Below are 72089 nucleotides of genomic sequence, written 5' to 3' on the forward strand. Positions count from 1 at the left end.
CCACTCCAGGTATCACCTCGATAGCCTCTTTTAAATTGGTACGTCCCAAAATTAACACTATCCTTTCTCTAGGGAGTGGCCTGAAAATCCCAGTAGGGATTTGTTGTGGCCCTAATTCAGTATTTAATTCAATTATCATTGAGGGTCATAAAAAAAAAACTGTCTGTGAGATCTGCTCTGGTAGAAATGGTAGCTCCCCATGGTCAGCACTGATGATGTTAAATTGTGCAGCCTTTCTTCTTGTTCCCCTGTTTTTCTGGCCCAGGGATGGGCCAATCAGAAGTTTTTTGACTCCCTACTAGGTAGAAGTGAAGGCCAGAATGCGGGTTGATGAGCACCATCTTGGCCTACCATGTGGTCTTCAACCCTGTAAATCTATTACCAGCAGCAGAGGGAGCCCTGGGCTTAAATTTGTGGGCATTACAATTTCACACATAATGGCCATTCCTCTCACAATGAAAGCACTTCCCGTGGGGTCTACGTACTAATTCTTGGGGCTGGAGAGTTTGGTTTAATGCCACTGCAAGTGTAATTGTTTGTAAATGGGGTGGGTCGATATCATAACACAAACGAATAAACTCTGAAACCATACCCTTCTTTCTATGGTGTCTGAGAATATCTTGACAATATTTATTTGCATTTTCAAATGCCAACTGTTTAACAGTGAACTCACAAGCACCTAGATCTTCAATGGAGCTGTTTGTGGTCTGGTAGAGCCACCTACAAAATCAGAATAAAGTTCATTGACACCTTGCTTAACTTTAGTCAGAACTAAGCTAGATTGGACCCTGGAGACAATTTGTCTCCAGGCACATTTAGCACATGCTGTAATCTTATGATACACCACAAAGTCATAATTTAGTTGCCTTTCCAAATCAATAAATTCACCCATTCCTAAAAACATGTCCATGGGTGTTTGAAGAGCCAGCATCCAATTATTTCTGCCTGCTTGGAACAAAAGTCTGTCCAATATGACCACCAGGGTAAAAAATCCCCCCACTCAAGCAAGCTCTAGTGATAAAAATCCAATCGCTAGGTGGGAGTGGCTGAGAGCAAATAGTCTCAAGCAAGCTTTGCATGAATGATGAATTTGGACCTCAAGTGTTGTTTAACTCTTTAATAGTTTTAAAAGGAATTACTGCATGAACTCGAACAAGCTGGTCCTGATCATTAACCTGCTCAAAAACTGGAAAGAGTTGAAAGTCGCTAGTGTCCTCCCCAGCTTCCTGGGCCTTTCTAATTCCCCGCTGGAATGGAGTAAGGAAAGTCATCGCCAGCTCAGAATATCTGTTAAAATTTGTCCTTCTAACAGAGAGTGGCCAAATTCGAATGACTGGGGCAGGTGCAATTAAACACAATCTGTTAAAACCCTGGCAAATCCTGGACTTCATTGTATGACTCCTCTCCCTCAGACTGTGATTCCTCTATGGACTCTTCCCTGTCACCATGTTGAATCTGAGCTTGTAAGTCTTGTGGAGGAGAAGGACTTTATGTTTCTCTATGAATCTCCTCTGGATTCTCCTCTCTGGGAGAAAGACCTTCTATCCCCCTGGATGCCTCCTTCTATGATTCTCCTCTCTATGGTCTTCCTCCAGACTATTCTGGTTTGATTCAGGCAAGACTAAGTTTTTTACTTTCAGTCTTGCCCCAAGATTTTTTTTTTTTAATATGATTTGTTTTTATTTTTAGGCAGCTTAGAGGAAAAGAGATTTCCTTAGCCTCAGGAAATTTTTCCATTTGAATAGACTTAATGGCTCTCTGAATACCTTTCAATAGATCCTTAGGGGGCCACAGACTATGGCCCATGTAATCAAAAAGACAGATCTCTGATGCAGTTCAAACCTTTTGAATATTCACAAAAGTTCCAGGTAATTCATTAAAAAGGCAAATTTTATGTAATTTCCTTCCTAATTTGTCCAATGTATGTAAATTTGGTGAATCTTAGTCAGAAAACCAAGGGCAAAATTCACCTACAATCTTCAATAATTGCAGCAAATAGGTCTTTTTGACCTGCTTTCACTTCTGAGTAATTATTGTCTCTAAAATAGTCAAATACATGTCTTTATTGGTAGAAGTTGAATTCCCCATCATTAAAGATTTTGTAACGTCAGTTTGCTCCAAAAGTGCCTGGTCCTTTCGTGACCCTAAAAATTGTCAGAAATTCTGCATTTCTATAGTGTGCTTTCTAACTCAACCTAGTCCATTTAACTCACGAACCTCAATTCAGGGTGCCACTTCTGCCAAGCGACCAGCACTGACTTCATTAAAGATGGTTCAATTTGTGAGTAAAATGCTGGGGAGTTTTAAATTGAAGAAACAAGACTAATTACCTTTAAAACCAGCTCCAGGATGGCTTCTCCTAGCTCCTGCCTCCAGCCACCATGCGGTAGCGAGGTTTACTGAAGAGGCTAGTGAGAGAAAGGGAACACGCCAGGGAGTGGGCTTTTATTGGGTTACAAAAAATTCCAGGGAAAATCCTATCCAATGAAGGTTAAGGGGGGCAGCATCCCAAGGTCAGGGGCAGCAACTGGGACTTCTGGGCAGTGGCTAGACATGCCTCTGCACAGACAAGCCCTCCAACCTGGAAAAGGGTGGGGAAAGCTCTCACACAGCTGTGTCTAAGAACCTCTCACCCAGCCAGGGTGCAAGGATGGCCTGCCACAGTGAATTAATCCCCTGATGGGATTAACTAAATGGAAACTGAAGGTGGGTGGGTTGTGGCTGGAGGAAGTGGGACACTGGGGTCTTGTCTTGTTGGTATATATTTTTTATCTGGCAAGTGGAATCTCTCTCTGCTTCTTTATTATCATGTGTGGAGCTTCTCTCCACTACACTCTTACACCATGATGTTGTGCCTCACCTTGAGCTCTAAGGAATATAGCTTGCTGTATTTGGATTGAAACCTCTGAAACTGTGAGTCCCAGACAAGCTTTTTCTCTTCCAAAATTGTTCCTATCAGACCTTTTAGTCACAGCAGCAAAAAAAAAAAAAAAAAAAGCTAACTGAGAAGTGGGGCCTTGGCTGTGACCATGTTGTTTGGAAGCTTTGGGGGATTTTTGGAATTTGGGGGAGGAATTTGAGCTGTTTAGTAGTGCAGGCTGGAAATGTTTTTGATTGTTGTAAGTAGAGCTTAATGACTCATTCTGATGTGAGTTCAGAATACGAAAATGCCAATAGAACCATGGATTGTAAAGACAGGGCTCAAGAGGGTTCAGAGAAAAAGAACCATATTGGAATTTGTAGTAGAGACAATTTGTGTTATGTTCTGTCTGAGAAATTGTCTGTATTTTGCCCAAAGTCTGTGAGGCTGATTTAAAAGTTCTGGTGAAAGAAGTATCTAGAAAGCATAGTGAAAGACCCCAGCCCAACAACGTCAGGCCTAGTTGCAAAACCACCCGAGGCATGTCACAAACCTACGCAGGCACCAGAGGTGTTTTTCAGATAATTAGTTAGGTGTAACCAGTTGAAAAAGGACAGAGAACCAGGTCCCGAGCATGCCTGAATAAGCAGGAACAAGAGGACCAGAGTGCAAATATGTAGCTTTTATGTGGTTCTTTTTCAGTAGCAAACAGTGAAAAACAACTTTGCCCTTTAGGTAATCTATATGCTGGGTTTAAAATTAATAAGAAACCTATTGTTTACTGTGCGTGAAAACTGCCCCTTTACCCTATAAAAATTTCTGTATCCCCAAGCCCGGTGTGCCAGCTCACCAAAGCTCCGGCTGAGGTTCTGCTGGGCACCTGTGTCCCAATAAACAAACCTCTTGCGCTTTTGCAGCCAGTGTTTCGTGTGATTCTCTTGGGACAGGGAAACAGGGGTCTTTCAATAGAATTTCAGCAGTGGCATACATGTTGCTGGTGGCTGTTAACCACATTTATTGTGATAATCAAGAGAAGAAAGCAGAGCAGAAAGATTTGAAAAACTTTCACTTGAAAGGTGGGAGTAAAACTGAGTCTATGGAAGTTGCAGTTGAGAAACACATTACCTAACTAAAATGCTAAAACCTTTTTCCAGAGACAATAAAAAAGATGGCTATAGAGCATCTCAGAAAATGGCAAGATCATATCCATCTCAGACTCAAGAAAATCAAAGTAAAAATTTTCTTGAGAAGAGACCAGTGGGGACCCCTTCTTTCAGGAGGGGACCTAGGAGTTTTTCAACAGAGTAATATACCCAGGCACTCAGAGGCTGCCACAGCCAGGGTCCTTGGAGGCTTAGCTAATGTTGAAGTTGGTGGCAGACCTTGCTGTCAACCACCTGGTTCTGCAGTAATGTAACATGGTGGAGTGTGGAGGTCAGGGAAGCCTTCATCGAGATTTCAAATTAAGGTGTGGGAGTCTAGAAAAAGTGCAGCAGCATCATAGTTCCTGCAAGCAAGGAGGGCAATGCATACAGATGTGAGGAAGAAGCAAAAGCTGCCGTGGCAATCCTCCAGAATAAGAAATTCCAGTACCATCGAACATCCATTGAGAAAGACTGCAGCAACCGAGGTGAGTCAAACCAACAGAAAGGCCATGTGGGCTACAATCAAGAAGGCCACAGATTGGAGTTAAACAAGCCATTTGGACAGAACATCATGTTATGTGCCCCAGATGCCAGATGTGGAACTACAGGACTTGTTTTTCTAGCTGGATTTAGACTTCCTGAACTCTCTGTACATTTATATTTTGGATGCATGTTCATTGCTTTTGAATTTTTACAGGAGCTCATGATATGAGCTTACCCTGAGTCTCAGAGGAGATTTTTTTTAATATAAAATTTTGGGTAGCTTGAACTGTTCAGCCTATGGGAACTCTTGGAAATGGACTAAATGTATTTTCCATGAGATGAACATGAGCTTTTGTGGGTCAGGTGTGGAATGTTATTGTTTAAATATTAGTTGTCCCCCAGAAGCTCGTGTGAAAGACAATGCAAGCATGTTTAGAGGAAAAATGATTTAAGGTATGAGAGTCTCAACCCAGTTAGTGGGTTAATCCCCTGAAGTGACTATCTGAGTGAAAATGGAAACAGGTAGGGTGTGGCTTGAGGAGGTGGGTCATTGGGGGTAAGCCTTTGGGGTATATATTTTGCCTGGCAAGTGGAGTCTCTCTCTGCTTACTGATTATCATGTGAACTGCTTCCCTCCATAACACTCTTTCACCATGATGTTCTGCTTCACATGGAGCCCTGAGAACCGACCTTGCTGGCTATGGATTGAGACCACTAAAACTATGAGTCCTAAATAAACTTTTCCTCTTCTCCAATTGATCTTGTCAAGTCTTTTATTCACAGCAGCAAAAAAGTAACTAAAACATCAATAGAACAGAATAGAAGATATAAAGACAAAACCGCATAGATATATAGCAATCTGATACTCAAAAAGGTGCTAAAAACTTAAGTTGGAGAAATGATGATCTTTTTAATAAATGTTGCTAATGAAAACTGTATATTCATATGTACAAGAATGAAAGTAGATGCTTACTTTTCACCCTGACAAAAGTCAACTCAAAGCGGATCTGATACCTAGGAATTAGACCAGAAAATGCAACTGTTGGAGGAAAACATAAAGTCACCACTCCAATGTATTGGAGCAGGCACCAACTTCCTTAGCAAAACCCTAAAGCTCAAAAAATCCAAGAATGAATAATTGGGATGGCATCAAATTAAAAATCTTATGCACAATAAAGGGAACAATTAAGTGAATAAAAAGAAAGCCTACAGAAATCTTTGCCAGCTACTCCTCATAGAGGGATTAATGTCCAGAATATATAAAAAACTCAAAATACTTAACAAAAAGGGAAAAAACACAGTCAACAAGTGGGCAGAAGAACTAAACAGATATTTCTCAAAAGAAAAAATATAAAAATCAACAAACACATGAAAAAATACTCAATATTTCTAGCAATCACGGAAATGGACATCTAAATAATACTGAGACTTTATCTCACTCGATTTAGAATGTCAATCATGGAGAATGCAAAGAAAAATAAATGCTGGCAAGAATGGTACACTCAAACATTTTTGGTGGCACTGAAAACTAGTACAACCATTTTGGAATGTAGTTTGTAGATTTCTTCAAAGCCCAGGAATGGATCAGCCCTATGACCCAGCTATCCTGTTTCTTGTTGGACATGAAAAATAAATAAATAAATAAATAAATAAGGCCATTACAGTGAAACAAGAACATCACATCAATATTTATAGCAGTGCCATTCACTAATAACCAAGTTATGGGACCAGCCCAGATACTCATTAATAAATGAATGAAAAAATAGGATATGCCATATATACACAATAGAGTTTTACTCAACCATGAAGAAGACTGAGATAATGGCATTTGCTGGGAAATGAATTGAACTGGAGAACATAACACTAAATGAAATAAGTTAGACTCATAAAGTCAAAGGTTGAATATTTTTCTTCACATGCAGAAGCTAAAGCAAAATAAGAGAAAAAGATAGGTGGAGGGTAATTACTTGAAAATAAAAGGTAAGAGAGTGGATTAGTATAAAAGGATAGAAGGGAAAGGAAAAGAGAGAAAAAGTAAGAGACTGTGGAATAAAATTGACCACATTATTCTATGTATCTAAATTTGAATACAACATAGTGGCTGATCATGGTGGCACACCCCTGTGATCCCAGAAACTCAGGAAGCTAAAGAAAAAGGATTGAGTGTCCAAAGCCAACTCAGTGAGACTCTGTCTCTAAATAAAATATTTTAAAAAGGGCTGGAATTGTGGCTCAGTGTTTAAATACCTCTGGGTCCAATCCTCAGTATCCCCCCCCCAAAAAAATTTAATACAACACAGTAGAGTTTTCTTTTATGTATATCTATAAAACATCCATTAAGAACAATAAATTAATCAAAGAAAGACCAGTAGAACAAAGAAAGGGGAATACGGGACAGTGGAAAAAAAGAAAAGAGGTGGTAGTAGGAGAAAATTATTTTCTATGCATCTATGGTTGCATAGAAAATGAGAAAATTATTTTCTATGCATCTATGGTTTTGTGAAAATGAATTCCACTATTATATGTAAGTATAATGCACTAATAAAAACATTTTTATTAATTGAAAAGAGAAGCCATATGATCCAGCAATTCTATTACTGAGAAGAACATGAAGTCAGTGTGGAATAAGATACCTGCATGCTCATGTTAATTGCAGCCCTATTCACAATAGCTAAGAAGTGGAAACAAGCTAGGACTTCATAGATGAATGAATATATAAATAAAATATATATTCATATATATACATATATATTCATAAAGAAGAATGAGAAGGAGGAGGAGTTGCAAGGTGGTGGAGGGGAGGCAATGAAATGTGGAGTAATGAGGATTGAAATGGAGCAAATTACATTTCATGCATGTATGAATATGTCACAATAAACTCCACTACAATGTATAAGGCACTTAAAAATTTGAATTTTTTAAATGAAAGAGCCTAGAAGCTAGTGGAATGAAAAAACAGAAACAAAATCCTATCATTTGCAACAACATGGATGGATCTGGAGGTCTATATGTCAAGTGAAATAAAACAGGCTCAAGTATTGCATATCATACCAATGTAGAATCTTAGAAATTCAGAGTATAATTATGTTGCCAAAAGGTTGGGAGAATATAGTTGACAGTTGGCAAAAGTTTGATCAATGAGTATAAAATGACAGTTGGGTGGGAGCATAAAATATCGGTGTGCTATTGTACAGTGGGGAGATATAGCTCACAATAATGTACTGTACATTTTTAAAAGTTATAATAATAATTTTGATAGTTTTCACCATGAAAGAAATGATAAGGGATGGAGCTCTGGCTTAGTGGTAGAGCACATGTCTAGCAAGTGTGAGGCACTGGGGTTGATGCCCAGTACCACATTAAAAAAACCTACATAAACAAAAAGTATTGTGTCCATCACAACTAAAAATATTTTATTTTTTTTAATTTTTATTATTAGTTGTTCAAAACATTACACAGTTCTTGACATATCATATTTCATACATTTGATTCAAGTGGATTATGAACTCCCATTTTTACCCCATATACAGATTGCAGAATCACATCGGTTACACATCCACGTTTTTACATATTGCCATACTAGTGACTGTTGTATTCTGCTACCATGGAAATGGAAGGAGACCCTCATTGTTATACAAAATTACATATAAGAGGATATGAGGGGAAAGAGAAAAAAAGAAAAAAATAAGGGAGAGAAATGAATTACAGTAGATGGGGTAGAGAGAGAAGATGGGAGGGGAGGGGAGGGGGGATAGTGGAGGATAGGAAAGGTAGCAGAAACACTTATTTCTTTATTTAAGAAATCTTGACGAGGTCTCTGTGCTTTGCACTGAACTGTGAACTGGACTCACTTTCTGACTCTAGCAAACTTAAGTATTAGCACTTAATACATACACTGGAAGTTAAAACTTGTTGTGAAAAATTATTTTTTCTGCATTAAGGAGACAGAAAACGGTATGTTAATCATATTAATTTCAGGGAGCAATTTGCAGAGCAAATCCACAAAGTGAGGTGTATGAGTAACAGTTCAACAAAGGGAAAGAAAGGAGAGTTCAGGTAGAAGGCTCTTGCATGTTTAAAAGTATATTCCTGGTCTTGGAAATATTCTGAACCACCTACACCCTGTAAGATAAATGAGCATAGATATTTGTATACTGGCCATCATTTCACACATGCAGTGTAAGCACACATACAGAGGTAATCATCATTATAAAATCTGAATCTGAGGATTGAGTAGCACTGTGTCCCTGATGGGATGGTAAGTCATTGGACCTGTAACCTGGATGCTGGTCCTTGTGAAATGACTTTAATAGGTAACATTTGTAACCATATTTTTGTAATCAGAAATGTTAATTATTAAGAAGTTAGGAGGATGAAACTTGGAGGTGAGAAGTTTGTGGCTTCTAGCACCCTGGCAGAGCTTCAGAAGGCAGTCAACCATGGCTCTCATCCACACATGTCTCCCACAAGAACACTGATGGGAGTGCTGATTCTGAAATCCATCTAGTATTCTCAGTTCAAAATTGTGACTTTGAGCATACAAGAGATAATTGGTGCCTGTATGGCTTTCTAGATCAGAGAGTTCATTTCCTCCTGGTTTTCAGGTCTCTGTACTACCAATTTGTATTGGAGAATGAATTAACAAAACAGTTAAAAGGAATATATGAATAAGTAAGTTTTCTTTGAGCCTAGATTCAGGTTACTACCCATAAGCAGTAGAATAAAAATGTATTATATTAATATGAATTTCTATTGAGCCACAAGAAAGAACAAACTACTGCCACATGCAATAACAGGGGCAATATTACATAACCCAGGACTATATAATACATGATTTCAAGTTCCATGAAGACCAAAGCATACAGAATAATATATGGTGTTAAAGTTCATGATCTTAGATATCTTTGGTGAGAATGATGTCCAGGAGAATGTCCGAGAACAACTTCATGAGACTGATGTTCTATTGATTTAGGACTGGTTAAATAGAATGGTTTTGTGAAAATAATTAAACTTGTAAACGTTTGATGTCTACACTTTTATGTGTAATGTAAACCTCAATGAAATGCTTAATAAGGGATGTAACAATGTAGGGATGTGACTATTGAATTAGAAGTATAATTTGATAGAAGGCAATAGTAGCAGCCAGGAAACAAGTTGTAAAAGGATTAACTTCAGTACTGATGACAGAGATTTGTAAGATGGCCCTTTCAGATCTAAAGTAGTAAATGATGGAAGGCAATAAAGAAATTTACTTTATTAATTATTTTAATTCACAAATATATGGAATACATTAATTTGGTGTATTTATGTACATTAAATACATACAGTGTGTAATTATCACAACAATGTGGTTAATATTTCCATCACCTTAAATATTTTAAAAAATGTTTACAAACACATAATAATTGTACTATGAAGTACTATGTGATATTTCATTTTATGTATGCCTTATATAATAATAAAATACAGGTAATTAACATTTCCATCTCCTTATCATTATTTTGGTTGGAGCTTTCAAGCTCCTCTCTTCTAGTGATTCATAAAATATACTATAGGTCATTGTGAATAATAGTTGCCCAATTTTATTCTTATTTTTTTATTCTTATTTTATTCTTATTTCTTTTTACATTTTTTTATTGGTTGTTCAAAAATTACAAAGCTCTTGACATATCATATTTCATACATTTGATTCAAGTGTGTTATGAACTCCCATTTTTACCCCATATACAGATTGCAAAATCACATCGGTTACACATCCACTTTTTTACATACTGCCATACTAGTGTCTGTTGTGTTCTGTTGCCTATCCTATCCTCTATTATCCCCCCTCCACTCCCCTCCCCTCCCATCTTCTCTCTCTACCCCATCTACTGTAATTCATTTCTCTCCCTTGTTTTTTTCCCTTTCCCCTCACTTTCTCTTATATGTAATTTTGTATAACAATGAGGGTCTCCTTCCATTTCCATGCAATTTCCCTTCTCTCTCCCTTTCCCTTCTACTTCTCATCCCTGTTTAATGTTAATCCTCTTCTCATGCTCTTCCTCCCTGCTCTGTTCTTAGTTGCTCTCCTAATATCAAAGAAGACATTTGGCATTTGTTTTTTAGGGATTGGCTAGCTTCATTTAGCACAATCTGCTCTAATGCCATCCATTTTCCTCCTCCAGTTGGGGTGGTCTAACTACCGTGCAGGTGGGCCACTGGGCCCCTTCTCCAGGTCTCGCAGGCATCTGCTGGGCCCCTCCTCCTGTTGGGGTGGTCTGTCTACCAAGCAGGTGGGCCGCTGGGCCTAAAAATATTTTAAATTAAATAAATGGTAAATGTTTAAGAAAACAGATGTTTGGCCATATTAAAATACTATACAATGTATAATGTGTCAAAACATAAATGGGTACCCAAAATATGTACATTTTAATGCTTTTATGTATGACTTAAAAACATTTCATTTAAATTCTCAAAAAGTCTTTTCCTGAAAAAAATTGTGCATCCTGGACAGAAATCTGCATTTTAAGATGTTGCACAGGTGATGGATTTAAAGTTAAAGAATAAAAACCTCTAGTTTGCATAATTAATTCCAGATATTCTGTTTGGTTGCTTGTTTGGTTTTGTTCAACCAGTCCAACTTCTTTCATTATTACCCTGCATGTTCTTTGGAATATCCTGCAAATATAGGTATGTCAAACCTTTTTATATAATTAGTTACTTATAATTATGTACTTTCTTGTTCAGAAACTGTCCTTTTAATCATTTATTGACTCAGGAATTCTTCTTCACAAGTTCAAAGTTCTACTTCTAGAGGGATGACTCTCCTGTCCCGTTCTACCAAGGAATAATTAAATATTTTCTGAGAAATTGGTTATGTGTCTATCTCTCACTAACTGAAACATAAGACAATATAACAGCAAACTCATAAACTATTTCCAAATTTGTAATTAAGTACACAAATATATTGATATAAAAGGCCAAAATGCTATTTGAATAAATTAATAAATCTGATAAAATAAACTATGGCATAAAAGTTCTGTTTCCTTCCTCCCTGTTCCTAATACTTGTTTCCATATTTCAAAAACTTTAAGATCACTGTCACTATTTAAACTGAAACAGAATTTCAGTTACCAACAGTCAGCATTTACATTCAATATCTCATTTTTCTTTATTTTAACCAAGAATATTTATCAGTAACTTCCAGTGAAAATTCAGTCCTAACTAAGAAAAGCCATGCTCTGTTCTTTACACAGTAATATCAGAAAGCTTTTTACTTTTGAGGTTCCAACATTCCTTTCCTAAAAAGGACAGATCATTGAAAGGTATATTTCAGGTCATGTGGAGATTACACCCACTGAAAGTCCACTGTTGACTTCTCAGAAAGCTCAAAGGTCAGAATCATTCACAGAGTAATCTTTTAAGCAGATTCAGTTGTCAGCAAGTAGAAGTCTTTTTTCCAAATATTTCTGTAACTTTATTGAAATTATGTGCCTGTCTAAACCCATTATTCTGCAGCAGTGAGTCACAGCCCATCAAGGAGAAAGTTGAATGAGGATCAACATATTATAGGTCTTGGAAAAGAAGCATTTTCTCTTTCTGAATTTACCTTCATAAAGTGATTCCTTCAGGTGATCCCCTGTTCAGCCTAAATGCCTTTTGATGAGCTCCTGGATCAAGCTGGAGGCCTGGGGAGATTCCAAATCTTTCAGTTAGTTCTCTTTTGTATCACCAACATCCTAACATACCCACATATTGTACTGGAGAACTTCACTGCTGCAATTCCTGATCATCGCTGCTGGGTCCAGATTCTGGACAATGACACTGTCTCTGGTAATGTCACCAGAACTCTCAGCCAAGATGCCCTCCTGAGGATCTCCATTCCCCTGGACTCAAACCTAAAACCAGACAAATGCCGTCGCTTCATCCATCCCCAGTGGCAGCTCCTTCACCTGAATGAAACTGTCACCAACACAGCTGAGGCAGACACAGAGCCCTGTGTGGATGGCTGGGTGTATGACAGAAGCTACTTCCCCTCCACCATCATAACTGAGGTAAGGTGCCTCATCCAAATATACTGTTTGTATGATCAAAGAGTTTGGAGGTAGTACCAAGAAGGGACTTGCTTTATACATTTAGTCCTTCTGCAGGTAGCAATTGCTTATCTACTTACTCTATGATGCTGTTGAGAATTACAGTATTGGAGTTAATGAACTGAACAAACAAAACATATACCTATAGTTATCATTTAATCTAGTGAGAAAGATCTTTAATTTTAAAAGTGATTAAATGTTATACTAAGTCGGTGGTTCTCAGTGCTGAAAAACTGACCCTGAGAGCAAATAAATCAGAATCTGTGGGCATAGAATCCAAACACTAGTGTTTTGATGTCCTTTAAGTGATTCAATGTGTGGCCAAGGATGAGAGATATTGTAGTAGTTAAAGTATGGACTGCTAAGAAAAGTCAAAGGCAGGGTCCTTATACCACTTACATGATGAGAAAAAAGTTATAGTTTTAAAATTTTTGGTAACTGTGTTTTTATATGTTTTAATTGTAGTAGCTAAAGAATCTGTATAAGCTAATGGAATAAAGAGAGTTGGTGGCCTGAAGGTAAAAATGAATAAAGTCATGCAGAAAAAAAGGTGCATAATATTGGAAGGCTATGAGGCAAGAGAGAGGCAAGTGCACTTGAAGGGCTAAAATAAGTGGAGAAAGGGCGACCAGGGGAGAGTGACTATAGGTGAAGCTGGAGATTGCATATGTGGGAGTTTGCACTCTTGTTTTCACTGACTGAAAAGATTTTAAAGGCTCAAAATCTTCTAAAACTCCACTGTGATTTTTTTTTTTATTTTCCTCCAGTGGGACCTGGTTTGTGAATCCCAGTCATTAAAATCAGTGGTTCAAACTCTGTTTATGACTGGGTCACTGTTGGGAAGTCTGATATATAGCCTTCTTTCAGACAGGTGAGTGTCACCTCACTTTCTTTTAGACTGTTGGTCAGATTAAGTATTCAGCACATACTTATTTCTTTATTTAAGAAATCTTGACAAGGTCTCTGTGCTTTGCACTGAACTGTGAACTGGACTCACTTTCTGACTCTAGGAAACTAAGTATTAGCACTTAATACATACACTGGAAGTTAAGACTTGAGAAAAATTCATTGTTCTGCATTAAGAAGGACAGAAAAGGGTATGTCAATCATACTAGTTTCAGGGAGCAATTTGCAGAGCAAATCCATAATGTGAGGTGTATGAGTAACAGTTAGTTCAACAAAGGGAAAGAAAGGAGAGTTCAGGGAGAAGGCACTTCCATGATTAAAAGTATGTTCCTGGTCTTGGCAATATTCTGAACCACCTAGACCCTGTAAGATAAATGAGCATAGATACTTTTATACTGGCCATCATTTCACACATGCAGTGTAGGCACACATACAGAGGTAATCATCATTATAAAATCTGAATCTGAGGATTGAGTAGCACTGTGTCCCTGATGGGATGGTAAGTCACTGGACCTGTAACCTGGATGCTGGTCCTTGCGAAATGACTTTAATAGGTAACATTTGTAACCAGAAAAGGTAATTATTAAGAAGTTAGGAGGATGAAACTTGGAGGCGAGAAGTTTGTGGCTTCTAGCACCCTGGCAGAGCTTCAGAAGGCAGTCAACCATGGCTGTCATCCACACATGTGTCCCACAAGAACACTGATGGGAGTGCTGATTCTGAAATCCATCTAGTATTCTCAGTTCAAAATTGTGACTTTGAGCGTACAAGAGATAATTGGTGCCTGTATGGCTTTCTAGATCAGAGAGTTCATATCCTCCTGGTTTTCAGGTCTCTGTACTACCAATTTGTATTAGAGAATGAATTAACAAAACAGTTAAAAGGAATATATGAATAAGTAAGTTTTCTTTGAGCCTAGATTCAGGTTACTACCCATAAGCAGTAGAATAAAAATGTATTATATTAATATGAATTTCTATTGAACCACAAGAAAGAACAAACTACTGCCACATGCAATAACAGGGGCAATATTACATAACCCAGGACTATATAATACATGATTTCAAGTTCCATGAAGACCAAAGCATACAGAATAATATATGGTATTAAAATTCATGATCTTAGATATCTTTCGTGAGAATGGTGTCCAGGAGAATGTCTGAGAACAACTTCTTCATGAGACTGATGTTCTATTGATTTAGAACTGGTTAAATAGAGTGGTCTTATGAAAATAATTATACTTATAAATTAAATACTTAATAAGGGATGTAACAACGGTAGGGATGTGACTATTGAATTAGGAGTATAATTTGATAGAAGGCAATAGTAGCAGCTAAGGAGATCAGTTGTAAAAAGATGAACTACAATACTCATGACAGAGATTTGTAAGATGGCCCTTTCAGATCTAAAGTAGTAAATGATGGAAAGCAATAAAGAAACTTACTTTAGTAATTATTTTATTACACATATTTATGGAGTACATTAATTTGGTGTATTTATATACATTAAATACATACTAACAGTGTGTAATTATCACGACAATGTGGTTAATATTTCCATCACCTTAAACATTTAAAAATGTCTATAAATACATAATAATTGTATTATGAAATACTATGTAATATTTCATTTTATGTATACCTTATATACCAATAAAATCTGGGTAATAAGCATTTCTGTCTCCTTATGATTATTTTGGTTTGCAGCTTTGAAGCTCCTCTCTTCTAGTGATTCATAAAATATACTATAGGTTATGTGAACTATAGTTGCCTGCTTTGCTGTAGAACTTAGAATTTATTACTGCCATCCACTTGTGCTTTGGTGCCAATAATTCAACTTTCTTCTATTCCCCCTCACCTCCCCCTGCTTCTAGTACCAGAAGTATCGAGTCCAACCCCCTATCAAATGAAGGGACCTCTGCATTCCTGACAAATAACCACCCAGTTTCTTAGAACACTGTAGAGTATGTGTAGCTCACATTTGCAGCTAGCATTTGACATGCATTAATAATCCATATTTCATCCACACACTATGTTGACCTGTGTCTTCTCAAGCTTGAAAATTTTCTGCCTTTCTTACCCAGGTAATAGCCAGCGATTTTCTGTCATACATAGAATAAAACTCTGAGTTTCTTATCAAGTCTTGCCATTCTGTCATATGGCCCCAGCCTCCCTTCCTCACTTTATCTACCCACTTCTCCATTCTCTGCTAGTCTTCAGAACATCTAGCTGGATTCTACCACATGGCATTTGCATTTTCTATTTATTCTGCCTATAATGTTTTTCCCTGTACACTGTTCAGCCCAACTTCTAGGTTCTCAGATTCAAACCTTACCTTCTGAAAAGTCTCTTTCCTGATTCCCTATTTAGTGGTATCTCTATCCAAGTTATTCTTGTGGCAATTCCCAGCCTTTACATTTAATGGGTGTGTGGGCTCTCTTGTCCAGCAAGGAGGTCCACAAAACAGGGTAGAGGAGTGTGTGGCTGTAGAGTCACTAAACAAAATCTCCAGAGACCAAGCAGGAAGCAGGTCTGATTTTATTGCACAGTTACCACGTATTTATACTAGGGCAATAGCTAAGCAGATTACTGGTAGCCACCAATGCAATTTCTGATAACTGTCCTTACAGCAACCAATTGAGGATTGGGCCGTGGAGCAAGCACAGGCCTCACACCCATGGCCTCACACCCAGAGCTGTGCTTACAGGGTAAGCAGTCTGCCACTCACATGCCTAGCATGAGGGGAGTGGCCTGCCACTCAGATGCCCTTAATTTATGCCATATATGCAGTACTCCATGCACTTGTCCCCACAAATGGAAATTTTATAACTTTGCCTTTTAAATGCCTTATTTCTGCACTGAGTGGTAACAAAGACCATCTGTCAGCCTATTGAAGTAGCCCAGAGTAAAGATGATAGGAGTCTAAAGGAAGTAGATATCATGGAGATAAAAAGATGGAGCTAGATTTGGGAAATGTTTTAGAAGTAGAGACATCAAGACCTTCTGGAGATTAAGATTATTTTCCACTATTGTAGAGGTGCTAGTAAGAGAAATGGAAGTATCAAAAAGGATATAAACTTCTGGCCTGAAAAAATGACTAGACTCTAGACTTAATGCCACTATAGAAGATGGAAGAGAATTAGAGAAGTGGAGAAATGTTGGTGGAGAAAATCAAGAAATCTGTTTTGGACTTGCTGAGTGGGAGCTATTTGGCATTTTTTCAGTCAGCTTTTTTGGTACTGTGACTAAAAGAGCCAACAAAGCAAGTTTAGAGGATAAATGTTTACCTTGGAGCTCACAATTTCAGAAGTCTCAGTGCATAGGTGGCTGACTCTATTCCTTGAAGTATCATGGTCAAAAAATATGGTGGAGGAAAGTATTAGCCAGGAACATGGCACAAAAAGGTTGGAGAGAGAAAGAGAGAGAGAGAGAGAGAGAGAGAGAGAGAGAGAGAGAGAGAGAGAGAGAGAGAGAGAGAGATCTCCTTATCAAGACAAAATATAAAAAGGCATACCACCAGTGACCTACCTCTTCTAGCCACATGCTTCTCAACTATAGTTACGACTCAGTTAATCCATTCAACTGGATTTATGCACCAATTGGTTGATACTCTCATAATCCAATCACTTCACCTCTGAACTTTCTTGAATTGTCTCACACAAATCAACTTTTTGGGAACAGCTCACATCTGTTCACATCTAAACCATAATGGACATATATATGGAGATTCAGGTATCTAGTTGTACACATACATTTGGGCCATAGAAAAGTTCAAGGCTGTGAATATCTTGAAATTTGCTATCATACAAATATTTGTATAGTTAGAGGAGTGAGGATAGGAAAAAAACATCAGTAAGCACAGTGATACAAAGTAGTTTAAACCTGCCTAAAGCAATAACTCACCATGTGCACCATTCTACTTCACTGTAACTTAACAGGTGTTGTTGCCTCACATGTTGCCTCACAGTTTTCCAGTCATGACATCTTTCTTCTTCAGATTTAAAATGCACACAAATTTATTTATTATGTACAATTCAGTATCCATCTATACCTTTCTTCCTTTTACTCGAGGATAATGTCATTCTTTTCATTTACAATGTTCTTATTGGTTTCGGCAAAGATCCTTTTCCTTGTGTATTCCCATTCATGTCCATGAATTCCCGTTAATCTCCATTCCCATCCATCACAACAGAGAAATGTCTCACATGCTTACTATTTCTCTTTCTACATGCTATGAAATATGTGATGTTTTTTAGTATGATAGTTTTCAAATCTATATAAGATGTATCTTTTTGTCTAGTCTCTTTATTATATTTATCATTCAACACTAAGTTCTTTTAGGTCTACTATATTTTCATGTATGTAGTCTTTTGTTTCAAAGTAACCCAGAGCTCTCATGATAAGCCCCCAACACTTTCCCTATTCTATTTTCCAGTGTTGGTTTCTTTGATTCCCACAACATCCCTAAAACCACACCTATCTATTGAAACAGGGCTTTCCTCAGGTGAGGCTGACCTTAAACTTGTGATTCTACCTCAGCCTCCTGAGTCACCACCATGCCTGGCAATAAGCTTTAAAATTTTGCATCAGTTTTAGGTTTACAGAACTATTGTGTCCAAAGTAAAGAGAGTTCCCAAACCCCCTTCCACAAACAACCTCACATATTCTTAGCAACCTACATTAGTGTAATGAGTTTATTATATGTGATAGACCAATATTTATATGGTATTGACTAAAGCCCATGGTTTACAACAGGACACAATCTTGGTGTTACATGGTTTTAGGGGTTTTGGCAAAAGTATAAAGCCATGTAGCCACCAACAGAGTATCTCTTTTAAAATATCCTGTCTTCTACCTATTCATCCCTTCCACTCAAGCTCTGTATCCATTATCACAAGAATTTATTTGTTGTACTGATTTTATTTTCATTTCTCAATTTCCCAGGGATTGTTTCATGCTCAATCATGGCTCATAAAAATACAGTTCCATCTTGAATTCTCTCATTCAAGTTTAGTAACACAATTGTATGTGGCAAGAACCTACATTTTGTTACAGAAGGTAACATAATTCATAAGACTTTTAATGACTTAGTCTGCTAAAGTAACAAAAGTTACAGGGAAAATGTTCAAAACTAAAATTTTGTCCAGACAGTAATGTCCTAGTCAGCTTTTTCACTGCTGGGAGTAAAAGACCCAATCAGAACAACTGTAGAGGAAGAAAAGTTTATCTGAGAGCTCACCGTTTTAGAGGTCCTTAGACCATAGAAAAACAGCTCCATTCCTTGAAGCTGGAGACAAGGCAGAATATGATGGTGGAAGAGTGTGGCAGAGGGAAGCATCTCTCATGGTAACCAGGAAGCAGAGAGAGACTGCTGTCACCAGATGCAAATATATTCATCATAACTGTGACTCCAATAAACCACTTCCTCCAGCCACACTCCACCTGCCTCCATTTACCACTCAGTTAATCCCACCATGGATTAACTCACTGATTAGTTTAATTGGGTCATTTCTTCTCCAAACCTTCTTGCATTGTTTCTCATGTGAGATTTTGGAAGACACCACATCTAAACCATAAAAATTAACATTACTGAAAACTTTGTATCAGCTCATGGAACTTTGTCCAAGTTAACTCCAGAATGAGACCCTTCCCTGGAGCTCCATGACACAAATATTTCCGTGTTCTTTTTGTGTGATATGTCCTTCTGTTTCTTATTCTCTGCCTCTCCTCTGTGGACCTCCTATCAGTTCCTGTGCTAAAGGTAACAGTTGCCAGGTCGTCTTCTGAAACACATTTCCCAAGGCCTTTGAACACTGACATGGTCCAGAGTATTGATTATGCCATCTATCTGCAACTTTGATGTATTGTTTTCCCACACTTCCTTTTGAATCCTTCAGCATTTACCTAAAGATTGCAAACATCCAACTATGGATCTCTTGATTTCACTCCTCAGCACTCTGAACATGACACACAAATACACTTTCCTAAATGAATGTTTTTAAAACAAACATTTGTTATGACCTCCCCTATTTCCTCCTCTTGATATGGTTCCAATTGGCATCAAGATCCTCTTACACCATGCGCTTTTCTGTGCATTCTGGCATCATTCTAAGATTAGCAGGGATGCTTACATCTGTGATTTTCTTTGTTGAATAGTATTATGATTCCCCTGGATCACAAGTACAATGTCCTACTTGTTAAAAATTTTACCCTAAATCTCAAGTTATTTTATCTTTTCTTGTTTTCCACATATTATTTTTGTTCTGAAATAAGCTTACCTGTTCCAATCTTTCTTAGGTTTGGGCGGAAGGTGGTCTACCTGTGGTGCTTACTCCAGCTGGGCATCGCTGACACTGCAGCAGCCTTCGCCCCCACCTTCCTCATTTACTGCATATTACGCTTCTGGGCTGGGTTGAGTGTCATGACTATTATGATAAATGCTTTTTGTCTCAGTAAGTCAATAATTTGAGACTTTCATTTTCTCCATGCCTGAATTGACTGTGAAATTACCCTTTGCCTGGAATGACAATTATGTACATATTTTATTCTAGTGTCAGAATGGACAACATCCAAAAGGAAGTCTGTAGGAATAGTCCTGATGATGTCTTCCTACAGTATTGGGCAGATGTTCCTTGGAGGACTGGCTTTTGCCATTAGAAGCTGGCACACACTGCATCTGGCTATGTCTGTACCCTTGCTTGTCCTCCTCTTGCCTTCCAGGTATGAAAAATCTCCATGTTATTTACAAGAGAGGCCTAGGTGATAACAGAAGAGCTATGTCACTGGGTATGTTTTTGGTTCCAATATTGGTCCCTATTAACACCCTTTGTGCCATCCAAGGTGCAAGAGAGGAAATAGGATGGCAATTTGAATGGTGGTTGGCACTATGCATCACCATTTTTGTATAATAGGCAGAAAATTGTCATGAAATAATTGTAATACAAAAAATAAAACATTTTATTATACTTTTATGAGTGCAGTATGATAATACATAATAGTGGAGTTTATTGTGATATACTCATAAACGCACATAATATAATTTCCTATATCTCATTTTCCCTTACCTCCCTTTTCCCTGCCTTCTCACTCCCTCTGATTGTCTTCCTTATGGTCTCTCTTCTACATGTTTATTTTTTTGATAGGTTCATTATGATCATATATAAACATGGAGCTCATTGTGATTTGTTTATACATGCACATAGCACACTTTGGTTCATTTCAATGCCCAGCATCTCTTCTTGGTATCCCTCATCCTTGCCTGTCTTACTCTGCTATATTGTTCTCCCTTCAATTCTCATGAGCACCTTTTATTTTTCCCTTTTTTTCTCTTTACCTTTCACCTATGAAAGAAAACATTCAATCTTTGGCTTTCTGAGTCTGGCTTATTTCACTTAGCATTATGCTTTTCAGTTCCATTTATTTACCAGCAAATAACATAATTTCATTCTTCTTTATGGCTGAATAAAACTCTATGTGTGTATATACCATATTTTCTTTATCTGTTCATCTGTTGATGGACACTAACAATGGTTTTCTAACTTGGCTATTGTGAATTGCACTCCTACAAACATTGAAATTCATGTATCACTAGAGTATACTGACTTGGGGGTTTTGGCATAAATTTCCTAAGTCTGGAACAGCTGAGTTATGTGGTGGTCCCATTCCTAGTCTTTTGAAAAATCTCCAAACTGGTTTCTAAAGTAATTTTACCAATTTTCAGTCCTACCAATGATAAATGTTATTTTATTCAGTTTTTTTGCCACTATGATTTAAAGACCAACCAACAATTGCAATTATCTTTTCACACTGTTCATTATTAGTGTATACGAATACAACTGACCTTCTATGTTGACTTTGTATTATGCTATTTGGCTGCATTTTCTATTCATTAGCTAAAATATCTTATTTTCTGGAATCTTCAGGAGTTTTTACATGGGAGACCATATCATCTGCAAATAGATAATTTTACTTTCTCCTTTTTCATATAGATGCATTTTATTTCTTTTTCTTGACTAATTAATCCATCTATAATTTTTAGTTCTATGTTGAAAATAAGTGGTGAAAGTGGGCAAGCTTGCTTTATTTCTGATCTCTGAGAAAAATCTTTTAGTCTTTCACCATTGAGTATGATGTTCACTGACTTGGGTCCTACAAAAACATTATGATATGTGAATTATAGATAAAAATTATATATCAAAAATTGGAATGCAAATGGATGATTTATACCATTTGATCTTTGTTCACTGATCTCTATAATTGTTTTCACACATTAATGGACAGATATGTTCCTCATCTTAGTGAAAGACAAGTCCAGTGGAAAAGGAAGATTTGGTTAGAAATTACACAGCCACAATAATAAAGTATGTATAAATGGAAAGGCAAATGAATCTCAAGGTTGTGTGAAAATTAAGTAGTTGAATATTTACTGTACCTTTCTTGTCTTCTTTAATCAGGAAGCTGGTGGAGTCCTTCCGGTGGCTGATTGTCACAAATCAGCTAGAAAAGGGTGTAAAGGAACTTAGAAGAGTTGCACACATAAATGGAAAAAAGAATGCTGAAGAGACCCTGACCATAGAGGTGATCTGGAAGGGGGACTGGGATGAAATGACATGACCTCATAATCACACTAGGCTATGTTCCTGGGTCTCTGGGGGTGACTAAAGGGTCTGAATGAGAATGATGAATGAGCTCTTACATCCCTGTCCTGGTTCTCCATGGATTCATTGTAGAGAGGGGATCTTGAAAAAATGTATAGGTATTTGGACATAGATGTTGCAATTCATTCATGGAAGTACACAAATTGTACCCTAATTCATTTCTCCCTACTTAAATAAATCATAATCCCTTATAAAGAAAATCAGAAAGCTATTAAGACAAAGAGTAATTGACCATGAAAAAGATAGCATTAAAATTATTTTTTAATTCTATCCATTTATTTATCAATTCAACAAATATTTATTGTGCAACAAATGAATCACATACTCTTCTACACACTATAAACATGACAGTAAAATATATAAAATTCCTTTCCTATTTCTTTTGACATTTAACATTGTTCTCACTAGAGAGTAATAAAATTGAACCTCTGTGAAAAATCTTTGGACAAATCTTTTTTTCTTTTTTTCTCCCTGAAGTTCCCTCCTCATGGGAGCCAGATTCTGATGTGGCTTATTCAAAAAATACTCTCATTAACACATTTAAAAATACTTATGCATCTACTGTGTGCCAGCAGGTTAATATACATTAATAAGCAAATAAATCAGATTCTATGCCTTTAAGGAACTTACATTTTAATTTGGGACAAAAATTAAGAGACAATTACAAAAAGAGTGATATGAAAAGTCACGTGAAAAGAATTTTTGAGAGAACACAGCTTTAATGGACCAAAAAGTATTGGGGGTTAACTGAAAAAAGGAAGCTAAAATGCACTTCAGGCATCACACAAAGTGCTTGGTGGAGGGACAACTAATAGACTTCCCCACATTAACCCTGAAAGAGAGCAAATGCGCTAGAGAAGAAATTATTAATAAAGGAAAACACAAAGGATAGATTCTATGGCTACAAAATTATTCTATCCTTCTGACTCATTAAATAAATTGACACATTCTCAATTTCCCCAAAAGTCTTATTTTTATAGCATGTTCTTGAAGTCCAGAATATTTTTTAATTGCCATCATTTGAACTAAAGACTTCACACTTGATAGGAGAGCACTCTAACACTGAGCTACACCCTGACCCCCAGAACCAAAACACTTCAGTGAGATCCAAATGTGGATAAGACTACTTATGTGTTGTTCTCTAATCATAGAACCTGTATTTGTAAATCCATGAAACTAAAGAGACAAAACACATGTCTGAAATATATCCAACATATACTGATGATATAAGTTTAGAATTCAAAAAGCAGATTTGAGATACAGAGTCTATAGGAATTATGAAATTAAGAAAGGCAAAGTTTAGAAATTTTGCGAGTAGGTTTAAAGGTTTGGAAAATTGAAGCAATTTGGCTCTCACAACCTCTTGTCCCTTGGCTCCAACTTCTGAATTTCTTCCCTCTCATAAAATCCATAAACATATTTTCATCTAAAAGGTGTTTTAAGTTAGCTTATCAGTGTAGCATTTTTGGGAGCCTTTCTCATTTGATACTATTTCTGTTCCCTTCAGTCAAGTTGGAAATATTTATTGTGACAAATATTTCTCAAAAACATTGTGGAGCTCCTATGAACTTCATTAGGGTTTACAAAAAATTGTAACACTCTAACAAATATCTTTAATATAAACCCTTCTCAGCTTTGGGTGCCTGAAATGGCTGAAAAAAAAACACATCTAATTATCTAATAAGTTCTATTGTTTGTTTGAGATCTGATCTCCCTGAGATCTTGAGAAACATTGTACAGGAGGTTATGTATATGCTAATTATGTATTGATTCGTGAATGTTAAGACATCCTTGCAAGATTGGCATAAAAATCAACTTGGAATTGGTATGTATATATGATTGAATATGATTAGCTAATATTTTATTAAGAATTTTTTCATCTTAGCTCATCAGGGTAATTGGCCTGTAGTTTTCTTTCCTTGATGTGTCTGTATCTGGTTGTAGTATGAGGATGATAGTGGCTTTATAGAATAAATTTGGAAGTGCTCCATCCCTTTCTATTTTGTGGAATAATTTGAAGACAATTAGCATTATTTCTTCTTTGAAATTCTGGTAGAATTCAGATAAGAATCCATCTGACTCTGGGCTATTCTTTGTTTGAAGACTTTTCATTACTTCTTCTATCTCATTGGTAGTTATCATTCTGTTCAGGCTGTCATTCAAAGCTGTGAACAATTATTTCCATATGAAAAACAAACTCCCCCTTTATTCAAGTTTATACTCTGACCATCTTGATCGTTTTTCTTTTTCTTTTATTGGTTCTATTTTAGTTATGCAAGACAGTAGAATTTACTTTGGTATATTTATACAAGCATGGTTTTTATCTCTTTCTAATTAGGATCTCAGTCTTGCAGATGTACACAATTGTGAGTTTCACTGTGTTCTATACATATGTGAACATATGAAATAATGCCAGATTCATTCCACTGTCTTTTCTATTTCTATGCCCCTCCAATCCCTTCATTCCTTTTTGTCTAATGCACTGAACTTCTATTCTTCTCCTCCTCCCACCTTATTTTGTGTTAACATTCATGTAACAGATAAAAATCTAACCTTTCGTCTTTTGGGATTGGTTTATTTCCCTTATCATGATAGTCTCCATATCCATTGACTTTCTGGAAAATATCATAAATTCATTCGTTTTATAGCTGATTCATATTCCATTGGGTATAGTATATATGCCACAGGTTCTTTATCCATTCATCTGTTGATAGGCATCTAGTTTTGTTCCATAAGTCTCCTATTGTGAATTGTTCTGTTGTAAACATTGATGTGGCTGCATCACTATAGTATGCTGATTTTAAATCCTTTGGATATATACTGAGGAGTGGAATAACTGGTGTTTCCATTTCAATATTTGAGGAATCTTCATACCACTTTCCAGAGTGGTTGCACTATTTTGCAGTCCCACCAGCAATGTATGAGTGTTTCCTTTTCCCTACATCCTCATTAACACTTATTGTTCTTTGTATTCTTGATAATTGCTATTCAGACTGAAATCAGATGAAATACCATTGTAGTTTTAACATGCATTTCTCTAATTTCTACAGATATTGAACCTTTTTTCATGTATTTGTTGGCCATTCCTATTTCTTTCTTTTTTTTTTTTTGATATGTGTCTTTTTAGTTTCTTGTCCCATTTATTGACTGGTTTTGGATGAAGGTGATTATTGTAGTGGTGGTGGTTGTGGTATTGTTGTTAAGCTTTTTGAGTTCTTTTATATAAAAAGAAATTAATCTCTTATCTGAAGTGTGGGTAGCAAAGATCTTCTCCCATTATGAAAGCTCTCTCTTCACACTCTTGATTGTTTTCTCTTCTGGAAATAAGCTTTTTAGTTATATACCAACCAGTCTGTTGTTTTTTTATTTTACTTCTTGTACTTTAGGAATTTTGTTAAAGAAGTCTGTTCCTAAGACAACATGGAGTGTTGTGCCTACATTTTTTTTCTATCAGGTGCAGTGTTTCTATCTAATATCTAGCTGACCACCTTAATCTTAGAATCTTTTCTTTCATAGGGAGAGTTAATATTGATAAAATCACCATATGACCCAACATGATCTACACATTCAATGCAATACCCATCAACATATCAATGACAGTCTTCACAGATCTAAAAAAAGAAAAAGAAAAGGAGTCCTAGAATTCAAATGGAAAGACAGAAGACCCATAATAGCCAAAACAATTTTTAACAAAAAAAGATATATCACTGGATATATTACAATATCTGATTTAGAATTATACAACAGAGTCGTATTAAGAAAAATTACAATAAATACTGGTGAAGATGCTGAGGGATTGGAACTCTGATATTTGAACTCTGTAAGAATGTAAATTACTATGGTCACTATGGAAATCAGAATAGAGATTTCTTAAAACTAGAAATAGAACCACCATATGACCAGGTATAAGAGTGAGGAGTAATTCAGTATTTATCCAAAAGACTTAATATCATCATACTCTAGAGATCCATTCACACAAATATCTATGGCAACACAAATCACAAGAGCCAACTTATGGAGCAGGTATTCATCAACAGATTAAGGGATAAAGACAGTGCTATATTTATACACAACAGTGTTATATTTAGCCATAAAGAAGAATGAAATTTTTCATTTGCCAAAAACTAGATGGAATGTGAGATCATTATGTTAAGTGAAATAATCCAGACTAAAAAATTTAAGGTCATATGTTTTCTCTCATATGTGGAAGCTGGATAGAAAAAAGGAAAAAATGAGAATCTCATGAAAATTGAATAATACTTTCAGAGTAAAGAAAATTATCAGGGGGACAAAATAGAGTTTAATGGGGTGTTACTTGGAAAAGAAATTAACCAAATTATGTTATGTGCATATAGGAATCAGCCACAATGAAACCCACTATTTTGTGTAATTGATATTTGCACCAAAAAAATTTTGAAATCAAAAAATTATTCCCCATATGTGCTCTCAAGCTGATGGTTTTAGCTTGCTACTTGAGCACTTTGAGCATACAGCACATCTCCCAAGCAGAGTATATTTTTCTTTTCATTGTCTGGTAGGAGGAAAATAGTAATAAATTATGACAGGGAAATTATGCATTTTCTTGCAATCATAAACCTCTGCACTATCTTTAAACCAGACAGTAGCACTAGATTTTAGCAGGGAGGAGGGGTCAATATTTTTTCATGCCAAGTAGTAGGAGGGAATGTAAGGATTAAAAAGGATCAAATGCCTCAACTCAGGTATAACCATCCCCAAATAAGTCCTATTTCTCAATTAAGGCCAGGTCCTTTCACAAAGAAACAATAAAAGGTTCATATCTTCAAGTTTTATTGACATTATTTTAAAAATTGAGTCCTGGGACTTGGACTTCAGATTTTTCTGCCCTCTACCTGTGGAAGATGAGGGTATCCTTATACTCTGATCTTTATATACATCTTCTGATTTCCACATTCCACTTTAGATTGGTAGCCAATCACTACTAGCCTTCTATTGTCTTTTTTAAATGCATTCGTAGTACTTTACAAGAGTTATAAATATCAGCATACTCTAGAGATACATTCTAAAGTCCTAACAATTATTCCTTTTTTAAAAACTTTTGAAATTCTGGGATCATAACCAACCCATCCCAGTTTACCACCAATGAAAATTTTAATACCTGAATTACAACTGCATGCATCAGCTAACACCACTATGGGATATTCATTGGATAATCTAGTTCTCGATTCTTATTATAGCATTAATTTATTTGACTACTACCATACAATTACAAGTATTATAGGTCTGCTTTCCTAGAAACTGGAAAATCTGAGATTTGTGTGCAGAAGGTTTATTGAGGTGTTCTTTCAAAACATTATCTGTGAGGAAAAAAATGGAATTAGGCAGAAATAAGTGTCAGAGTATAATGCAGTTCTAACACAGGACACAGGAGATCTTGCAAGAAACACTGGACCTAGGATTGCCCACGAGAATTCCTCTGCCTTGAAGCAAGGAAACATGATTCTAATATGCTTGAATTCTTCAGTTATTGGATAAGGACAAGGGTCTGGCATTGGTTCAGGAGATTTTCTTTATCTAAATGTAATACCCAATGGAGGCCACAACAACCAGCCACCAACACTCCCAGAAGCTGGAGAAGTGAATAAAACATGTGAGTAGGATACAACAGCATCCACTAACCAGAGATTAGCAAACTCTTTCCAGAATAACACCTGTTTTTGTAAATAAAATATTATTGAAACATAGCCAAACCCAGTTGATTTTGTATTATGAATGACTGTTTCGTGCTACAGCATCATAATTAAGCAGTTGAAATAAAAATCATTGCCTGTATGGCCTAAAATATTTATTTACTGGAGCTCAGGGGGAAAAAAAATTGTCTGTGGCGTCCTGTGCTAAGTCACTATAGGTTTTGTTGTTGTTGTTGTTGTTGGGTGGTGATTGTTTTGTTTTGTTTGTTTGTTTTTGTTTTGTTTTGTTTTGGTCTGCTTTGGGAAAGTTGATTTGTTTGTTCTGCACCAGGGATTGAAGCCAGGGTGCTTAACCACTGAGCCACATTCCAGGCCCTTTATATATTTTATTTTGAGAGAGAGTCTATATAAGTTGCCTATTGTCTCACTAAGTTGCTGAGGCTGGCATTGAACTTGCAATTCTCCTGCCACACCCTCTTGATCTGATGGGATTACAGGCATGTGCCACCATGCACAGCTCACTGTATTTTTATTATCAGAAATAATTTATTACTAATTTGAAAATTATTAAGTGCCTTCTCTTGTGCTGAATACTTATGATATTTATATCATGATACTGAGTATCTTGAGAGAGTTATCTTTAATAACTCCAGTAAGAACATGAGGGGCTACTTTCACTTTTTAACTGATGCATGATAAATTTACATACTTGGTGATATTATGTGACATTCTGATGCATGGATACATTGCGTAATGTTCAACTTGGAGTAAGGATATCTATTATCTCGAATATTAATTATTTGTACTGAGAACAATCAAAATTCTTTATTCTAGCATTTCTGGAAATGCATAATATGTTATCATTATCAATATACACCCTGTTGTACCATAGAACACCAGAACAGAACACTTATGTACCTATTGACCAACCTTCTCCAAAATATAAAGTAACAGTAGTGTCAGGCCTAAAAGTTCTAACCCTAAAACCAAATGTTTTTGCAACTATTATGTTTCACTTGGAATTTCACCAAATTTCATCTGCTATAACATCTGGCCTGAGTGCAAATCATACTCTAACAATAGATACCCTAATTTTTACACTCCTTTAACTCTGTACACTCCAATCATGAGTGGAGGCAGCATGCCTACAATACCTAGCAATGGTCTACTTGGAACCAAATCATAAAGTGGACCTAGATTTTATAAAATCCATTGATTTACAGAGATAAACTCTAATTCTAACAATGAGGTTGAATTCTCATTTTCAGTGAATAGGAAAGAAAGTTCAAATCCTTAAACAAGTACCTTCTCATTGTTTTCAATTTACAGTGCAAATCTTTTGGTTAATCCTTTTTTTCCTCTCATAAACTAAGTACTGGCTTTATTCATAGATAGTTTTCATTCTCCCCAATCCCTTTGTACATGAAGTAGATCATTTAGCATCCATATTCCCAATGAGTCAGAGGTTTCAAAGATAGTGAGCATATCCTCTAGTACTTACCACTATACATGTCCATTACTGACATATTATAAATGCCTGTTGTTTTGTTGTTTAAGTTTGTGAAATCCACCATACAGAAGGAGCTGGATGCAGTCGAGGTCAAACCATCTATTTTTCAATTGTTCCATGCACCCAAAGTGATTATGAGAACATGCTGCTTGTGCCTTTTCAGGTAAGTTCCATCTGATGTTTAGTAACTTCAAAATTCCTCCTTTCAAAAAATATTAGCCATGAGGGACAAATATGGTAGAGTAGATAAAGGTTGCACCTCCCAGTTTCTCTATGGCTTTGAATTGAATCAATGGGAATACTGTTTCTCAGTGAGGTAGATGTTTAAGGGAATTCACTAAAATTCAATACTGGACAGTCAGAGATTTGGAGAGGCCCAGAAGTACTGATATTTCAAATGGAGGATATGAAAGAGTATATCAGTGCCAAGACATTTTGTCTACACCACACAGGGGAGGGGTGTGACAAAAAGAGTTTTAAAAAGCAGAAAAAATTGGCATGGAGATACCCAGAGGACCGAAAGACAGCCTGAAATTAGCTCACTCTGAGTCTACACTAGGAGTTGGTGATTCAAAATTTCTCAGTATTTTGCAAGTTGGGAGGAGAGAGCCAAAGTGGGAAGCCAACTCATGGAAGTCACACTTGACGTGGAGAACACCTTTGATACAGGAGCCAATAGAAAAGATTGGATGATATCTACCATAAGGTCTAGAATACATGCTGTTGAAACAGGCACATAGAAGAATTCAGTTCAGGGATATAGAGAGGAGTGCAACTTACTTTCCATGGAGTCTGGCGACTCATTTAATCAGCTGAAGATATTTAGGAAGCCAAACAGGCAGGCATGATTACATTCAAGGATTGTAAACCTTGGAAGGTCATAGTCCTGGGTGGTGAAGTGTGACCTGCTGTGCCCACTCCACCCAGAAAACTTGGTTACCTTCTGAGTGAAATTTACCAAGAAGTGTCTGGGATTGAGACAACCAGAATAGATTGCCATCTACCTGATCTTATTGGTTTCTTTTACTAATATCTCCAGAATATGACAAAGAATATGACAAATAATGGATAGATCCCAACTGTGGGAACTTTCCATTTAGATCTTTGCCTCATCTCTGCCCTAAGCATACATTGACCTAGTCTTTCTAGACAATATTCCAACAGATGGTATTTCTCATACATACTACCTTGTACTGATGAACTGAAAACCTAAGAGTCATTTCAATGAGCATTGAGTCCAACCACTCCATATTTGGTTCTAGGTATATCAATTAAGAAAAAGGAAAAAGGGCTAATAATCCCCAAATCTTTGTTATAAGATGCCCATACGCCAGGAAGAAATGGAAGGAAGAGCAGTCTGGCATTTGTAGTAAATATGCATCCTTGGTCAGTTTCAACCACCACAATGAAGACAATTCTTTCATCCATTGTGGACAAATTTTTTGTTCTTCCAGTTGTATTTGCAGTTTGGTTTATATGTATACATAAATATGTGTGAATGTATGTATGTATATACATTTTCTTTTTCATATTTTACCAGATTTTTATTTTTTATTATTTTTTAGGGTTAGTGAGATTTTTTTCTTTTTTTCTTTTCTTTTCTTCTTCTTTTTTTTTTGGTATTGTGACTCTCTGTCCTATATTCTCCTTCAAATACTAAAATTTTTCTTTTCTCTCTCTCTCTCTCTCTCTCTCTCTCTCTCTCTCTCTCTCTCTCTCTCTCTCTCTCTCTCTCTCTCTCTGTCTCTCTCACTCTCCACCCCCATCCCTCTCTCTCTCTCCACTTTATTTCATTTTTTAAAAAAATTTCCTCTTTATTTTTGGGCTTTATGCCTCTCTTCTGTTTTATTTCTGTTCTTTATCATATTCCAATCTTTATTTTCACTTTTTCCATATTTTCTCTTAATGAACCAAAATTTTCCCATATTTTAACACTATTTTATGTAATTTATGCCCACACCATTCATATTGTTACAGTTATTATCATTTTGGAAGTCATAGTTGAAACCTGGTATTTCCTTTAGTGAAAAATCTAGTTGCTAGATTGTAATTTTTGCTGTTGCTAGCTTTTGACCCCACCATTCCTGTTTTGTGGCTATTAGTGCTAAAAATGTCATAGTTGGCATCTGGTATTCATTTTAATGCTATATATTGTTTGCTACTATTGTTGCTGTTATTTTTTTTTCTGTGAGATGCTAGAGATCTGGTATAACACTTTAACTTCATTGGGTAGATATGCATCTGAGCCACACACTCCACCCATTTAGGAGACAGCACATTTTCCTCCATATATTACCTAACTCTCTCAAACTTCAGCAACACAATATCACAAAGAATAGAAGAGAACCCCCAAACTGACAACCAGGAAAGACGATGGGGACTCAGTGCTCACTCATAAACATATTTTCTCATAGAAAAAGCAAAGAGAAATAACACAAAGTCTGTGAATACCACATCTATAAAGCGTTTCAAAATAGATTGCTCCTATACCCCTTTAATATATACAGAATTGTCAAGTCTAGAAAAGCAATTACAGAGGGTATACTCCTTATGCCCTTGAATATATAACACAATTTCATGACTTACCAGAAGGACTTCCCTCTTTTGGGATCTCATAGAAAGTGGAATTCTCCAGCTCCAATGCAATAAACACTATTGGAGTATACTAAGCTTGATATATGTTGTTCCCAAAATATTCTAGCTTTCAAGGTTTGTGTTGAAAAATCTGCCATTATCCTAATTGGTTTCCCCCTATATTTAATCTAATTCCTTCCTCTTGTGGCTTTTAAAATTCTCTTCTTATTCTGTATGTTGGGTATTTTTATTATAATGTGACTTATTGTGGATCTGTTGTGATTTTGTACATTCAGCATCCTGTAGGCTTTTTGAATTTGGACTTCCAATTCATTCTACATGTTTGGAAAGTTTTCTAATATTATTTCACTGAATAGACTTTTTCATTCCTTTGGTTTGTACCTGTATGCCTTCCTGTATCCTAATAGCTCTTAAATTTGGTCTTTTTATGCTATCCCATATTTCTTGAATTTCTGTTCATGGTTTCTTACCATTATCACTGTGTGGTCTATGTTCTTTTCAACTTTATATATTTTATCCTCATTATCTAATGTCCTATCTTCCAAGTGGTCTACTCTGCTGGTGATGCTTTCATTTGAACTTTTAATTTGGTTTATTGTTTCTTTCATTTCAAGGATTTCTGTTCTTTTTTTTTTTTTTCGAACCTCTGTTACCTATTGAGGTAATTTTTGCTTCCTGTATTGGTCAAAGTGATCTTTCACTGCCTGTATTTGCTCTCTTATATCTTCCTTGAGTTCACAGAACATTTTAACCATGCCAATCCTAAACTCCTTCTCTGTAATTTCTTCTGCTGTGGCTGCCAATGATTCTAATGATGTGGTGTCTTCATTTGTTTGGGGCACTTTCTTTCCTTGTCTTTTCATGTTGCTCTTGTGTCTTTCTTTCCAGCTCTGAGGGTCTGATGTGTTGTTGTTTTTACCCTATAGGTTTATACTGCTCTTGTAGGGTTCCAAGACCTCTCCTTTGTGGGAAAGGACAATGTTAACAGATCCCAATATCAACTATATAACACTTTTGAACAATTTGTTGTTATTACGACATTTAAAGTTTAGTCTCGATGTCTGCAATCGTTGCATTCAATTATTATCTAAAATATAATCAGTAGTTTTGTAAAAAGATTTCCAGTTTCTGATGGTGGACAATGAACTGGGGGTGGGGCATAGGACGATATGCTGAGGAGGTAGGATGTGAGGATAAAGAGCTAGTATCTTAGGGAGTGCAAAAGAGAAATCTAAGAAGAGGGTTAGTATCAAGGGAAGAGACAGGAAGTAATTTAGGGTAGACAAATACGTGGGAAGACAGTGGAGTACATAAAATACACATATATGTATTCAGAAAAATACAGATGTTAAAATAGTAAAATTAGAAGGGGGAAAGAAAAGTGAAAGAAGAAAAAGAAAAAAGGGAGCATATTCAACACCTCTATATTATATTATTCAGATAACTCAGTCCTCAAATCCTATTTCATCCAAAGTTCTTGGTTTCACATATGTTGGGGATGTAAGAGCCAGAGAATAGAGGGGTAGAAGAAAAAAACTTGAAGGAAGAAACCAGGTTTGTTGCTAGCTTTAGAGATCTGTGTCTTTCCTGCTTCTCTTCTCATCCAATAGGTGAGGTTGTTTGTTGTAAGCTGGTGTCTCTGCCCTCAGAATGGTGGAGGTAACCTAGGTGGGAAGACTGGTCCTGGTGCAGGGCACCTGGAAAGGGGAGTGGCATCCACCAGTCCCTGCAGAGAGACTGCACCTCACCTTTTGGACTCCTTGTATGACCTGAGTGCCCAGTCCTATCTTCCTATCTTACCTGGAGATTTCCCAGTTCCTGGTCTCTCTGTTAGGCTCCAAACTTTAGCCCCATATCCCTCTCCCTTATCAGTTCACAATTGAGGAAACTCATCCCAGAGCCCCCATAGGTGGGCCCTGGTCACACTGCACACCTGTGTTGGGAAGCTACTGTGCTGAGTTACCTCCACTGGGGAAAAGGGGAAGTACTAAAATACATTGCAAAACAAGTACCAGGAAACCTATACTATTAAACACAACTGGAAATATATTCAACAATTTACAACACCCTGATATCCAAAAACACTTCACCAAGAAAAGATTGTACCCTACAAAGTTCTTCACATAAAATTAGAAGATAAATCCACCTCAACAGATGCACTAACTTCAAAACTGAAAATATGAAAAATTGTGGTAAAGTGAAATATCCAAAGGTAAAACTCACAAGCAATGACTCCAAAGATATGGCATCATATAAAATGCTGGATAAATAATTCAAAATAATAACTATTTAAAAATAGGATTGAATACCAAGAAAATTCAGGAAAACTGAATGAATTAAGGAAGGAATTACAGAATATGAATGAGAAATTCAACAAAATAAGATCGAGATCTTGAAAAAACTGAGAAAAAATATTGAAAATAAAGGCAAGTAAATCAAATAAAAAATAGAGCTGAAATTAAAGTGTTTTTAATATGTTAGAGCAGGTAGAAGATATAATCTCAAACCTTAGAGGTAATGTCATTATTCAGACAGTATTTAAGAAAAAATGAAACTACAATAACAATATACAATATCTCTACGACATTATGAGAGTGAATTGAAGGCCCATAGATATTGAGTAATGAGAAAAGATAGAGTCTAATAGCATTAATAATCTACTCAGTGACATAATAAAAGAAAATGTTTGAAATTTTGGGTATGGAGATGAATATCCAGATATTGGAGGCATGTAGAGACCAAAATAGACAAGACCAGAAAAGAATCTCTTTATGACATATTATAAGTTAAATACTAAAAAATAGAAAAATAGGAGTTCATAACCCACTTGAATCAAAGTATTAAATATGATATATCAAGAACTATGTAATGTTTTGAACAACTAACAATAAAATAAATAAATAAATAAATAAAAGCTGCCAGAAAATAATGTTGAGTCACATTTAGAGGTAAACCAATAAGGATAATTATGATTTAGCTCAGACCCTATAATCCAGGAGGGCTTGGCATTAAATAATACAAACTCTGAAATAAAATATTGCCAATCAAGATTGCTATAGCCAACAAAGCAATCAGTCACAATGGAAGGAAAAGTAAAAACTTCCCAAGATAATGATAAAATAAAAAAATTCATTCTGTAACCCAGCACTACAGGAAATACTTAAAGAAGTACTACACAAGGGATACAAGATGGCAGGCCAGACAGAGGAAGCATTCTGTGTTGCTCCATGACCTGTGATTCAAGAAATGAGAATACTGCTTCTCTTGAGCAACATTACTGCTTTTGCACAGGAATCATGATACTGTGTCATGCAGGGCTTCAGGCCTCTACATCAGAGTAGGTTTCCCAAATACTCACCCATGCAGGACTACCAGGTGTCTGAGAGTGACCATAGGCATCAGCACCCACATAAAATTTCATCCACCCACCTGAGCAGAAATCCCAGATGCAGCTCCCACACAGGACACCTGACAGCTACCCAAAAACTGTCTCTTGCCTCAGTCTCCCAAGCAGCTGTGATTATAGGCATGTGCCACCACCCCATCTGGGTAATAATTTGAATGGACTAACTAGGTGTTCCTTACAGGCAGATGGGATATGGCTGGAGAAAATAGGTCTCTGAGGGTGTGACCTTGGAATCTATATCTGGCTTTCCTGGCCCCTCTTTGTCTCTCTGAGTTTCCTGACTACCACAATATGAACAATATTCCTCTTTCATAATGTCCTTTCTGCCTTATCGTGGGCCCAGAGCAATGGAGACAGATGACCATGGACTGAATCTCTGAAACTATGAGACTAAGTAAACTTTTATTTCTCTAAATTTTTCTAGTCAAGTAATTTGCTTACACCAACAAAAACAACAAACACAACACTTCTGATCTAAATAATACCATAAATCAAATGCACACAACAGAAAATTATAGGCTATTTCATCCAATAACAAGCAAATTCACTTTCTTCTCAATAGCTCATAGAACTTTCTCCAAAATAGATCATATTTTAAGTCACAAAACAAGTGTTTGAAAATACAAAATAATCAATATAATTACTTTTACCTTATCAGATCATAATGAAATTAAATTAGAAATAAACACAAAATTACATAAGCACATGGGGAATAAAAATTCTCTTTGGAAAAGAAATAGGTCTTAGATGAAATGATAAGAGAAAGTTTAAAAATTTCTAGATGGGGTAGAGAAAGAAGATGGGAAGGGAGGGGTGGGGAGGGGGGATGGTAGAGGATAGGAAGGGCAGCAGAATACAACATACACTGGTATGGCAGTATGTAAAAACGTGGATGTGTAACCGATGTGATTCTGCAATCTGTATACGGGGTAAAAATGGGAGTTCATAATCCACTTAAATCAAATGTATGAAATATAATATGTCAAGAGCTTTGTAAAATTTTGAACAACAAATAATAAAAAAAATCTAGAATCAAACAAAAATAGTGATACAACATTAAAAAATTCTGGGCCATTATGCAGAGTTATTGCTAAGAGGAATTTTATAGAAGTAGATGATTATATTTAAAAAGGAGAAACAAATCCTAAATAAACAATCTAATTTTATATCTTAATGTGCCATAAAAGCATGAACAAACTAACCCCAAAATGAGAAAAAGAAGTTCAGAGCCAAAATAAATGAAATAGTGTGGAGTGGGGTGGGGTGAGTATCAATGTAACAAATAGTTCATTCCTTGAGAAATTCAAAGATTGATAAAACCTTAGCCAAACTAGCCAAAAGAAAGAGTTTAGAGACCCAAATCAATAAAACTAGTGATGAGAAAGGCAATATCACTACAAACATTTTTTAAATCAAGAGGATCATTAGGGACTACTTTAAAAATTTGTATTCCAATAAACTGGAAAATCTAGAAGATAATGACAATTACTAGACATCTATGACTTATCCATACTGAGAAAAGAGAATATAGAAAACCTGAACAGAACATTATCAGGGAATGAGATTGAAGACATAAAAGAAGCTTTCAACAAAGACAACTAATGTCAATCATCATCAAATTATATCATAAAATAGAAAGGGAGGTAACACTTCCAAATTAGTTCCTTGAAACCAGTATCAGTATTATCCTGAGGAAAATATATGGACCAACATCTCTGATGAATATAAACACAAAAATCTTTACTAAAAATATTAGGAAAACGAATTTGAAAACACATTAAGGGATTGTACACTGTGATCAAGTTGAATTAATCCCAGGGATTCAAGTTAGTTTCAGCATATACAAATCAATAAATGTAATTCTCTCACTAAATTGCCCAAGGTGGCCTTGAACTTACAACGCTCCTGTTTTTGTCTCCTGAGTCACTGGTATTGCTAGGTTGACACTACTGCACCTGACTAGGTCATTATACTCTTAAAACCAGGAAACATATGGAAAATTCTCCCTAGTGCCCTGCACCCTTACTTACTAGGATTAAGGTAAAAAAAGACTCCACACCAGGGATCAAAGAAAAGAGACTCACTGTTGCAAAGAAACAATTTACCTAATTTCCAATATCTAACCCTATTTATTGGGTTAGATACATTTTTAGGAAAAGCTTCTTGTTCATTCCTTTATCCCCTTAAATTTAACCATGAGCTCAGATTTCAAATTACCTTTTTGCATAAAATTAAGCAGTTAAAAATTAACTTTTACTGGAATATGTGTATATCTGCTATATATACATTTTTGTGGCCTCAGTAAAAATTATAGCAATAAAGATCCCATGGTAATTTATGGTAATTTAAGATCACTGCCTTAAAAACAATTGTTCTATTATTTCATTCTATAATTATCATTGAACACTTACCATCTTGGGCCAATATAATCATCATGTAGGAGTCTCCTTCAAAATCTTAGGGAATGTTCCTTAGGCTCTAAATGTTATTAGATGTCTCTTCTCCTTTCATTTCAGATTTTCACATGCTGTATCCTTTTATGGCCTCATCCTCAACCTGCAGCACCTGGGGAGCAATATCTTCCTGTTCCAGGTTCTCTTTGGAGCCATCACGCTCACAGCCAGATTTGTTTCCCTTTGGACTCTGAAATACATGGGTCGTCGGACAAACCAGACACTGTTCTCATTCCTGGCCGGAGTCTCCATTCTGGTAAACACATTTTTGCCTCAAGGTGAGAGAGACAAAGGTTTGGGAAAAGAAAGTGTTTTCCTCATTCCTTAGGAATTACATCATCTTACCTGTCTGATGCCACAAAAATGTCATTAAAAACCAAAGGATTTTTTGCAGTTAATATAAAGGGTTGAAACCGATTATGGCAAGCACTTGGCAGGACTTAGGCTCCAACTGTGCCTATGTCCTTAAGGTATGGTTCAGAAACAAAGCTGTCCTGACCACATCCAAGATGAACCTGAATATCAGCCAATGGTACAAACAGTGTCTTTAGAAGAGGAGCTAACCACATGCCTCTGGCTAATGACACTTTTCATAACAATCCTGGAGGGGGTAGGCCATGCAATTGCATCTCCAAATGGGAATGTGATACTCTCCCTGGGACTCTTCCTGATTTTTAAGGCCTCCCTAACTCAATACATTTTTAGAAAAAGCTTCTTGAATTTAGTGAAATAAAAGTCCCTTGTCTTCAGACAGAAAGCAAGAGCACAGCAGGAGTAAGGGAATAATTTAATCTTAATATGTCTTCTAATCGGCTTTGTAATTTAGCCTTAGAGAAGAAATGAATAATGACTTCTACTTTTATGTGTAATTATAATGCACCAATTAAAAACAATAAATAAATGAAAGGAAGATCAGTAGAATAGAGCAAGGAGATCAGGGAGATGGAGAAAGAGAGTGAAAGGGGTTGAAATGGTACAAATTATGTCATATGCACTTATGAATGTATCAAAATTATCCCCACTATTATATATAGCAATAATGCACTAGGAAAAACACTAGAAACAAATTAAGAATATAACCCAACCTATTTTACTAACTTACCCAAATGATCTCATTAATGATTTGGGAATTTCAGTGGTCACCATACTCCACCATGTTCCCAGAGCAGGAAAATATTTTGTAGGATTTCAGACTGGAAGTCTCCATTCTTCTCTCCCACAGAAGTTTCCTGCCTTTCAGGAGAACTGTCCATATTCTTTTAAAGTCCTATTTTGGTTATTTTAGTGAATTTAAAATAATCTGTTTAACCTCTGTAAATTCAGTAATTCAAAAGTATGTGATTAATACCCAGTATGACATTATTCACTTCTGAATAGACTTTCTAATGTCAGGCTTTTAAAATCCTGAATTATTGCCTAGAACTTGCCTCTCTTCAGATTGTCCAATCCCTTTGTCACTGTGTGGAGGAGGACCTGCCCCACATCACACATTGTTCCCATACTCTTAGTTCTAAGCTGTTCAAGACACGGGCCATAAAATCCTCAGTTTTTGTTCACATATAGTTCTAGGCCCTTCAGAAAATTCCCTGAAAAAAATTGACAGAATTAATAAAACAAATATTTCCTGATTTCTCTATTCCCACCATTATGAGCAATACTCAAATGTGCATAGAAAATTGAAGCAAGAGATTTAGATCCTTTGGTTCAGTGTTTCAGCCCAGTGTTCAGCAGCTCATCAACCTCTCTGTCATCTCTGAGGGGTTGCATTTTGTCTGTCATTTGTTTCTCACCTGCAAACCCTACAACAGAATCACCTCACAATTAGTTAGTGAAAGACAGATTTCTTCAACCAAGATTTTTTTTATTTTCCCTGGTCTCTTCTCTCTAGAAATGCAGACTCTGCGTGTGTCTTTAGCAACCTTGGGAGTTGGATCTGTTTCTGCTGCCGGCACTGGTTTTACTCTCCACCAAATTGAGCTCCTCCCCACTGTATTCAGGTACAAGAGCTAAATGACCTTCTGTCTGTTTTCCAAAAAGGACTTTCTGAACTAATTAACACTTACTGCAGGGATAAAATTGAGGTTTTTCATGTTTCCAAGACATGAATTGTAATATAAATTTTAAAAGCAACTAATAATCCACAATTATTTAAAATAGACTTTATGCCTCGCAGTGTGCCAAGTCTTTTACTGCAGTTTTTAATTTAATCTGAAGAGCCACTCTACAGGATTGGTGCTATGAATATTCTTATTTTAATTATGATGAAACTGATTAATTAGAAATCGATAGTGCTCAATGTCACAATTAAGAGCTGGTTGTCAAAGCCCATGCGTTCAATAACTCTCCTGTATTGTCTCCCAAAATGCAATGGAGTTGACAAGTGACAATATATATACAGATTTGTACAAGATTTTCTTTGTTTTTTTTTTTATTTTCATCCTAAGGTCCACACTTTCAGGCATTGTTTCAGGATTCCAGAGAACAGGGGCAATACTGGCTCCTCTCCTGATGACCTTACTGGGGTATTCTCTCCGTCTGCCCTGGATCATCTATGGAGTCATCATCCTCTTTGCTGGCCTTGTTATCTTGCCCCTTCCAGAAACCAGGAATCAGCCTCTTGTTAACACCCTCCAGGATGTGGAAAATAAGTAAGCAGATGCCATGATCATCACCTGAGTAGGAAGTGACCATGTTCTATAGCTCTGTGATGAAGAAGCAAATGACCACTTGCAGCCATCTGTCCTACACATAGACTCAGATCTGAGCTATTTCTGCTTGACCCATGTCTTTAATTCAGTAGCAGCTCTCCTCTACCCACAAAGCTGTATCACTCCTCTTGAGTCTAGATCACACAGACCATCTTGCACCAGTCCTTTAATAGTGAAAAGGTCAAAATTAGTCCTACTGTGAAGGGCACACACTCTCTGCCCTTAAGGAAAGCCCACTTCTGGTGTTTTCTTGTAAATATATGAAGACTCAAATACTTAATTATCATACTTGTAGTATTATCAGGCATCAGTCCAATGAGTGCTCAATATATTATGGGGAGGAAATGAGCATACCTCAAAGATACAAACTTGATTACTGCATCATTCAGGAAGGATTGTGGGACTAAAACAGAGCAACCTTACTTACAAAGATAACACTATATCTAAAGGAAGTGGATTCTATAAGATTTAATCCAATTTAATGTCATATATAGTGAAAATTTTAAGGAGAGAGAGAAACTGAAGATATGGGCTGACAGAATTTGAAATAAGGAAAAATGAAAAAGTGCCCTCAGAAATTTTTAATTTCCCTTTGATATTTTCCCCCCAAAAAATGTCATTGACCAAATGTCTAAATTGACAAAGGTAAGAGTAGCAATACTCAAATCTGTCTTCCCAGGCATTCCTAGATATCAAGGCCTTTCCCAGCACAATGGTGTCTAGGGAGTCTTGAGATAGAACAATATCATGTAGAACTTGATACAAAGCTCATAATCTAGCATGGAGGATATGTGCACTTATTCTACATCTTTGCTTCTTTTTTTCTTCTTCTTCCCAGCGCAAAATATTCAAGAAAAGTAAAGCAGGAAGATACTTCCACAAAAGTAACACAGTTTTAACAACTTTCCAAGAGTTGATCCAGGGAAGAAAAAAATAAGGAATTAAAAAGTCAAGATTCTTCTTTAGGCCAATAAAACTAGTCAAAAATTTAATGGACAAATGGATGCTACCTAAAATCACTCAATATATAAATTTTCTCAAAATAATTTATGAGTTCATGTAATTTCACCAAACAATTGTTGGTTTGAAGGAAGACGTTGCAAAAACAGTTTGAAGTTCATCTTGAAATTAATACTAGAAAAAGAAGCCTTTTTTCCATGATTACTTGGTATACATCCAAAAGAGAGTTTATATGCCAAAGAGATACCTGCACTTCCATGTTAAATGTAGCACACCTCAGTGTCCTTCAAAGGATGAATAGTTTAAGAAAGTGTATTATATTACATGAAATAGAACACTACTCAACCACATAAATGAAGAACATTCTGATATTTTCAATAACACAAGTGGACTGGGAGGAGATTATGTTAAGGGATGTAGGAAGTACAAACAGAGAATGACAAATACCACATAACTCACTCATGTGTGAAACCTGAAAATGTTGATCTCAAAATACAGTAGGATTGTGATTTCTAGAGACTGGGGCACTGGGGTAGGGGGAGTGTTCAAAAGATACAAAATTACAATTAGTTAGGAGAAGTAAGTGAAAGAGATCTATTGGGCAAAATATTGACTATAGTTAATGACAGCATATTGTATTCTTGAAAAAAGCTGAAAGGATGGCTGAGTGCTATCACCACAAAGAAATGAGGTAATGCATGGTTAATAAGTTACTTTCATCATTACAAAATGCACATGTACTGCAAAACATCATGTTGCAAAAATAAATACATATAATTTTGTATGTCACTTTGAATAGATAAAATTTGAAAGCAAGAAAAGGAAAAGGAGTAACAAAGAGGCTGGCTCATATATCATGAAACATGTGCTACATTTTATCAAATTACAGGAATCCAAACAGTAATAGTAAATGCCACCACAAATCATAATAATTCCAAAAAACATACTCATATATAAATAAACACTTAATATATGAAAGTTTTGGCACCAAAAAAACACTTATCAATTGAAATATTCTGTAGTAAATAATATTAATTAGCTATCTGGGAATAAATTTACAAAAATATTTGCAATGATTCTATTTGTGATAATATTTTATTGTTTTTCCCCTGGATTTTTTCTGGCTTCACACTTTAAACAAATAATATGAATCACTTTAAAATATTATACATATTATCAGATACTAAATAACTATTGAAATGATTGATGACTTCAACATATACATATGTATATTTATTTAATATATAATTAGGAATAATATTATACTTCAATGCAAAAGTGGCAAAACAAGAGCAAATAATTCTCAGAGGGAAAAAGCCACTTGAAAATAAGTATAAGAAAAGATTTCTAAATTTGTGATCAAATAAATACACACTAAAATTAAATACCAACTTTTACTTGCCAAAATAACAAAAAATTCTTATTCTTTATTCTGCTAGCAGTTTTGGTATAGTAAAATAAAAACTCATACAACACATTATCTCAATACAAATTGCAAAGCCATAATGATCAAAAGAATATGGTACTGGTATAAAAACAAACACACACAGCAATGGAACAGAACAGAAAATCCAGAAATTAATTCTCATATTTATAGACATCTAATATTTTACAAAGGCACCAAGAACATACCTTAAAGAAAAGATCGTAAAACACTTCAAGACATTGAAATTGAAAAAAAAATGGATATATCCTCCCAATGCACCAAGAGTGAAAGCAAAACTAGACAAGATAATATCAAACCAAGAAGTTTCTGTGCAGCAAAGGAATCAGTCAACAGAGTCAAGGCAAGCTACAGAATGGGAGAAAATATTTATAAACTACTCATCAAAAAAGTGGTGATTGAAAGGTGAGTGACTCACCTGAGATGGAGATTCAACCAAGAGATTTATTGGGGGTCTGTCCGAAGGGGAAGAAAAGGGGAGTCAGCTGAGAGAGGAGAGGAGGAGGTCAGAGAGGAAGAGAGCAGAGAGAGAGAAAGAGTAAAGAGAGGAGAGAAAGAAGACAAAGAGGGCAGAGAGTGTGAGCTTGCAAACTTCGGCTTAAGAGGGGTTGCATAGGTGACATGGTGGGTGCTGATTGGCAAGGTGACCCAGGAACTGCTAGCAGACACTGTGTCTCATGGGGATTGGATGAGAAAATATTTGAATTTGATGCTCTTCAGCTTTGCACCCTTTAGAGAGGAGGGGAGGGGTAAGGGATTATGCAAGACTGAAACTTAACTTCAGTGGGGAGTCTCTCACACACCCAACAGTGATGATTGAGTGATAACCACTCAATAACATAGAAAAAGTGACTTTAAAATAGGCAAATGGTCTGAATAGATGTTCCTCAAATGGTCAACACTAGTCATTAAGGAAATGAAAATCAAAACTACAATAAGGTATCATTTCACCTAGTTAAAATGGATATTATCAAAAAGACAAAAATTACAAATGCTAGCCAAGATCCAGAGAAGGGTTAAGTTTCATACACTGTTGATGGGAATATTAACTGGTATAGCCATTGTAAAAAATGGCATGGTGAGTGCTCAAAAAACTAAAAGTAGAATTACACCATGATCCAGTAATCTCACCAATAGGTTTATTTTTATATATATATATATATCTCCAAAAGTAAGGATATCATTCTATCAATGAGATATCTGCATTCTTATGTTTACTACAACACTATTCACAAAGACAAGTTATGAACTTAGCAAGATGTCAAAGATAATCATTTGAGTGGAATTTTAAATGAGGGGATCTGGGGGAGTGTGGTGGTCTATGAGGCTCACTGCTAACCATGTAGCAGTAATCTCCCTGAATCAAATAAAGCCACAGATGGGGCCTGGCCAGCAGCAACGTGGCCTGGGCTTTTGCCTCCCTCCAGTTCCCTAGAAGCAGGTGGCACCCAGCACTGAAGCAGAAAACCAGAGGTGTCTCTTCCTGAATCTCAGCCTGGGCCAGAGGAAGATAGGCAACTCGGGTGGCCAGAGAGGGTCCAGTGCCCAAGAATAGGAATTCTATTCACTCAGACATGGAGATGAGTTAATTGCCAAGAGCACAAAGTTATCATTGTTGAGTTGGATAATGCAGAGAAAACCAACATTCTTTACAAATTTTCTGTTAATTAAGTTGTAAATATTATCATAAAAGGTAATGTAGAAGAGAGGATGGTGAAAATACACATTACCCATGTTGGATATTAATGGCCAGAAGGTTAATTCGTTTCCCCTGGAACACTTATTATGCTGACATAGAGTTTGTAATAGCTGTTGTGGACATAAAGAGGGCTTCTGTAACTAGAGAAAAACACTGTAAAAATGTTCAGTGCATCAGAACCTAAAAATAACCAGGATTATTAATTTTGTTAATAATCAAGATGTTAAAGAATTCATGGCTGTAGCAAAAATCTCTCACTTTTTGAAAAAAGGTGAGGTTAACTTTTCTTCCTTTTGAAAAGGTTTAGGTCAGTTTATGATAAATATATCTAAACCATTAACTTTTGCAGCCCTTTGGTAAAACCCAGCCTTTTATTGATAAAGAGCCTATGGAAAGGGCTGGGTATATAACTTAGCTGGTAGAGTGCTTCCCTTGCATGCACAAGCCCTGGGTTCAATCCCCAGCACCACAAAAAAAGGTCATTGTATATAGGACAGTAGAGATCTCCTCATCTTTGTATGTGATATCATCCATTCAAGAATCACCATGTCAATGGGAACTCTTATTAGAAGTTGATGGATATATATAGATGATAGTTTAGATATATTTATCTAGGTTTGGGATATAGTTCCGTTGGTAGAGTGCTTGCCCCCCATGCACAAGGCTTGGGTTCAGTCCCCACCAACAAACAAAATTAAATATATTTATCTAATGTTTTAGGTATATTTATCACAATCTGACCTAAACTTTTTTGATACATATACTTATTATAAGTTGATTTATATTTTTTGATAGGAAGAAAAATCAGCATCATTTATTTGAAAACAAAGATGTATTCTTACCTTCCAAGTTGTTTTCTTGTTATTTCCTTCCAAAGTAAGATAATAAAGCTGTGATTGACATTTTTCCCATAATGAATCTACTCAGGACATGGTGTAGTCTGTGGCAAATAAAAATGGAGAGGAATATATTTTTGACTTTAAGAGATTTACTATTAGTACAACCCTCTGTAGTTGAAGGTTGAACCCTTTTTGTTCCATTCAGTCAAAATAAATCTTAGCACAGATATTGTTTCCAGTACTTGGAAATGTAATAACTATTTATATAAAGTATTTCACACACTAATGTGTATGTATTATGTATGCACCTCAAATTCAAGTTAATGGCTTTGATTTATGTTCTAAAGAAAAGTAGATAACAAAAAATTAATAACTTTCTTAGTTATAACCCTAAAAAGATAGGTACTGGCATTGGTGGGAAGTGACATTTTGTTCTTTTCCTCAGGCTTTCCATAATATACCAATCAAAACCCAATATCACTTAGTGACTCTTAAAATAGAAGGAAACAAAAAGAGAAAAACTTGAGAAAAAGATGCACATACACACAATGAAATATAATTAAGCCACGAAAACAATAAACTCCTGTCATTTGCAGCAACTAGAGAAAATGATATTATATGAAATAAGTAAGGCAATTACTGGAATAAGAAAGACAATTAGTTAATGTTTTCATTCATTTATGGAAGCCAAAAATAGTTAATCACATAGCAGTAGAGAGTATAGAAGTCACTAAAGGTTAGGAAGACGGAAGTTGTTCATCTTTCTGTCATTATGAAAATATATCTGAGAAAACCAACTTAAGGGAGTAAAATATCTATTTTGGCTCACAATTTTCCATGGTTCTTGTTCCTGTTGCTTTGTCAGCAAGGCAGTTCACTGTGGCAGGGAGTGCTTGGTAGAGCAAAGCTGCTCATCTCTTGGTGACTGTGAGCAGAAAGTGATAGAAATGAGTTGGGATTCCAATATCTCCCTTAGGATCACAGTCCCAGTGACCTAATATCTTTCAACTAGGTTCCACATCCTAAATCCCCCATCCCAATAGTCACCTCTACACACCTCCATCTACTAGAGCACAAGCCTTCAACACATGAGCTGTGGGGGAACACCTAAGTTATGAACTATACTGGGGGAGTAGCTCTAATTTCCTGTAGTGTGATAGGACAACTACAGTCTATGCAGTCTATGGCAATTAGGCACATATTCCAATATAGCTAGAGAACAAGAATTTGAATGTCCCAATACATAAATATGACAATATTCAAAGCGATGGAAATGCTAACTGCCTGATTTGATTGTTATACAGTCTCTCTCTCTCTCTCTCTCTCTCTCTCTATATATATATATATATATATATATATATATATATATATAAAAGTATTATATATTTTTTATATATACTTTTTTGAAATATATATTTATTGTAAGTTGATTTAAATTTTTTGACAGGAAGAAAAATCAACATCACTTATTTGAAAACAAAGATAAAATCTTACCTTCCAATTTATGTTCCACTTAAGTATACATTCCAATATAATTAGAGGATAAGAATTTGGAGGTACCAACACATAAATATGACAATATTAAAAGTGGTGGAAATGCTAACTGCCTGATTTTTGTTATATGGTATGCATATATTTTTTACAATGCTGTATACCATAAATGAGCACAAATGCATGCCAATTAGAAAAAAATAAATTAATTTTTTTTAAAGATGCTATAATTTGCCAGATCTATTGAGATGATCTGTTTTCTTTCTTTTACTCTCCAAGCATGGAAAAGTACATTGATGACTTTTCAAATGTTAAAGCACCCTTGTAATTCTACAATAACACAATCTTGGTCATGATATGTTGGGATATTTGTTGTTGTTGTTTTGTTTTTGATGGAATTCTGCCACTGTAGTTTTTTATTTTATTTTCATTTGTCTTTTTTTAAAGGTGGAATTAATATTGTTTTACCTACAAACTTCATCTTTAGTAGATATATAAGGCTATTAATATTGTCTACTTTTTCATAGTGATTTTTGTCCTCATTTAAGAATTTTAAGAAGACTCAACATGGCGGTGGACAGGGGAGGCAGCGCTTTCAGTACCTCCTCAGCCACGCAGACAGTGAGATGCATCAGAAAGTTTAGATTCCACCTGCTGAGAAACTCCCAGCAAAATTCCGCTGAAGTGAGACCTAGCTGGGCAATTTGAGATTATTTGAGGTGATAGCTTGCCCCGGATGGGTGAATCTCGGCCACCTGCACAAAAGTTCGAGCTGCCACTGCCTAGCAACCGGAGGCAACCGGAGTGGAGGCATTTCAGCACTGCGGGATACCATGTGCGGCATAGAGACTCTATGAAGAGATTGCTAACCAAGCCTTCATGAAACAGCAGAATAGAAGTGAAACCAAGTCTGGGACAGACCAGAGACAGGCAAGACCCACCCATCCCATTGGACACTCCGGCAAGAAGTTTGGGGCTGGCCATAGCAGAGAACTGACATCACCAGAGTTGGCAGATGGGATCCCTTTCCAGCTGTATCGGCTTTAGCAGGTGTGTAACTCCCATCCCCACCAGATACATACAGCTGGGAAACCTCAAAAATCTCGCCCCAGAGCTCCATAGGCGTGACTGTAGGGGCTGAAGGAAGCAGAGGGGACTCCCAAACCCCAAATCCCCCTATCACCAGTGGTGACACCCAAGGCATTAGCCACCAGTTCCCAGGGGCATGGCCACTGAAGAGGTCCAGACAAATTAAACTGATGGTGTGAGTGGGGCCTGGCTGGCTGGCAGGAGGAAGTGGGGGAGGGGCCAGAGAAGAGAAATGGCTCTGGACTAACAGGATTGGAGAAACACCCAATAGGGGAAGAGGAGCAGACTTACAGGGATTGCTGCCGGCACACAGAGGGCAGAAGCTCAGCTCTGAGGCCACAGCTCCACCTACTGGAAGAGAAGAAAATAGAACTCTAAGACTTCATTTATCATTTTTTTTCTCTTCACTTTTCAATTTTTATTCTTCTTTCCATTCTCCTTTATTCTACCTATTTTTCTCTCCCTCTTTCTCGTTCCTTCCTCTTCCCCCTAACTTTCATTCCAAACATTACGACTTTCATTCCATGTAATTTTCTAAATGCAAATAGGTGAATGTTCCAAGGCTGTCGATAGGGCTCCTAAGTACCTAGCCATTACCAATTACCCTGATCCATTCACCTGTTAATATCCCCCTTCAGTAGAGCAATCTTCCAAAGCAGCCAAGACATACTAACCTTCATACCATCATAGCACCCAACCTAAACATAAAGTCCTAAGACCAAATAAGAGATCACTATATGCCTACAGAATCTGTAAGCCTTTAATGAATTGAATGAAGCAGCTTTAAATTACAATAAAGCCCAACATCTCTAGATATATTCTCTGACCACAAAGGAGAGACTACAGAGATATACAAAAACAAACCAAATTTATAGGAGAAAACAGAAACAAAGCAGTTAAACAGAGTTGAAAAGTAACGTGAACACCATGAAAAAACAAGGGAAAAAGGATTGCAAACAATGCAGGACAACTTAAATTTACAGGAGAACCTAGTGGCACCAGAAAAATGGACAGAGAAAGAACTCAAGGCATACCTGACTCAGATGGAATGGAATCTTAAAGAAGTCATTAGACAGCAAGTCCCAACAATGAAAGAATACTTTGAAAATGAATTACATAAGCAGATTCAAGAAGCAAAAAATGAACTCTACCAGGAGATAGAGAAATTTAAAAAGAATCAAACAGTAATCCTAGAAATGCAGGAAACCATAAACCAAATCAAAAACTCAAATGAGAATATTACAAATAGCCTAGATCAAATAGAAGTCAGAACATCAGACAATGAAGACAAAGTTTACCAACTCAAAAAGAATATAGTCAGTGCAGAAAGGCTGGTAAGAAACCAAGAGCAAAACATCCAAGAGATATGGGATGTAATTAAAAAAACAAACTTAAGAGTCATTTGGATAGAAGAAGGTATAGATGTCCAAATCAAAGGAATGAGCAACCTGTTGAATGAAATAATCTTAGAAAACTTTCCAGAAATGAAAAATGAAATGGATTGCCAAATTCTGGAAGCCTACAGAACCCCAAACACACAAAACGGTAATAGACAAACTCCAAGACACATTACTATGAAGATATCCAACATACAGAACAAGGAGAGAATATTAAAAGCTACAAGAGAAAGGAGCCAGATTACATTCAGGAGTAAACCAATTAGGTTAATAGCTGATTTTTCATCACAGACGTTGAAAGCGAAAAGATTCTGGAACAATGTATTTCAAATGCTGAAAAATAATGCATTCCGACCAAGAATATTGTATCCAGCAAAATTAAGCTTCAAGTTTGACAATGAAATTAAAATATTTCATGATAAACAAAAGATAAAAGAATTTGCAGCCAGAAAACCAGCACTGCAAAGCATTTTGAGCAAAACACTACAAGAAGAGGAAATGAAAACAGCACCCACAACTAACAGTGGGAGGTAACTCAGTAAAGCAGGGGGAAATAACAAAAGAGGAAAAACAAGCTAAATTTAAATAAATAAATAAACAAACAAACAAACAAACAAACATGACTGGAAGGACAAACCATATATCAATAGTAACCCTAAATGTTAATCCCCACATCCTTGCCAGCACTTGTTGTTGTTTGACTTCATAATGGCTGCCAATCTAACTGGAGTGAGATGGTATCTTAGGGTGGTTTTGATTTGCATTTCTCTGACTGCTAGAGATGGTGAGCATTTTTTCATGGACTTGTTGATTGATTGTATGTCCTCCTCTGAGAAGTGTCTGTTCAGGTCCTTGGCCCATTTGTTGATTGGGTTATTTGTTTCTTATTGTCTAATTTTTTGAGTTCTTTGTATACTCTGGACATTAGGGCTCTATTTGAAGTGTGAGGAGTAAAGATTTGTTCCCAGGATGTAGGCTCCCTATTTACGTCTCTTATTGTTTCTCTTGCTGAGGAAAAACTTTATAGTTTGAGTAAGTCCCATTTGTTGATTATAGTTATTAACTCTTGTGCTATGGGTGTCCTATTAAGGAATTTGGAGCCCGACCCCACAATATATAGATCGGAACCAACTTTTTCTTCTATCAGACACAGAGTCTCTGATTTGATATAAAGCTCTTTTATCCATTTTGAGTTAACTTTTGTGCATGGCGAGAGAAAGAGATTCTGTTTCATTCTGTTGCATATGGATTTCCAGTTTTCCCAGCACCATTTGTTGAAGATGCTATTCTTCCTCCTTTGCATGCTTTTAGCCCCTTTATCAAATATAAGATAATTGTAATTTTGTGGATTAGTCTCTGTGTCCTCTATAATGTACCATTGGTCCACCTGCCTGTTTTGGTACCAGTACCATGCTGCTTTTCTTACTATTGCTCTGTAGTATAGGTTGAAGTCTGGTATTGCTATACCACATGATTCACACTTCCTGCTTAGAACTTTTTTTTTCTGTTCTGGGTCTTTTATTTTTCCATATGAATTTCATGATTGTTTTATCTATTTCTACAAGAAATGCCATTGGGATTTTGATTGGCATTGCATTAAACCTATAGAGAACTTTTGGTAATATCGCCATTTTGATGATGTTAGTTCTGCCTATCCATGAACAGGGTATATTTTTCCATCTTCTAAGATCTTCTTCTATTTCTCTCTTTGGGGTTCTGTAGTTTTCATTGTATAAGTCTTTCACCTCTTTTGTTAGGTTGATTCCCAAGTATTTTATTTTTTTGGAGAATATTTTGAATGGAGTGTTTTTCCTCATTTCCATTTCAGAGGATTTGCCGCTGATATACAGGAATGCCTTTGATTTATGCGTGTTGATTTTATATCCTGCCACTTTGCTAAATTCATTTATTAGCTCTAATAGTTTCTTTGTAGACCATTTTGGGTCTGCTAGGTATAGAATCATGTCACCTACAAATAGTGATAATTTAAGTTCTTCCTTTCCAATTTTTATGCCTTTAATTTCTTTCATCTGTCTAATTGCTCTGGCCAGTGTTTCAAGAACTATGTTGAACAGAAGTGGTGAGAGAGGGCATCCCTGTCTTGTTCCAGATTTTAGAGGGAATGCCTTCAATTTTCCTCCATTCAGAATGATGCTAGCCTGAGGCTTAGCATAGATTGCTTTTACAATGTTGAGGTATGTTCCTGTTATCCCTAGTTTTTCTAGAGTTTTGAACATAAAGGGATGCTGTACTTTGTTGAATGCTTTTTCTGCATCTATGGAGATGATCATATGGTTCTTATTTTTAAGTCTATTGATGTGGTGAATAACATTTATTGATTTTTGTATATTGAACCAGCCTTGCATCCCAGGGATGAATCCTACTTGATCATGGTGCACAATTTTTTTGATATGTTTTTGTATCCAATTCGCCAGAATTTTATTGAGGATTTTTGCATCTAGGTTCATTAGAGATATTGGTCTGTAGTTTTCTTTCTTTGAAGTGTCTTTGTCTGGTTTAGGAATCAGGGTGATGTTGGCCTCATAGAATGAATTTGGAAGTTCTCCCTCTTTTTCTATTTCCTGAAATAGCTTGAAAAGTATTGGTATTATTTCTTTTTTAAAGGTTTTGTAAAATTCTGCTGTATACCCATCCGGTCCTGGGCTTTTCTTAGTTGGTAGTCTTTTGATGGTTTCTTCTATTTCCTCAATTGATATTGGTCTGTTTAGGTTGTCTATATCCTCCTGACTCAATCTGGGCAGATCATATAACTTAAGAAACTTATCGATGCCTTCACTATCTTCTATTTTATTGGAGTATAAGGATTCAAAATAATTTCTGATTATCTTCTGTATTTCTGAAGTGTCTGTTGTGATGTTGCCTTTTTAATCCCATATGCTAGTAATTTGAGTTCTCTCTCTTCTTCTCTTTGTTAGCATGGCTAAGAGTTTGTCGATTTTATTTATTTTTTCGAAGAAACAACTTTTGGTTTTGACAATTTTTTCAATTGTTTCTTTTGTTTCGATTTCATTAATTTCAGCTCTGATTTTAATTATTTCTTGCCTTCTACTTCTTTTGCTGTTGTTTTGCTCTTCTTTTTTCTAGGATTTTGAGATGAAGTATGAGATAATTTATTTGTTTTTTTTTTCTGTTTTTAAGGAATGAACTTCAAGCAATAAATTTTCCTCTTAGAACTGCTTTCATTGTGTCCCATAGATTCTGATATGTTGTGTCTGTGTTTAAATTTATCTCTAATAATTTTTTAATTTCCTCCTTGATGTCTTCTATAACCCATTGATCATTCATTAACCTATTGTTCATTCTCCAAGTGATGCATGATTTTTCCTTCCTTCTTTTATCCTTGATTTTCAGTTTCATTCCATTATGATCAGATAAGATGCATGGTATTATCTCCACTCCTTTATATTGTCTAAGAGTTGCCCTGTGACATAATATATGATCTATTTTTGATAAGTATCCATGTGCTGCTGAGAAAAAAGTGTAACTGCTTGATGCTGGGTGGTATATTCTATATATGTCAATTAAGTCTAGATTATTAATTGTGTTATTGAATTCTATAGTTTCCTTATTCAACCTTGGTTTGGAAGATCTGCCCAGTGGTGAGAGAGGTATGTTGAAGTCTCCCATGATTATTGTATGGTGGTCTACTAGACTCTTGAACTTGAGAAGAGTTTGCTTGATGAGCATAGCTGTACCACCGTTGTTTGGGGCATATATATTTATGATTGTTATGTCTTGTTGATGTATGGTTCCCTTGAGCAGTATATAGTGTCCCTCTTTATCCCTTTTGATTAACTTTGGCTTGAAATCTATTTTATTTGATATGAGTATGGACACTCCTGCTTGTTTCCGAAGTCCACATGAGTGATATGATTTTTCCCAACCTTTCACCTTCAGTCTATGAATATCTTTTCCTATCAAATGAGTCTCTTGTAGGCATCATATTGTTGGGTCTTGTTTTGTGATCCATTCTACTAGCCTGTGTCTCTTAATTGGTGAGTTTAAGCCAATAACATTTAGGGTTATTATTGAGATATGGTTTGTTCTTCCAGCCATATTTGTTTATTTATGTTACTAAACATGGTTTGTTTTCCTCTTTGATTATTTCCCCCCCTTTACTGTCCTACCTCCCACTGTTGGTTTTCATTGTTATTTTCTATTTCCTCTTCCTGAAATGTTTTGCCAAGGATGTTTTGAAGAGCTGGTTTTCTAGCTGCAAATTCTTTTAACTTTTGTTTATCGTGGAAGGCTTTAATTTCATCTTCCATCCTGAAGCTTAATTTCACTGGATACACGATTCTTGGTTGGAACCCATTTTCTTTCAGTGTTTGAAATATGTTATTCCAAGATCTTCTAGCTTTCAGAGTCTGTGTTGAAAGATCAGCTGTTATCCTGATTGGTTTACCCTTAAATGTAATCTGCTTCCTTTCTCTTGTAGCTTTTAAAATTTTCTCCTTATTCTGTATGTTGGGCATCTTCATTATAATGTGTCTAGGTGTGGATCTCTTATGATTTTGCACATTCGGCATCCTGTAGGCTTCTAGGATTTGGGATTCTGTTTCATTCTTCAAGTCTGGGAAATTTTCTCGTATTATTCCATTGAATAGATTGCCCATTCCTTTGGTTTGGACCTCTATACCTTCCTGTATCCCAATGACTCTTAAGTTTGGTCTCTTTATGTTATCCCATATTTCTTGGATGTTCTGTTCATGGTTCCTTAACAGTCTTGCTGAGCTGTCTAAGTTCTTTTCAAGTTGAAATACTTTGTCTTCATTTTCTGATATCCTATCTTCTAAGTGTTGTACTCTGCTGGTAGTATTCTCATTTGAGTTTTTAAGTTGGTTTATTGCTTCCTGCATTTCTAGGATTTCTGTTTGTTTGTTTTTTATAACCTCTATCTCCCTGTATAGTTGATCTTTTGCTTCTTGGATTTGTTTATATAATTCATTGTCAAAGTGATCTTTCATTATCTGATTTTGCTTTCTAATGTCTTCCTTAAGACTCCAGATCATCTGAAGCATGTATATTCTGAATTCTTTATCTGACATTCCACCTGCTGCAGCTATTACCTCTTCTAAAGTTGAGTTGATTTTTACCTTGCTCAAGTGGGATTTATCCCAGGAAAGAAAGGAGTAACCCTGGAAAGTAATGGATATGTTATTTTGCAATCATTTCATTATATGCATAAAAAACATTGTGCAGAACACCTTAAATATATGCAATAAATAAAACCTAAATTTTAAGGAAAAAAAGAAATACAAGTGTGGAAGACATGGGATTTTCACTTGAGAGAATAACAAACCCAAATGGTTACACTTTATGCTGTTTTTTAAAAGTTTATGAAACCAATTGAGTTAAAATAAAGCAAAGTACAATGTTCAGTTCTGGTTTTTCATTAAGTTCCAATAAGGGAGACAAATTATTCTTGTTGGTTTACCAGAGAATTATCATGAAGAATTCTTAAGTTAAAGGTCATATATAATCAGAAAGTTAAAAAGAGAAAAAAAGAACAATTTAAAGAAGATGCTGCCACCCCAAGTGCTGAGAATTAAAATGGAAAGATCTGGAATTACTAAGTTGGGCCCTTATACATAGTGCTTGTTCCTCTTAGCATGGAGGACACTCACCAAGACCTGATCTATAAAGATAAGCATTTATAACACCTGGTGCTAGTTTCTCTGAAGAAGAGAGGACACTGGGTGATGAGGCTGACTCTGTACTTGTTGGGAAAATATCTAAACAGGAGTTGGTTACTTCTAGAAGAAAGAACTACAGCCACTGTGTGAAGGGGCCATACTAGGGCAATAGTCACCAAAGGGCAACAGACAGGAAGGAACCCCACAGAAAAAAGTCAGGAAACCCTCTGAGTTCCTTTCTGGTGATGCCTAACAGGACCCAACCAGCAAAACAGAAACTTTCTTTGCTTATTTCCAGCACCAAGATCACAAATTAAAACTAATGTGTGGATGTGGAGGAGAGACAGAAATGAAAAAACTGACTCAATTAGTAACAGAGGTTCTGCTTCATTGTCAATATAACCACTGCTAACTCAGTGATTTTGAGTTCCAATAAATTGGAAAACCAGAATAGGAGTCATGCCAAGTAAGGTCATGGTAAGACAATAACTCAACTGATATGAAAATTTAATTCTCCAGTTTTTCATTCAAAGAACATATTAAACTACTCAGAGACAGAGTAACATGAAGAAGTTCATTGTTCTTACAAATGCATACCCATTGAAAGATAAATAATAGTCATGAGGGTTATATATGGAGAATTCACCATATCCAATGGGTACTAGAAAAAAAATATTTAATGTAAACTATGTAAATGACAAAGGATACAAAACAATCTAATATAAAAATGAACTTTGAGTCAGGAATTGAAGGATGAAAGTGACTTCGTGAAACAAAGAAAAGTTGGGTGAAAGAGTGAGGAAAGACTATTAATAACTTTTTTTTTTTTTTTTTTTGGTGCTGAGGATTGAACCCAGGGCGTTGTGCATGTAAGGTGAGCACTCTACCAACTAAGCTATATCCCCAGGCCCAAAACTATTTTAGGTAGAATAAAAAGTAAACAATGATGTGAATAGAAAATAACAAAAGTAATTGTGAAACTTAATATGTTTAACAATTAGAGATCAAACAGTTTTCTTAATCTTCGATCTTCATGATTTTGAATATTTCTCTACTGAGGGCTTGCAATTTTACATGTATATCCTGAAATAATTCCCTAGTTATCAGAAGTGTGCAGCCATGACATTCATGGATCTTCAGAGGTCCATAAAAAACATAGCCAGATGGCCATGAACTGAAACCTCTGAAACCATGAGCCAAAATAAGCCTTTCCTCCTTTAAGTTATGTCAGGTATTTTGTCATAGATGACTAACACATAGGTTAGATGAAAAGTTAACTAATCCAACAGTTCATGAAAATCTCTCCTAGATGAAATTATTTTTATGCTAAAACCAAAAAAATGTGTATCAATTAATGAAATCAAGGGAGTTGGAGGTATAATGAGAAACACAAGTGAAAGTCACATGGGAAGAAGAGACTGGATGCAGGTTCTGGGATAAGGGTGAGCCAAGTAAATGTGAAAATTTTAATGAAGTATTACCAGTGTGTAGGTTGCTCAGAGACAAGTAGCATAAAGCTATAAAGAGAGGCAGGGTCCAACTACAAGAGAAATAGCAATTCAGGAAAGGAATAATTTGTATGAGGTTGCATATCAAAGTGCTCATTTCACAAAACCTCAGATTTAGATACAGACCTTGGGAGAATGTCATATGATTGTGGAGGCAGAGATTGGAGAAATGAGTCTGCAAAAAAGGAAGGAAGTAGGAAAAAAATAGAAATTTCTTTGGATTAGAAAAAGGGGAATACATGGAAGGGAGAAGGAATGGAAATATAAAAATAGTAGAATGAATTAGACATTACTTTCCTGTGTGCTCATATGATTACACAATCAATGTAATTCCACATCATGTACAACCAAACTAATGAGAAGTTATACTCCATATATATATATATATATATATATATATATATATATATATATAATTATCAACATATTCTACTGTAATGTATAACTAATAAAAACAAATAAAAAAAATAAAGCCTCAAACAACAAAATTTGGTGAGGGTGCTCCAAAAAGGATCACTCACACACTGTTGGTGGGAATGTAAATCAGTGTAGCCACTATGGTGGTTCCTCCAAAAGCTTAAAATATAACTATCATAGGATCCAGACCTACCACTCCTGGGTATATCTGAAGGAAATGAAGCCAGCATACAAAAGAGACACATGCATACCCATTTTATTGCAGCACTACTCAAAATAGTCAAGTTATGAAACCAGCCTAGATGTCCATCACCAGATGAATGGGTAAAAATATGTTTTTATTTTGAAGCTACAAAATGTAGTGTTACTCAACCATAAAAAAACAACAAAATCATGTCATTTTTAGGAAAATGGATGAAAATCATTAGGTTAAGTGAAATAAGTCAGACTCAGACTAACATCACATGTTTTCTCTTGTGTGGAATAAATAAAGAGTAGAAGGATTGCTAGGGAATAGGAAGAGAGTCAGGGAGAGGGGATTAAGGAAAGGTAATAGGGAGGATGGATATGATCAAGTATGTTAGAGTCATATATGAAAGTGTCACAATGAAACCCATTATTTTGTATAGTTAATACACACTAATAATTACAATAAAATGAAAATAAATTGACTTTTAAAATTGCTTTACAATTACTACTGAAACTAAATTTCTCAGAGTTGTGAAATGGAGAAGGTGATGGTTCACATAGGAGTCAGTCAGTGGTAAATTGCCTTGCTGATTCAGTCAGATAGTATTTATGTGTTGAGAGCCACAGCCAAAGGGGCCCCAGCAAACTTCCAGCTGCCGGCTGATGATCCAGCTGCCAGCAAACTTCCAGTTGCCGGCTGATGATTGGCTCACAGTGGCCCCAGCAACATCTAGCTGATTGGCTCCTCTGCGGTGATGTTCATTGGGTGACTTCTTTGGCTCTGCCCACGCAACCCAGCCAATCGGCCTCAAGAGCAGGAGGATTGTGGGAGGTGGAGAGGCTGGTGTGTGGGGGAGAGGCTTGTGGAAGCCGGTGGTGGCAGTTGGGCTCTGAGGGTTTTTCCCTGGAGCTGTTTTGTTTGGCGTTTGTAGTTCTAAAAATAAAGTTAGTTTCTTTTTGACAAGTGGCTCTTGATTTGTGCCAAGCCAGACTTCGGCATTTGGTGGCTCGCACGGGGAGCAACTGAGGGTAAGTAAACTGCTCGCCCCTGAGGGCAGGGCGAGAGAATGGGGAGCCATTCTAAGATTCCTCTTTTGTTTTGCTTCATTTTTGTTTTAAGTTGCCTTTCCCTGGAGATGAGTGAGAGGGAAGAAAAACCACTCACATCTGAGGAAAAACTATTTGTGTCTGAGGAACAGATAGGGAGAAAGGACGGATGCATATGTCAGGAGGATAGAAAGGCTGTTATAATGATTTTGTGTGGTTCCCTTTTTATTGGATTCTGTCTCGGTTTTGTTTGGCGTCATCTTGTTGGGTTGTATTATAGTAGAAATACGGGATCAGCAATTAGTAAAAAACAAACCGAAAGAGTGTTAAGTAAATTGTTAGAGGAAGGAAGCTTCCCAGTAAAATCAAGAGCAGTCAGGGCATACGTTGATATAATACAAAAATATAGCCCATGGCTTTTTAAGGAGGAGTTGTTAGATATATCACAATGGAACCATCATGGTGAAGATTTAAAAAGAATAGAAAAGAACAACCCAGGGACTCTGCCAGTTGGCACATTGTCATTGTGGACGTTGGTATCTGGTTTGCTTAGTCCAAAGCCTTCAGTTCAGACAGAGGTAGAGGAAGAAGAAGACATATTGATTCAAGTAGAAGAGGAAGTCTCTCAAGTTAGTCAGAAAGAGGAAAAGATTCAAGTAAAAGAGAAGGTCTTTCGAGATAGTGAGACAGAGGAAGGAAGTTTAGAGCAGAAAAATCTATCAGGGGAAAAGTTAAAACAGGAGACTGCTAATAAGACCTTTTTATTAGAGAGCGTAAGTGTCCAACCAACAGCACCACCTCTACAGGAGACTGCTACTAACAGCATTCTATCACCAGAGGGCATAAGTGTTCAACCAACAGCGCCACCTCTACAGGAGACTGCTACTAACAGCACTCTATCACCAGAGGGCATAAGTGTCCAATCAACAGCACCACCTCCATATGCTAAGAGACTCCCAACCCCCACAGTTGATAGTTGGGATCCTGAGACAGGATCTCAAGTATGCCCTGTATTTGAGGTAGGAGGGCAGCGAACTTACCAGGGTTTAAATTTCAAATCAGTGAAGGAGCTAAAAGAGGCTGTAACAACCTATGGTCCTCAAGCACCCTTCACTGTAAGCTTGGTCGAATCCATTACCAACTTAAGCATGACGCCAGCAGATTGGGCTAGTATGTGTAAAGCTGTGCTAAATGGAGGACAATACCTGTTATGGAAGGTTGCCAATGAGGAATTTTGCAAGGAGACGCTAGTCGAAATGCAGCAGCTGGTTATCCTCAGAGAAATCTAGATATGTTGTTAGGAAAGGGACCTTATGAGGATCGGCAGCAACAAAATGCATATGATCCTGGTGTATATTCACAAATTGCTGTAGATGCAGTTAGGGCATGGAAGACTTTACAAGAACATGGAGGTTTACAAGGTCAATTATCTAAGATAATACAAGGAGCTAATGAACCTTACGCTGAATTTGTAGATAGGCTTATTCAAACAGCTACCAGAGTTTTGGGGAATACAGAACAAGCAATGCCATTAATAAAACAACTGGCTTATGACCAAGCGAATCGTTGGTGTAGAGATATCATTAGACCATGGAAACAGGAAGATTTAAACACATATATTAAATTATGTAGAGACATTAATGAACAAGGGCAAATTGTGGCAGCTGCAGTAAAACAGGCTTTAGATGCCAGAGACATTAATGAACAAGGGCAAATTGTGGCAGCTGCAGTAAAACAGGCTTTAGATGCCAGAGACATTAATGAACAAGGGCAAATTGTGGCAGCTGCAGTAAAACAGGTTTTAGATGCCAGAGACATTAATGAACAAGGGCAAATTGTGGCAGCTGCAGTAAAACAGGCTTTAGATGCCAGGCCAAGAACATGCTACAATTGTCAACAAACAGGACATTTTAAAAGGAATTGCCCCATAGGAGGAGGGTTTAACAAAACTAGGTATCAAACAAGTCGAATACCGGGTATTTGCCCACGATGCCGTAGAGGGAGACATTGGGCTAATGAATGCCGTCCTCAAACCACCATAGAGGGTACTCCATTATCAAAAAACGAACAAGGACAAGGTGTTTATCCACAATATCGTGGACAAAGGCATCGGGCTCCGTTGCCAAAAAATGGACAGGGGGCCCCAATGCTCCGGGGCCCCAAACCACAAATATACGGAGCACTGGAGGAACCCAGCAACCCCAGCAACCCCATCAGGGTAGTGCCCAGCACATCAGATCCCTCATCAGACAAACCAGAGGGAGCGCAGGGTTGGACATCTGCGCCTCCACCAAATCAGTACTGACTCCAGAGATGGGAGTTCAAATCATTCCCACAGGGGTAAAAGGACCTCTTCCCAAAGGAACAGTAGGCTTATTATTGGGACGCAGCTCTTCTACTCTAAAAGGACTTTTGATAAGTCCTGGGGTAATTGATTCCGATTATGAAGGTGAAATAAAAATTATAGCCAGTTCTCCAAAGGGTATATCAGTAATTTCACCAGGAGATAGAATAGCACAGTTACTAATAATACCAAGCCTACATGATAAATTTTCCAGTCATGTTTTAGAAAGAGGTTCCAAGGGATTAGGCTCCACAGGTGTAGATTGGGCTATGCTTTCTTTAAATTTAGATTCTCGCCCCATGCTAAAACTAAATATTCAAGGACATGAATTTAATGGGCTACTGGATACAGGTGCAGACCTTAGCATCATCTCTTGTCAAGAATGGCCAAAACATTGGCCATTACAACAAGCCACTCAATCGCTTCGAGGCCTAGGAGTGGCAACTAAAATATGCATTTGGATAGAATTGATATAAGTTTGCCTTTATTATTTATTGTACTACTAACAAAAAATATTCCTACAGGAGTATTTTGGCAAGAAGGTCCATTATTATGGATACATTTATCTTATTCTCCTAACACTATTCTTACTAGGTATCCTGAGGCTGTAGGACAATTAATACTCAAAGGAATAAAAACAGCAAAGGCAGTGTTTGGAATTTCTCCCCATAAAATTATTACTCCATATACTATGAATCAAATTGATGAATTAGCTAATGAGTTAAATACTTGGGCAATAATAATGTGCAAATCTAATGTTTCATTTGATAACCACTTACCATCTAATCCTTTATTGTCTTTTTGGTCATTGCATCCTGTAATTTTTCCAAAAATGACAAGAAAAACACCTATCATGAATGCTCCAAATATATTCACTGATGGGTCAAATAATGGTACAGCAGCAATAGTTACACCTGATCAAACTTTTACATTTTTAGTACCCAAACAATCAGCTCAAAAGGTAGAGCTTAATGCAGTATTACAAACTTTTGTGATGTTTAAAGATTCTGTATTTAATTTATTTTCTGATAGCCAGTATATAGTTAATGCTATAGTATCCCTTGAAGATGCTGGTAGGATTTCCCCTTCTTCTACTGTTTTCTCTTTGTTTTCCACTATACAAAGTTTAATCTGGGACAGAAAAGATCCATTTTTTATAGGACATATCAGGGCACATACAGGATTGCCTGGAGCCCTTAGTATGGGCAATGATTTAGCAGATAAAACTACACGTGACATACATATTTTCTCTATACTAGAAGAAGCTATAAATTTTCATGAAAGATTCCATGTCAATGCTAATACTTTACAAAAGCGTTTTAAAATAACTAAGGAACAAGCTAGACAAATAATAAAACAATGTCAAAATTGTGTGACCTTTTTACCACAAGTTAATCTTGGAGTCAATCCTAGAGGATTGATGCCTAACCATATTTGGCAGATGGACGTCACACACTTGCCAGAATTTGGAAAATTAAAATATTTGCATGTTACAGTTGATACTTCTTCTGGATTTTTGATGGGCTCCCTTCATGCCGGCAAAAAAACTAAAGATGTTATAGCTCATTGCTTACAAAATTTTGCCACTGTGGGCATTCCAAAACAGTTAAAAACAGATAATGCCCCTGGTTATACGTCTACTTCTTTTAAACAATTTTGCTCATCATTTGGCATTACTCATATAACAGGAATCCCATACAATCCACAGGGACAGGCATAGTTGAAAGAGCTCATCAAACTATTAAAATGTACTTATTAAAGCAAAAAGACGGAATTGGGAAGGGGTATATATTCCCCAAAGATAAACTTAAAATAACCCTTTTTACTCTAAACTTTTTAAATTTGGATTCATCAGGACTTAGTGCTGCAGAAAGGCATATGTGTCCAAAAAATGTACATAAGCCCAAGGTACTTTGGAAAGATATTCTAACAGGACAATGGAAAGGTAATTGTCTGGAGTCGGGGGTCTGTTTGTGTGTTTCCACAGGAAGAACAGCAGCCGATTTGGATTCCAGAGAGATTAACCAAGGTTCTGACCCAGTGATTGTCTGGAGTCGGGGGCCTGTTTGTGTGTTTCCACAGGGAAAACAGCAGCTGATTTAGATTCCGGAGAGATTAACTAAAATCCTGACCCAGTGATTGTCTGGAGTCGGGGGTCTGTTTTTGTGTTTCCACAGGGAGAACAGCAGCCAATTTGGATTCCAGAGAGATTAACTAAAGCGATTTCTACAGACCAAAAAGAAGATGATTTAGCTCAAATCCATAATAGCTGATATCCAAAACTCCAATTTGGCTATCCTTACATCTGCGACAGAACCAGGATGCTTTTTTCAATATCTATTTTATTATTGCCCTTTCCCATATCATGAAGTTCTATTTTATTTTTTTTTTGAGCTCATACAGACCTAGGTTAATGTTTTGCTGATCAGTTCTATTTTTTTTTTTTGACTATAGAGTTTTTAAACATTGCAATAGAGATTTTACTTGTAAAAAGTTATAAGGCCTTTACTATTATGTTATGTGTTGTATGTATTATATTATGTGTGCACACTTGTGTTTTGTGTTATATGTTTGAATGTACGTATGTCCAATGTACGTATTTCCATATATCTTATATGATGAGCGCTCATGAAAAGATGGATCCAAATATTTTTTTTTTATTCAAGTGATTTAAATGGTTTAATTTAAATTGGGTAAATAACTGTTAAGAATTGTTTTAATACGTAAACAAAAAAGGAGGTTAACAGATCTGTTTGTTTACTCTCACCTTTCGTTTTCATTATATTTAATAATTCTCTTCAATATAATGTAAATTGTTAAGAAAGTTGTTTTCTTTTAGTGCCTTCTGGAATGTTACACAATTTTTTCTTTAGATATTATTGCCAGAATTTCTATCTTCATCCCAGGGCCGATGAAGATAATATAAATTGTTAAGAAAATTGTTTTCTTTTAGTGTCTTCTGGAATGTTACCTAATTTTTTCTTTAGTCATTATTGCCAGAATTCCTATCTTCATCCCTGTGCCGGTGAAGACAAAGATAAAACTAATCTACAGTTTCTGCAATAGCCATCACTGAACTGCTTACAGAACTTGCACTAAACTGCTTACAGAAGTATGTGTCACTTGTATGCATTGTGAACTATCTGTTGGTGCAGCGACTTGTGGTAGTGTTGGGGTATTTTTGCTGATGATATCATCGGTGGTACAATTTTCCCAAAAGGAGCCGTCAATTGACTTGGTATATCTTCCTCCCTTCTGCTTGTCATGATCATTCAGCTAAAATTTGGGGGTCAACAGAGGTGAGGCAAAGAACCTCACACCCCCCCCCCCGCTGAGACCTCTCCACAGGTGTGGCTGTATACTGGACTGGTAGTTAATGACGGGTAAGATCCAATTACAATGGTACCAACCTAAGACAGGAGGCTGACGCCCTGAGGTCAGCTCATCTGAAGACGGGTAAGGACCATATGTAGTATTGGACAACCTAAGGCAGGCACGGTCCATAAGCCACATGCTTGTTGTTTAAACAGAGAGGGGGAGATGTTGAGAGCCACAGCCAAAGGGGCCCCAGCAAACTTCCAGCTGCCGGCTGATGATCCAGCTGCCAGCAAACTTCCAGTTGCCGGCTGATGATTGGCTCACAGTGGCCCCAGCAACATCTAGCTGATTGGCTCCTCTGCGGTGATGTTCATTGGGCTGTTTCCCTGCCCTTCAGACTGCCAGCTGATGATTGGCTCACAGTGGCCCCAGCAACATCTAGCTGATTGGCTCCTCCACGGAGCTGCTCATTGGGTGACTTCTTTGGCTCTGCCCACGCAACCCAGCCAATCGGCCTCAAGAGCAGGAGGATTGTGGGAGGTGGAGAGGCTGGTGTGTGGGGGAGAGGCTTGTGGAAGCCGGTGGTGGCAGTTGGGCTCTGAGGGTTTTTCCCTGGAGCTGTTTTGTTTGGTGTTTGTAGTTCTAAAAATAAAGTTAGTTTCTTTTTGACAAGTGGCTCCTGATTTGTGCCAAGCCAGACTTCGGTAACCTCACAGTTTTATTGCCTTGCTGATTCAGTCAGATAGTATTTATGAGCCTCTTTTGTAATCTAATAGCAGAAACATGGTAAGTAGAAGAGAAATTTCAAGGAACTTATAGGTCAGTAAGATGAAGGTACATAAATATACTTTGAAATTATTAACATGTGTACCCATATTCTTGTTTTGCATGCATATATGTGACAAAATAGATATATAGAGGACTTTAAGAGAATCATAAATAATTTTAACCTCTTTTGATACTCTGTCCCTTATTATTGCTTAATTTTATTGATATCATTATTAATTGAACTCCTGTTTATCTAGTCACCCACAAAATATACTTAGAGTTGAGCCCTTAACTTTCTTTATTCACTCAAAAATTTACTCCAGCAAAATCAGTTAATTCTGTCTACCATGGTAAAATCAGAATAAAATTTGTAGCATTTTTTGGCCTGATATGGGTTCAACACAAAATGAAGCAATAATATTGAGGTTCTAATTTTGTGCAGTGAAGTGTTAATTCAGTAGTTTGGGATCCTCAAACCCTCCCCATTCCCGGCAAAGGAGAGCCCTGTTACTGCTTTGTGGGAGATATACCTCTTCAGAGTATCTTGCCTATTAAAAGTGATGATGTATTGTGAGAGGCTGCCATGCCATGTGACCAGCATTTTCCTTTCCTGATTGGTTGAGATTCTGTCACTCACTTCCAAGTGATCTGGCCACATTCAAGTGGCTGTAGATGGTGGCCCCAATCTTGAAAGTCATAAAAATGTAGCAAAATGTATCTTCATGTGTAGGTGTGGCTTCCTGCAGCCCCAGGGGTCAAGCTCCACTCACCTACATGATCCTTTGTGATATTACCCCTTTTCCCTGTTTGAAATAGAATGATCCATGGAAATTCCTTTTATGTGTCCCCTTCTCTTGTTCTGCCTTTGGATGTGGCCTTCCTAGATGTCAGTAAACCTGCTGACAGAAGACATAATGAAGCTAGATTCAGCCCCCTGAAACCTGACCCCTGGCCTCATTTGAATGGCTTCTTCTCAATAAAAGTGTCAGCATATGTTGGCTCTCCCTCTCTTTCTGTGGACTCTTAAGGTTGGAGGACTGACCCAGGACACCCGTCCCCCCCAAGAAAAGGTATCTCTGTCTCTTGTGTGGTTATTTCACATGGCCCAGTTCCCCTGGAGTGACCCTGAGTGTGTTTTAGTCCCAAGGAACACGACAGTGTATAATTTGGGCTTTGGGCCATTAAAGTATATTAGTTTTTTTTCCATTGCTATAAAAAATGCCCAAGGATGTATCATTTATAAGGAAAATTGGTTTATTCAGTCCATAGATTTGGAGAATGAGAATCCTATCTGAATGGTTCCAGCTCTAGTGAGTATCCCTCAGGTTGTGTCCTTTCATGCAGATGGCATCATACTAAAATCACGTTCCAGAGAGAGAAGTCACATGGTGAGACAAGAAGGCAGAGAGCAAGGAGGGGCCAGTCCTTGGCTAGCAGTTAGGGGAAAGAAGGTTGTGCTTCATTATTCCTCATGTGTTTCACCCCTTATGCTACACACATACATTTTCTTAGTATAGAATGTTCAATTCAGTAGGAGATGGCTCCTTCAAGGAAAACTTCTAAGAGGAGTTTGTGTAAACAACTACTTATTTCACTACTCAAGGTGAACTCAAGTCTGTAATTGCCACTCATCATCATTCTCTGCTAAAAATCAGTTTGATGTACTCATAATCCAAGTCTAGCAGACATTGTTAGTCAGTTTTTCATTGCTGTGATATACAACCTGATATAAAGAACTTTGAGGAGGAAAAATTTATTTTGGTCCAAGATTTCTTTTTGTGGTCAGCTGGTTCCAAGGCAGAAACATCATGGAATAAGGGCAAGAAGGAGAAAAGATGCTTGGCACATGGCAGCCAAGTGGGGAGAGGCCAGGGACAAGACAGTCCCCAAAGGCATGCTCCTGGTGATTTGCTTCCTCCAGTAATGTTTCACATGTCTGCAGTTACCATCAATAGTCAATTCAAATTATTTGATGAAATATAGCCATCATGATCCAAACATTTCTGAAAAGCCCCACCTCTGATCATTTCTACTTTGTGAACCATACTTTGGACACATAGGCTTTAAGGGATACATTTCAGATCCAAGCCATAATAATCCCCAAGAGTACACCCCCAATGACTTGTTTCCTCTAACCATGCCACTTGCCTACAGGTTCCAACACTTGGTAGTAATCCTTTAAGCAATCAGTGAAGATATCCAAACTCTTGTGATTTAACATTTCCCTAAAGCACCATCTCTGAACATTGCAACTCTGGGTACCAAGACTTCAAAACATGAGTTCTTAGAGGAAAAGAGGATAGTTCAATTCACACTGATAGATATCAGATAGACATGCATGGTAGGAATATTACTGATAGTTGTCTTTGAATATTTAGCTTGTCATGTTAATCTCATTATAGTAGTTAACCTCCATGGGTTTTGCTTGGGTACAATTGGGTAAAAATACGCACAGTAGGGACTTAAAAATCTAAGACAAACCTCCTGTCAGTCAAAAGTTGAGAGTAGTACCTATCAAGACTCTCTAGAAACTTCCCCAAGATTCCAATACAAAACTAGGGAAAAAAGGTTTCATCACCCTTTTCTTTCTGCCAACCCACCAAATCCCATAACAACATCTTTTCTTTTCTTCCTAATAAATTTTGTAAAGTTTTACTATATTTTTTTTGCCTGAAAATTTTTCCTGAGAGAATACAAGCATCTAGAAACAAAACACAACCTCTCAGATTCTCAGGACCCCTGCTAACACAAACATGAAAAAGAGCATACCAGGAGGAGTGGCCTATTCTCTGAGAGAATGGATGTTTCCACTCCATTTTTCATTTTTCTCAGATTTCCTGGCTACTGTTAACAAAATATATGACAAGAATAATTTTAAAGCAGAAAAAGTTTATTAGGGAATTATGGTTTCAGAGGTCTTGGTCCACAAATGACTAACTACATTGCTCTGGGCCCAAGGTGAAACAGAAAATTATGGCAGAAGAGTGTGTTGGAAAAAAATGGCTTAAGATATGACCACCAAAGAGAGAGAATTAAAGAATGAGAGAGAAAAAAGAGAAGAGAGAGAGAGAGAGAGAGAGAGAGAGAGAGAAAATGCTTCACTGTTCAGGGACAAAATATATACCCCAAATGTATGCCTCCAGGGATCCACCTCCTCCAATCACACCCTACCTTCCTAGTTGCTGCCAAGTTAATTGGTCTAAGAAGGTTTATATCAGCATGCTCAGCCACACAGGCATTCAGAAGCTGCTTCACCAAAGATTCCTGGAGTCTTGGCTACTGCTTTAGATGGCAACAGACCTTGGCATCAACCATGTTGTGGTGGTTCTGTAGGAAGGCAGGATGCTGGAGCTAGGGGTCATAGAAGCTTCCATAAGAATTCAGGCCAGGTAAAGTGCAATAAGGTTGGGGTCCTACAGGTATTCTCTGAAAGGGCAATGCATGAAGATGTGAGAAGGAAGCCAAAGCAGTAATGGAAACCCCTCCCCAAGATTAAGAAATGACAATAATGCTAGGTAGGTGGGATCCGTGAAGAAACTTACACACCTGTAATACCAGCAGCTCTGGAGGATGAAGCAGGAGGATTGTGGGTTCAAAGTTAGCCTCAGCAACTTAGTGAGGACCTAAGGAACTCGGTGAGATCCTGTCTCTAAATAGAATACTAAAAATGCCTGGATATATGGCTCAATGGTTTAGAGCCCTGGATTAAATTCCCAGCAAAAAAAAAAAAAGACATACTAGTAATATGGGACATCATCATAGGAAAGCAGAAGGAATTAAGCATAGACATGTGAACAGAAAGGTCATTTGGATTACAAAAAAACAAGACCATAGGGGTGGAGCTTCACAAGCCCTTTGATCAGATTATCACTATGACATGTACTCTAAATGTAAGATGTGGAGCTACAACTTGTTTTTCCAGCTGGATTTCAGTCTTACTTTGGTCCTGTGTCTTATTTTTGTGCCCCTACTTTGTGACTAGAAATGTTTATTCTGTACCTTTATATATTATATATTTATAAATAGCTTTTGATTTTTTTAATAGGAGCTCACAATGCAAGCTTTCCCTGATTCTCAGAGGAGATTTTGGACTTGAACTTTTGGGAAAACTTGGATCTGTTGAGCATATGGGGACTCTTGGAAATAGACAAAATGTATTTTTAATTGTGAGATGATTGTGAGCTTTTGGGGAGCCAGGAACAGAATGTTATGATTTGGATATGAGGTGTCACCCAAAATCTCACATGTGAAACAAGGCAAGAAGATTCAGAGGAGAAATGTTTAGGTTGTGAGAACCTTAAACCAATCAGTAAATTAAAACCCTGATAGGTATTAACTGAGTGGTAACTAAAGGCAGGCAAAATGTTGCTAAATCAAGTGGGCATTGGGGACACAATTTTAGGATATATACTTATACTTGGCAAGTAGAGATCTCTGACTCTTTCAAGATAATCATGTGAGCTGCTTCCCTTAGCTACACTCTTTTGCCAAAATGTTCTGCTTCTCCTCAAGTCACAAGCAGAGGAGATGGCTATCTATGAACTGAGAATCTTAAGCTGTGAGCTCTCAAATAAACTTTTCCTCCTCTATACTTGTTCTGGTCAGTTCTTTAGTCACATCAGCAAAAAAGTTGACAAAAAATTATTGTCACGTGCAGAAAATTGTCTAATGGAACTGATTTTTTTCTGGTTCCAAAGATTAAACCCAGGGATTCTCAAACACTGAACCACATACAAGCATTTTTTAGTTTTTGTTTTGAGACAGGATCTCACTAATTTATCAGGGCCTCACTAAATTGCTGAGGATGACTTTGAACTTGTGATCCTCCTGCATCAGTCTCCTGAGTCACTGGGATTAAAGGTATGCACAACTATGCCAGGCTCTAATGTGACCAATTTGACATCAAGGTACTGGCTAGTCTTCCTAAGGAATAGTGTTCTATTGATGACCCAGAATTGGTTCCTGTTGCTTGCAACTTGACTTTCAGCACAAGTAGTCACTGTTTCTGACTTGAAGAATGGGAGCTAATGCTGTTTGTCCCATGCAGAGGCTCAATTTCTGCTATTATCTGTACAAGACTCAAGTACAGATTTTGGTGCTGGAAAGTGGGGTGATGCATTAAGTTTCCTTAAAATATGGATGCATCCATGGAATCATGTAGTGAGTACAGGCAGGAAGATTTTTGATGTGCAGATTATTAAACACCTAAATTGACTTGAAAATATTGTTGCCAGAAATGAGTGTTAAAAAAATGATTCTCAGGGGACTGGAGTTGTGACTCAGTGGAAGAGTCCTTGCCTTGTATGGGTGAGGCACTTGGTTCAATTCTCAGCACCACATATAAATAAATAAAATAAAGGTCCAACGACTAAAAAATATTTTTTAAAATGATTCTCAGTTAAGACGAAGGATGGTTGGTGAAAGAATAATGTTCCTCTCCCTCTGTTAAATCTAGTGATGCAATTAGTTAGACTGCATCTTTTAAAGGCTACAAGATATTTATTACCTTTTTTCTTAACTCTTATATTTCCAGCAGTTAAGGCATAAAAAGATTGAACACAGGTTCTCAGGCCATAGCAGGAACCCTCTTTGCAATTCCTGCCTACACAGTCAGTGATAGGGCCATCTGTATTATGTAGAAAAGTTGAGGCTGCAATTAAGTGCCAGAGATCTTTTTGGATACCATCTTTGATGAATGTTAGAATATTACCAACAATACCTCCAGAAGTCATGGCATCTTTACATAGTTGTCTTTTATCTACTCTTGGAGACAAATCCAAAATATATCCACCACTTCTAGAAACTTTATGTTGTCCTGGCAAGACATTTGCACATTCCATCCATTTAGGAAAGGTGCAAAATTCTATTGCAGAATGATGAAGGCAGTAAGGTGTTTGTAGACATTCTGTGGAAATGACTGGCTTGTTATGAGAATGAACCCTTGTAATAACTGTCCATACATATAATATTAAGTCCCACAGGCCAGTATAATTGGCTAGCCTAGGTCCCCCATAAACTGTCTTTTCCTCAACAGATACCTTTAAACAGTGAACATGTTTATCATGGGACCAACATATAGGTAGTTTCCCACTGTAGCCAGTATAATTAAAATCTGTCACATGGATGGATGTAATGTGAGTATCTGTATTTTATGTAATGAGAATCATTAGTAAGTACTGTGATGGATTCTCCAGTCCACATCACTGGATCCACTACAGGTGAATCCAGGAAATAGGTCCAATAAGTTTCTCCATGAACCCCACCTACCTGACAGTTCAACAGAGCTATCATGGCCACAGACATTGTGGTTGGAGACTTTGTTGTTGAACCATGTGTACAGCCTCTTACACTGCACAGCCTGTTGCCTCAGATTCTTCAGTTGTTTCCATGATGGCAGTTTGGATGTTTGGTCCCTTGGGGCCTTCCTCATCCTTTTCCTCCATGATAGCTTCCTGTTCCTGCTGAAGGAACATCTGGATTGATCTTCAGTTGTTTGAACTTTGGCTTCAGGTCCTCCATGTCTGATGGCATGTTCAGGTACCCAAATAGGACAAAATACACCTTCTGGGAAAACACAAGCATGATGTCTACCCAAAATTATCACTGGGTCTGGTCCTTTCTACTATCCTGTTTGTAAATCTTTCCACCAAACTAGGCCCAATGGACCTGTTACAGTGGAAGACATGTTTGAGTAGCAGTGCAAACTTCAGAATCACAATTTTAAAAATTTAGAAACAAATAAGGCATGATTAAGGTTATTTTGAGGGGTCTTATTTATCCCTTTTTGTTTTTGTGCTTGTAGATTAATAGATAAATTAGTGTGCTCTACAATGGCTAGACCTTGAGGATTATAAGGAATGCCTGTTTTATGATCAATAGAAAATGGTGGCAAAACTGCTGAAAAGAACTAATATAAACTGGAGCATTATCAGTTTTAATCTGTAAAGGACAAACTTATAAAGCAAAATCAGCTATGCAATGAAAAATAACATGGACAGTTACAAAGATAAATCTAGAATAAGAATCAGCAATAACATGTACATAACAATTTTTGCCAAACTGACAGATGTGAGTTACATCCATTTGCCACAGCTGATTTGGTGGTAAACTATGGGGATTAACTTCAGTTGGTGAAGATGGAATATGTATAACACATTATAAACAACTTGATAAGCTTGTTCCCTTATAACATAAAAATTTTTTTATGTACACTAGAAACATTCTGATGATGTAAAGAATGTTAGGCTTGTGCACAATCATATAAAGACATTTGTTGACAGGCAGCAACAAGTTTATCAATCTTATCATTTTCTAATGCCAAAGAACCTGAAATATTAGAATGTGCTTTGATATGACTAATGAAACTAGGATATTGATGCATTTGAATTGTCTTTTGCAAAGTATGGAACAAACGGAATAGTTATTTTGATGGTTTATTTCTAACAGTACCTGTTTCAAT

The 72089-nt window shown here is 36.7% G+C and overlaps 1 protein-coding gene and 1 long non-coding RNA gene across 4 annotated transcripts; one reads left to right on the forward strand and one right to left on the reverse strand.

Moving 5' to 3' along the window:
- Positions 1–10047: 10047 nt before the first annotated feature.
- On the reverse strand, positions 10048–12216 carry LOC144376991 (uncharacterized). The gene is made up of 2 exons (XR_013437451.1): positions 12077–12216; positions 10048–10774 (listed from the first exon to the last, which is right to left on the reverse strand). It is a non-coding gene; the product is annotated as an uncharacterized LOC144376991 (long non-coding RNA).
- LOC101954422 (steroid transmembrane transporter SLC22A24) lies at positions 12120–54784 on the forward strand. 3 transcript variants are annotated; one of them, XR_013437449.1, is made up of 11 exons: positions 12120–12521; positions 13328–13431; positions 19763–19917; positions 20017–20185; positions 21919–22042; positions 29349–29464; positions 37819–38033; positions 39644–39752; positions 40200–40403; positions 41302–43272; positions 47424–54784. XR_013437449.1 is itself a non-coding variant. In XM_078045796.1 (10 exons), exons 1-10 carry the CDS (start codon positions 12120–12122, stop codon positions 41360–41362), a joined length of 1659 nt encoding a protein of 552 aa, XP_077901922.1. In that variant the 3' UTR covers positions 41363–45536. The 3 variants fall into 3 exon arrangements, 1 of the variants encoding a protein (XP_077901922.1); XR_013437450.1 differs by having other exon boundaries at positions 47445–54784; XM_078045796.1 differs by lacking the exon at positions 47424–54784 and having other exon boundaries at positions 41302–45536.
- The last annotated feature ends 17305 nt before the right edge of the window (positions 54785–72089 follow it).

Source organism: Ictidomys tridecemlineatus, chromosome 4, assembly GCF_052094955.1.
Source record: "Ictidomys tridecemlineatus isolate mIctTri1 chromosome 4, mIctTri1.hap1, whole genome shotgun sequence".
Lineage (NCBI taxonomy): Eukaryota > Metazoa > Chordata > Mammalia > Rodentia > Sciuridae > Ictidomys > Ictidomys tridecemlineatus.

Bases quoted from the DNA above. Each gene is read 5' to 3' on its own strand.
- LOC101954422 (XM_078045796.1), top strand. From the start codon at position 12,120: ATGCCTTTTGATGAGCTCCTGGATCAAGCTGGAGGCCTGGGGAGATTC. The intron at 13,432-19,762 runs GTGAGTGTCACC...AATCTTTCTTAG, and splicing joins TATAGCCTTCTTTCAGACAG to GTTTGGGCGGAAGGTGGTCT. The intron at 39,753-40,199 runs GTACAAGAGCTA...TTTCATCCTAAG, and splicing joins CTCCTCCCCACTGTATTCAG to GTCCACACTTTCAGGCATTG.